The sequence below is a fragment of the Mirounga angustirostris genome, unplaced genomic scaffold (assembly GCF_029215605.1).
Source record: "Mirounga angustirostris isolate CCGP_5_RB_7025 unplaced genomic scaffold, mMirAng1.0.hap1 SCAF_7, whole genome shotgun sequence".
Taxonomy (NCBI): Eukaryota; Metazoa; Chordata; class Mammalia; order Carnivora; family Phocidae; genus Mirounga; species Mirounga angustirostris.
In genome coordinates, this window is record NW_026991715.1 from 149291525 (window position 1) to 149362987 (window position 71463).

Consider the following 71463-nt stretch of genomic DNA (forward strand, 5'->3'; position numbering starts at 1 on the left):
GCAAACTCTGGAAAGTCACAGCCAGAAATATTCCCTGAAGGTAGAGACTTAAATGTTGTTTTAGGATTGACTTAATGTAATGTTTTCATGACACGGGAAACAAATTGACCATGTTTAAGTAAAATCAGATTAGAAAAATCAATTCACACTTCTCACGCCTGTTTCCTGGCTCTGAGCTTGGCCAGCGATGCCTCAAATCTTCCTCGCAGCGTTGCCTACGGAGAGGATATGAGAAGGTATTTCTAAAAGGTCTTTGAGAAATTAAAAGCTTTGCAAATGTAGGAACAGAAAAAAAAGTAGGAACGGTTTGCTACGGGAAAGTTTATTCATGTTGTCTAGAATTATTTAATTGGTTTAACCTTCAAAATCATTTATCAGAAAACCTTTCACGGCCCTCCCAAAAATCTTTTAAAAATGCTCTGGGAGGGCGCCTGGGTGGCTCAGTCAGTTAAGCATCTGTCTTCAGCTCAAGTCATGATCCCAGGGTCTTGGGATCGAGTCCTGCATCGGTTTCCCCGCTCAGCGGGGAGCCTGCTTCTCCCTCTCCCTCTGCCCCTCCCCTCCGCTTGTTCTCTCTCTCAAATAAATAAATAAATAAATAAATAAATAAATATTTAAAAATATAAATAAAAATGTTATGGGATAAATTTAAACAAAAAAAAGTTACACTTCCAAAACCACCGTATCCTGACCCTGTTGTCTCTACCCTGGCCAATCCCTGCATGGTTGTCCAGGATCCCTCCCCGTGTAGGCAGAGCAGACTAAACACCTTCCGGCTGATAAAAATCTCTGTTTTGGCAGTCAGATTGTGTAGAGCCACATCAGTATCTCTACGACTTCCCCGTGGAAACAAGGAAAAATACCTTGTTTCTATGAATATGTTGTGTTTATTCTGGCAGGAATAGAACTCCTTAAGATAAACACGTAAGGGACAAACAAAGCAGAGGTCAAGCACATGCATTGTGTGCGGGTTTTTTTTTTTTTTTTTAAGATTTTATTTCTTTATTTGAGAGACAGTGAGTGTGAATAGGGGTGGGGCGGCAGGGGAAAGGAAGAGAAGCAGACTCACTGCTGAGCATGGAGCATGCGGCCCAAGGTGGGGCTCGATCCCAGGACCCTGAGATCATGACCTGAGCCGAAATCAAGAGTTGGACGCTTAATGGACTGAGCCACTCAGGCGTAACCATTTTGTGCTTTTTGACCAGCCCCTACCTATAGACTCAGAAACCATACCTTAAATTCTTAGTATCAGGGTCCAGGTGCAATCCTGTTGGGTCTTTAACTTCTGCCTTGAGAAAACTATGTCCCTGGACAGAGACTACCCAAGCCACTGCCATCCACTCCCCCACCCAGCAGGAGCTTAGTATGTTCTGGGGAGAGTGGCGTCACATTCTCACCTCCATTGCCCAAGAGAAATTCAGAACCAACAGCCTTTTGAGGATGGCTCTACCATGCCTTCGCCCAAAGGGATGACATGGACAACCTCAAGTAGATTCCAACACGCAACTCAAGCTGTTGATTTGGTTATGCCAGATCACTCTCACTGTTATCTCTAAAATAACATATTGAGTATCACTTCCAGGCCACGCACAGGCTTCATGCTTCCCACGTACTGCCTGTCTCATCATCGCCACCCTCCACAGTGATTACTCACTTCCTAGTTTAGGTAAGAAAGTGGCAGCTGAGTGTCTTGGAGGCTAAGTTCCTTGTCCACGCGTGAGAAGAGGCAGAGGGTGGATTCAAGGCTGTTTGATCCCAGAGCCCTCACCTACTCAATACTAACACAGTCACTCACATTTTCAGATTTTAAAAGAAGAATGTGCTCTTGATTGGAAAATGATTTCAATATTGACATAAAGGCTGGGAAATTTCTCTGATAAACAGTTTAAAATAAAAACTAGAAGCCAATTTATATACTAGTGTGAAAAATTAGCTGTAATACCTTTTAAACAGATTGAACTTAGGGTGTGTGAAAATTGTCACGTTCTAGAATTGCTACTCTATAACAGTTTTTCAGAGGAATCTCTCTGTAATTGAGCCTCAGTTTAGGCTACAGTATTGTGCTAAGCACACAATTTCAACTTTAATGGGACTCTTTGGCAAACATGTTCAACGATCTTTATAATGCAAATGGAAGCTGAAGGAGAAATCTAAATCATAGTGATGCTTAATTAGATGTGGTTCAGTTATATTTCATTGATTTTTGTAGAGAATACTCGTGACATGCTTCAAAGTTCTGAGTTAGCAAACCACAAGTAAATCAAGCACAAAAGATCAGAGGGCAGCACGTGATTGGAAGCCACCCGAGATGGACCACGTTGGATAATGCATACGGAGACTTAGAGACATTCCTGCGAACACTGAACATAGACCAGGCAAGGACTTCAACAAACGTTCAATGGAAAGACATTTATTGGTTTTAAGGTCTGCTTTTCTGAATTGTTGTTTTTCCCCTGAAGACAGTGCCTCTAGATTGACTCATGCATGCATTCACCCTCTTCTGAAAGTCAACATTTCTTTCCTATTTCCTATTTCCTCCCCCTCCTTTTGAGGACCACAGAACTGGACAACTTTAGAAAGAGTATACACCAAAGCTTCAGTGTGAATTGTGAGGACAGTCTGAGAGTTCACAGGAGCCCAAGATGTGTAGATTGGCATCCTACTACGGTCATAATGGAGACAATGTGCATGAAACAAGGTCATGTTGGTGGAACAGGTGAGTAGGAATAAAACCAAGCACATCCAGCTACAGTGGTTCTATTGTTGCTCAGTTATTGACATCACCAAGATCTATCGATATAAAGTGAATGCATGTCTACAAAGCAGACGGCCACTTAATTTACCTCCAGTGGAAGAAAGGAGGAAGCACCCTCTGTAGGAGAAACAGGGTCAGTCTGCAGTGGGAAGCAGTGCAGATATTTACTCCTTCAACACATACCGCCTTACTGACCCAAGAGGATGACCTTGGAACCTGACTCCCTCCCCTGGGCACTCTGCTATTTGTCTAGCCCTGTTATGACCTTGAAACTAAACCTTGCTTCCCTTTGTATCTACACTCTATTCAAGTACCCTGCCTTGATTATGTCTCTTTGCCAGCATACTTTGTTCCTCTGTTTTTTCTGGAACCAAGGGAATATCGTTTATTGCCTCCCTGGATGCCAACAGTGTTTGTTTGGCCTTTCCAGTTCGTTGGCCACATCGTGTGGGTCAGATGGATCCTGGGGTTGAGTGAAACTCTGTACTATGTAAACTGGAGGTTGCAAAAATCACAAAGATAAGGTAGAGCATAACATAAAGCTAAAGAAAACTGCATATTATATTAATGTCTTTGGAGGAAAAGAATATTGATTATGATCCCGCGGGCTGAGCTCCAAGCCATAGCTCCCTAGAGCACTTGGAAGTGCAAACTGCCTTCCCACCAATTTGGTTTTGTTGTGTAATGGATCATCACTCTGGGTGCTTCCCAACTAGCTGGGAAAGCCTGTGGCTCAAGGTCAACCCAACGGTGAGCTCAAAAGTGTGCTCTTGAATGTGGGCCATGTGAATTGCCTCATGGTCCATGGGGAGCATCACGGAGGATCAGAAAGCACCAGCAAGAGGGTGGCCTTGGCTTCACCCCTCCAGTCGACTTTGGAAATGCCACTCAACCCATCTGGGCTTGTTTCCTTCCCTGCACAGTGTCTGAAGGTAGACTAAGTGACATCCCAGATTCCGTGGTTCAACCCTCACTGCACTTGGGAAGCCAGTTCGGCCCCTCTAGAAAGCAAATTCCATTAAAATTTTGCATGTTGTTAGAAGGGTTCAGATAAAACTCTGAAATATAATTCTAGAGAAGGGGCCAGCCCCACACCCCAGGTTAGGCTGTGAGTTTAGCATGTGTCTTGCCTCCTAAAATCATATCTATAGAGAGGCCGCTGCAGGTGAGAATGGCAAGGAGCTGCCCAGGCGTCCCCTCCAGGGCCAGCGGGGACGAACATCGTGTCCCCTACAAGGGCATCCCTGGCCCTCCCTCACTTCTACACCTGCCCTTCTTCCCTCTTGCTCAGCCGTCCCTCAGTCCTGACTTCTCCATGGAGCCTGGCCTGACCACCTTCAGGGAACCTCTGGGCTTGGACAAAATCTACAAGGTCCACAGTGCAGTGTAGCTGTTAGCTGCCTCAGGTCTCCACTTATTCGTTGGTGGCTCCTGTTATTCTTTTTTTTTTTTTTTTTTAAGATTTTATCTATTTATTTGACAGAGAGAGCGCATAAGCAGGGGGAGCGACAGAGAGAGACGGAGAATCAGGTTCCCTGCTGAGAAGGGAGCCCAACCCGGGACTCAGTCCCAGGACCCTGAGATCATGACCTGAGCCAAAGGCAGACGCTTCACCGACTGAGCCACCCAGGTGCCCCTCCTGTGTGTTATTCTTGTCTTTTACGTTCCTCTAGGGAAGGAGGCATGTCTAAAATTTGTTCCTTCCCTATGTCAGAGTGAGTGGAGAGATGGCCAGTAAGTTTGGTTGACTGACTTACCATAGAGGACTGGGGACAGAACACCACTCTATGATCATAAGTTAATTCTATTTGAATCATTGTAATTATTCAATTAGAGCCTTTATTTAAATGTGTTCTAATTAAAGCCCGTTGTTTAACACAGAGTTCCCCATACTGGAAAAGTAACACACAATGTTCATGTGACAATTTCTGGATTTCCCAAGCACTTTCCCTCACGGCTTAGGTTAGTTCTCACACAAATCCCATAGGAGTTTACAGGCCAGGAAACTGAGGCTCGAGCAGGTGGACTTACCTGCCGATTCACACAGACATGGAGGGCACCTGTCCTTCTATTGGGTCTTTGTCACTAGTCCTCAGATTTCCCTCTCAAGAAATAAGGTTGAATTTTGATAGACAGAGTGAACTTGGGAACTAAAACAGTGGGGCCTAAAGCCTCTTTTTTTTTTTTTTTTCCCCTGAGTAATGGATTTTAGAGACTGTGAGTCTTCCAGGGCATACGTGTGTGCCCTGTGTGCGTGTGTGTGTGTGTTGGGGGGGTGTGTGTGACCGGGCCAATCATCTTGCTGCACACGTGGAACTTGAACAGCCCGTGGCCTGCAGTGGAGGGGACACCCGAGGACGGCTGCAGGAGGCCCAGGAAATCCTCCGGGTGCACAGGAGAAGCATGCATGACTTTTTCCTTCCTCTGGCTCTGTTGCCTCTGGCAGACATGAATGTCTGCAGCCCCGTCCAATCGTCCCCCGGCTGTCTGTCTGAAGAAGGACGGCGCTCTCGGCCTATGTGGAAAGGAGACCCCCGCCAGGCGCTTGCTGGGTCTGCAGCAAGCCTCCCTCCCACCCTGGGCTCCGAGGCAGGCAGGCCCCTCATGTGGGGTCAGCGGGACACGGCCACGGCCAGGCTCCCCTGTTGGCTTACGATGCCTCCAGCCGCTGAAAAGGGAGCTCTTCCAGCTCAGAGTCAAAGCAATAGTCGCATTTTTAACTATTCTCCACTGCTTTGAAAATGAGAAAAACTTACCCATTTAAGTGAAAAATGGCACTTCTTTCACTGAAGAATATTTCTTCTACAGCTTCCAGTGCCTGACAAGCTTAATGGAAGTCACATGCAAAAGAAATCAAATTCAGGGTGTGCGGGGGTCTTGAGATTGGGCGGGGTATCTCCCCCCACCGCTGTTGGCAGCGACCGAGCCCACCCTCAGGGGGTCACGAACCTCCTGGCTGCCCCTCAGGTGGGACATAACCCAGAAACTGCTGTGGACACGTTCTCTAATCAGCTAGCAGCCAGCCTGGAAGCGGCCGGCTCTGGAGATACACTGCATACGGTTATATACACGTTCTATACTCTCTGTATATCCAAATGCATCCATATGGTTCTTAAAAGAAAGTTGCTTTACATTTTGCATCAGGAGAGGGAAACATCTGGAAAGAAATAAGCTCAGGTGCTTTCCCCAGCAAGCTGCTTCTGTCCTGTATCTTGGGAACCCACAGAGTAATCCCATGACCATAAGTAGCCCGAGGGCCCAAGACCATGTGCTAAATGTCAGGTTTCCAGGATGGAGAATTCCACTCGGGAGGATCAGATGAAGGAGCGTCATCGAATTTCGTAACTATTATTACTCAGAGGGAAGGTGAGCAGGCAGCCATGCATCCTCAATACGCTGCCATCTTGTCTGGACAGAGCTGCGTGTGAATTAGGGGCACATGAGAAAGTGTTAAAAAATATAAATAAAAGCAGTGGGAAAGGGTAGATTTGGTGAATGGCCGGTCGTGCTGGGAGCTGACCCCTGTCCTCTGAGGCCAGGTCTCTTGGACCTCTGACAACCCTGGACAAGTGAACAGGTCCCTGATTTAGCCAAAACTGCCCAAAGAATTGTATGTAATCAGCAAAGATTCTTTTCCCTCGTAGTGGGAAAACATAATCAGCAAAATCCAAGTTTGGCCAAATCAACCCTTCACACTTCCTGTTAACTTCTGATGGCCTCCCCGGTTGCTGCTGGGGACCATGTTAACACACTGGAGTTTTGCACAGACCATGGGTTCCTAAGACTCATTTTTTTGTAACTTGCGGGAAAATGTCATCACGGTATTCGGAATATTGAATTTTAAAGACAGATGGAATGTTTTAAAGGGAAGGCGAGCCCCCAGGGATTGGATTCTCGAAGTAGTGTGTCAGGTATGGATGATTTTATTTAAAATGCGTCCAATAAGGTTTTCCACCTGGGATGAACATTTTACCTCTTCCCATGTATTGTTATAAACAGTGTTTCCTCACTTCATGGAGTTTCTTAGAAAGTTCTAAGTAACTTAACAGAGGAGAAAAATGAAAGTGTGGGCGATGGAGTAACGGGAAGTTGCTATCACGGCGAGGGTGCTCACGCATCACGCAGCCCAGCCCCCAGGGCACACAAGTGACAGGAGGGTGAGGAACAGACCCGGTCATGCAAGTCCTCGGACCATCCCTTGGTGTCCTTTGGCAGTCCTGGCATTCCCTGTCACTAGCATGGAGAGTAAAATGTGTCCGATGACTTCAGGGAACGGGAAATTGTCTCTTGCTCGTGGTGGTGGGTTGACCAGCTGGGAGGAGACAGGAACACGGATGCGGTGTCGTGGGAGCGTTCCAGAATACCGAGGAGGCTGTCCCACCGCGGAGCCCCTGCTGTCCGTCCCCGGGCCCTGCCTTGCGGGGGGACAGCGGCTCGCTGCCACGCCGGCGGACGGAGCACATTTTCACGAAGGGGGCAGTTGCTGTTCTAAATCACGAGAACCTGGCAATGTGAAATTTGTGTTTTCAGGAGCTGAAGGTCATAGCACGAATGAGGTCTACATGTCGTCACACGGGGCCACAGAAAGACACGTCTCCAGGTTATGTCGACCTGCCCGGGAGAGAAACAGAGACAAACGGCACAGCGATGCAGGGCGTTCCTAGTACACGGGAACGTGCCGTGCACAGTAAGTGGGTCGAGCAGCAGGCCCTGGGGCTCCTGCCTGCTCTTTGGAGCTGTGGTCTGGGAAGAAGCCAAGGGCAGTGTGAGGAGGCGGGCGGAGGGGCAGGCGGGCTGGGGAATGTCACCATCTCAACACCGGTTCTAAAGTGACTTCGAGATGGCCGCTCATTTACAGTCGAAACCTAATCCCGAACAGTGTTGGCTCCCTCGTTCTCCCTGTAAACACATCTGTTCATAAATAACTTAAACGTCTCCTTGGCATTCAGGATTCAGTTCCGGCTGGAGTTGAAAAGGGTGAGGATGCTCGGCGTTGAGGAGGAGATGTCGGGAACTCGTGTGTGTGGACAGGTGGCTGGAGCGTCTCCCACACGTCGAACACATCAGCCATCGGACACGGGCGGGGTGACCCAGCCGTACTTTTCATGCGTCTTCACCAAACTCTTAAAGGTAGCTTCGGCTTCCTTGCGGCTGAAGGACTTTTTTGATTTGCCGGCCTTTCTACAGATCCGCCCCTGTGGGAGAGGGAAAGAAAAACCAGGTCAGAAGCCCCCTAGATGGCGCCAAGCAGAGCTGGGGCACAGGCTGGCGGGGCGCGGGGGGGGGGGGGGCGGCTTCCTCCGACCCCTCATTCCAGGGGCTGGGAAGCACCTGCTCCTCACCACCCCACCACCCTCCGCTCTCTACGGCCTGGGAAGGAAGGCCGGCTGTCCCAGGAGGGCATCCGCCATCCGCAGAGACGGTGGGGTGTCCCTGGGGCAAGGTGGGGCTCCCACGGCCTCTCCCCCCACCGGAGGATGCTGCGCTGTGACTTCCAGCCCTCTCCCACAACAGTGGAGACAGAGATTCACAGTTAGACGTGTACATTTATGTATTTACACACACATTTCAAAACTCTTAAAACTCGGGCACCTGGGTGGCTCAGTTGGTTAAGCGACTGCATTCGGCTCAGGTCATGATCCTGGAGTCCCTGGATCGAGTCCCGCATCGGGCTCCCTGCTCGGCAGGGGGTCTGCTTCTCCCTCTGACCCTCCCCCCCTCATACTCTTTCTCTCTGTCTCATTCTCTATCTCAAATAAATAAATAAATCTTTAAAAAAAAAAAAAAAAACTCTTAAAACTCAAGCCCAGGAACAATGGGTGAATTTCTTGTAATTCACGTCACGTGGGAGCCACTTCGTGAGAAGACAGGTGGGCGGGGGGGCCATTTTCAAGGAGGAGGGAGGCTGTCCAGGGCTCCCAAGAGGGAGCAAAGGTGAGGGGCCGGCGCTCCTTACACAATCCCTGGAGAGGGGCAGGGGCCCAGGCCCACCCCCCTCACCGGGAGCAGGTGTTTCTGGCCGGAAAGATGGGACATGAACGTCTGCAGTGGACAAGAGCGTCTAATCCATCTTGGAACGGACACAGAAGGCTCTAGATCACGAGGGAGAGGGAACCCAAAGGCACTCCTGATGTGACCGTGTCTCGGGCCAGGCCCTCCTTTCCAGAAGACCGTGGGAATGAGGTTTATTTGGCAACCGAGGGAAGGAGCAGACTGAAGGAGAAGAGGAGCTCGCCGCAGTGCGGGGGCCTCCGTCAGCGAGGGCTGTCCCCCCGGTCTTACCCCCGCGCCTCGCCACCAGCCGTCCCGAAAGAGGCGTCCTGATGAGCGGGCACTCCTACAGCCTCTCTGCACACTTCCTCGGGCTGACTTCCCTCAGCCCCCCGGGAGGTCTGCGTGTCTTCCTGAGCATCTCATGCACGCGTTCTGCAGGCGGGGTGCAGGAGCTACCCCAGAAAGACCTGGCTGAGTTTGACCCACCAGCAAGTACACGCACTCTCCCCAGCAGCCTCCCGTTTGCAGACCTTCACCAACAAGTCTCTCTGCATGCCCAGCACGGAGCGGTTTTGTTACGGCACACCTGTGGGCCTCGCCACCGGTGGCTGGGCTGGTGCTTCCTTGGACAGGCATCCGGACGACAGTCACCTGGGCCTATGTGACCACAGGCAGGCAAGGTCCGCCCGATCTCAGCCGTCTCGCATAACCCACGGACAGTGCTGGTGGGAACACAGCCGTATCGGCCTTGCCATTCACGGGGAAAAGGGCACCCGATCACTAAAACTAGGAACAGAAGACTGTTCTGTGTTCTTAAATTCAGGACATATGGTTCAACATCTGTCCTTTCAACACTGGAGACGGAGACCCATGCCCAGGGAAGAAGCCGGAAGTCCCGAGTTACAGCTGTGTCCTGACCCCTCTGGACATCTTTCTGGCTGAACTTGTCCATCTGCCGATGAAGGGCAATGCCACCTTATCTAATCTGCTGCTCGGTTCACACCAAATGCGCTGCTAAAGGGGCGAAGGAAGAGTGGGAGAGAAGAAGGCAGGAGATGGCCATTTACCGACTTCCAGAAACTTCCCCATGCCTCTCCAGGATATGACTCCTAGTTTTAATTTTAGAGCTTCCTACTTTGCTTATGTGGTATCGTTATACTTGATAAAAAGGGACCACGGAAAGCTAGTACATTTATAATTATCATGCTGATGGGTTGAGATCAAAGTCTGAAGTTGCTTCATTAAACACAGCACATGCATCTTTGCAGGGGTGCTCATCAATCTCTACATCAAGGGGGGCAAATATCAGGCTTTATTCTTTTGTATAAAATGCAAATTCGAGCCATCTCTATCATTCTTGTCTAGAACACTGGAAGTTTGTGGCATGGTTGGTAATTCTGAACTGGAAACAGCCAAATACAAGCTTATGATAATCTTGGAATATTCCGTCGTTTTTGGCGTGAATGCATACTTTGCCTGTTCTTTGTGGAAGTCCCAACTATTACAAAAAACAACAGACAAAATGAACCCCAAATGAACAGACCACTCTTTGTTTCCCTTTCTTCCCAGGAAATAGTATGAAAATAAAGACCCAGCACTCAGTCAATTCAGCGACCAGGAGACAGAGCCTGTTCTAAGCCCACCGGAGGTCTCTGGGCCTTCACTGCCCTCAATTGCCCATGAAGACTTTCCCCCCCTCTGTTGTCTCTGGCATTTTAGTTTATAGTTAACAGATCTCTTTTCATAAATTGCCCATCCTCTTCTGATGGGCTGTTTAAATACCACCCAGGGAAACACTGAGCTTGGAAAGCACCACTTCCACTGGCTGGTCCCCCGCAGGGTGGCCGAGCTGTTTTTGCTGAGATGATCTTGAGGTGCTCACTGCACCAAGAAGGGGGGGTGCTCCATCTGCCCGGGGCCCCTGATCTTCAAGGCCATTCTGACTGTGAGCCAGCTCCCATTCTTCCCTCCAGGTGCAGTCTCTTGCAACATGGACTTTGGGGAAACCTTTGGCCCAACTGTTCTGACCTCTGTATTTTCCTCTATAAAGCGGGGACAGTATTCGCTGCCCAGCATCATTATGAATGTCACATAAGATCCTGAACTTTGAAAAACGTAAATTGTGTTACAATTAATTGAGAACTGTTTTTCTCATTGTCATGACATTCATATTTCTTCCTTGTCTGTTTCCATTTAACTAATAACCAAAGAGTCTTTTCTGGAGGGTTTCCCGGAATAACTCTTGTTTCTCCACTAAAATACCTCTACTTGTATTTAATGTGAAAAGACCTGGATGTGACAATTTACTCAACCCACTGTGAAACTGTGTGATCAGTAAGAATTTAGTTGAGTAAACACCCTCTCTCTCCCAAGCCCCAGACAGTAAACCAATAGTTATGAGCAACCAGGGTTTTTTTCCCTAACGACCTTAAAAACCTCAGCGTAACATTGATGCAGAACAGGGCTAATGAGAATACAGTTCTCTAGGGCCGTGTTTGTCAAACCAAACCATTAGTGGGTATTTTGGTTTGTCTTTTTTTTTTTTTACCTCATAGCTTTTTTGGGGCCAATCACAATAATCCAGCATGAACAATTCTATACAGACACACATGTCTACACTTTTCTACACAGCTAATAAGCAACTCCAAACTCAGGTCCTCAGTTCAATCCCCTGATCTTATGTGGTTTCCATGACCCCAATGTGCACACTGAGTTTCATTCGTCCATTCATTCATTCATTCATTCATTGTGTGAGGTGCACGGTCTAGAAAGACAAAGTAATAGTGGCCCCTGCCTGTAGGGGCTCCCAGCCCATCACGGCGTGGGTCGCTGAGACAGAAGGCGCACATCGGGGCTTCCCAGCCTCAGTACTGTTGGCATCATGGGCAGGTCCTTCTCTGTTGGGGGCGGTCCTGTGAACTACAGGATGGTAAGCCGCGTTGCTGGCCTCCACCCACTAGATGCAGTGGCCCCCCCAGAGTTATGACAACTGAATTGTCCCAGACACTGCCAGATGTCCCCTCGGGGGTAAAATCACCCCTTGGGGAATGGCTGGCGTACCGGATAAAGATGGCACAGAGCAAGGAGGAGTCCGTCCGTTATCTATTTGTTTGGGAAAGGATTGCTACAGTCTTCCTCAAGTTAGGAGCTTCTGGCTACTGGGACTGCAGGGTTTTCTAAGGTGGAAACGATTCTGGTCCTCATACAGCTCAGAGGGGAGGATGGGTCCCACCACGGGGCTGGGGCAGGGGAAGGGGGGGTAGCGCTGGTTGCAATCGAGAAAGCCTTCTATGTTTCATGACATTTTAGCTGAGCCTTGACATGTGGGTGGCAGGCATAAGGGGTCCCAGAAGGGAAGCTGAAACAGTTGGCTATATTTAGAGAACAATGGAAAAGACACTTGGTGAATTTGGGGCATGGAACCTGTGTGTGTGTGTGTGTGTGTGTGTGTGTGTGTGTTGGGGTGAGAGTGCAGAATTCAACGGACCTGGCTTTAAATCCCTGCTCCAACACTTCCTGGCTGTGTGACCTTGGGTGAGTTACTTAACCTCTCTGAATCTCAGTTTCCTCATCTGTAAAATAAACCTAAGAATAGTGTGATATGACACTGGATTTTTATAGGGATTTAATATGTTAAAACATGTAAGATGCTTGGCACAGTGCCAGGCACAGGGTGGGCACAATAAATGGGGCTTTTATTTTTGGAACAATCACAGAAGATCTCACCCCCTGACAAAGTTAGCTTCGTTCTGGACTCTTGAAAACACACACACAAAATTTCCGTCTTTCGTGTGGATATTATGACTTGGTTTATTCTGTCACAGAGTGTTCTTCAGGCAAATCCAGTATTTTGCATTTAGGTGGCTCATTTCCCAGCTTTTTCAATAACGTCTATTTTAACAGGTGGAGATAAATACACTCATTCTATGTTTCTCCCTTGATTAGATTTTTTTATTGCTACTTTATTTTTCTTTGCAAACCTACTTTTGTGGCATTTCTGTGTTTCATTTGCCCATGAATTATAGGCCTATGTTCTTTTAAAAATAGAGTTTCCAGACTCCTCATGTGAAATTTTGGGGTTCTTTCACTCATTTCCTGGGCTGAATTACAGAGCGGCTACTTGTTTTCAAAGTCTTTGAACATGTAATTGTTAGTCTAAAAGCGCTCACAATCCTTAACCCCTCCAGCACGGGCTTCTAATGCGAGCTGTGCTGGGGCGGCCTCACTCCCTAACGTGGCTCTCTGCAGGAGAAACTCGGAGCAAAGGAGGTGCTGGGTGTGGGGAAGATGAGAAGGTGAACCTCCGGATCTTTGAAAGGAGCCCCTCCTGGAAAAGCAGCCATGATTTTGCCTCTCTTTAAGCCTAAAGTGCAAAGCCGATCAACTTAACAAAATTCTAGAGCACAGATAAGACCCTACAACAGATAAGGCAGCTTCGAAGAAATGATTCCAAATCCAAACAGTTACACTGAGCTGCTGGTCAGCGAGGGAGGGACTTGAGCTTGATCCTGTCCAACGAGGCATCACACAGAAGCTGGGCGCGGCAAAGCGCTGATTTGATTCTGCAGCACGTACCACGGGTCCGAGAATGTGTGTGTGCATGAGTGTGCATGTTGGCATGCATGCATGCCTGTGCACGCATGTGCTCACACGTGGAAAACTGGGGGTGTGTGTGTGCATGTGTGCTCACATCCGAGTACATGTGTGCACGTGCACGTGTGTGTCTGCGCACGAGCGTGCACACGGATGCTCGTGTGTGTAGTGACTCGTGTGTGTACGTGTGCGTGTGGCTGTGGTGGGGACTTTCAGACTGCAAGGAGGGCTACGAGGGTCCTTGCGGTGAAATGACCGCTGACGGAAGCCCACAGTAACCCCGAGGGAAGCCCTCCTGGCTGAGTCAGGGAAGCCTCAGGCCGCATGAGCCCGTTTGCAGGGTGGTCAGTTTACAGTGGGAGATGCCCCCCGCCTGCCAGGGAGTCTGCCCAGCACCAGCCAGGGCAGGGAGGGGGAGTGCTGAGGGGCTGGCAGGGCAGAAGGGGAAGGGGCAAAATGATGCAGTCCTACAGACATCTGGGGCTGGACTGTTCTCAGCTGTGGGGTTGAACCATGCACTGTAGGATGCTTAGCAGCGTCTCTGGCCTCAGCCCACCAGATGCCATAGTAGCCCCATGCCAGTTGTGATAACCACGATGTCTCCACAATGGCCAAGTGTCCTCTGATACCCCCACTCTGTGCTGAGCAGGAAGCGTGCTGGGCGAGTGCACACGGGTGCACTTACCATGGTCTGGGGGCTAGACAGGCAGGGAGGACTGCCTGGAGGAGGTGCTCAGGGGGTGGACTCAAAGGACAAGTCGGGGAGTGTGTGTCCAGGTGGTCCTGGGAGGACAGAGAGGGAGGTGGTGAGACAGGAAGTGTATTCGTTCCTGGGGCTTCTGTAACAGAATGCCAGACCAGGGGCTTAAATCAACAGAAATTTATTTTCTCACAATTCTGGAGGCCAGAAGTCCGGGATCAAGTTTCCTGTTTCTGGGGGGTTTTTTTTAGGAGAGAATTTCTGCCATGGCTCCCCTAGCTTCTGGTGGCTTGTTGTCCCTCGTCAGGAACCCCTGCCTTGCAGATGTATCACCCCAATCTCTGCCTTCATGTCCATGTGGCTTTCTCCCCATGGGTCTATTTCCAAACTTCCCTCTTCTTACCAGGACACTGACCACGCATCAGGGCCTACCCTAATCCAGCATGACCTCATCTTAACTTTATGTGTGCTGAGATTCTTTGTCCAAAAGAGGACACATTCATAGGTGGGGGGTGGGGTGGTCAGCACTTCAGTATATGTTTGGGGGACACAATGCTTCTCACTCCAGAGATAAGCGTGATAGATCTCCAGCCACCAACCTGCAGTGTCTGGACCTCTCCCGTGGGTGGCAAATCACCAGGTCAGGTTTCTTTTGGGATGCGTCACTTGGGAAGTGGGTGGCTGGTCAGGTGTGAGATGTTGGTCAATTAGAGAAGAATCTGTCCTGTGGCTAAGGAGGCCCGGGGCACTCCAGGTTTCTGCTCCAGGAGGAAACAGGTTTCCAGGATCAGATTGTGAGTCCCTTTCAGTTGGGGTTTCAGGATGTGTATCAGAAATGTAGCACCCAGGGCAGCAGGAGGCTGCTGGACATAGTGCTTAGGGCTCTCTCAACATCTCTATCCAAATGATAGATGTGGGGAGGGTCCTCAGGGGAGAGAGGAAGGAGGGGACATGGCCACTGGCTCTTGAGTGACCTGCTTTCCCTGTGCCTGTCTCCACACTTGAGTCCCATGCACACTGACACTTTGGGTGAGACTTTGGGGAAGGATAACCAGGAACTGGACCGTGCAGTGGGGCATGGTGATGCGGAGGGAGTACCACACTGTCTTAGCACATGCCCCGGCACAGGGAGAGGGAGAGGGGGCGGGCGGGGGGTCAGGCGAGACTAGAAGCAAGGGGCTGAGGCTTCAGTGGGCGGGGGCAGGCAAGGGGGGCGTCAGTTGGCAGTGGGCATGCAGGTGCCCAGTGAGTGCTGGCAAACCACCCATGGAGTGTGATGCTTCCTTGATTTGTCATGAAATCAGAACATAAAAAACTCTTCTTGGCCTTATACTTAAGCAATCTCTGCACATCGATATCAAACAAGCCTGGTTCGTAAGTACAGCTTGGCTATAAAAAAGCCCCAAGAAAGTAACCTGTATTTCCCAAAGCTTTATTAAGTGCCTACCACCCAACAGATCTGGTGCGGGTTGCTGGAGGCACCAGGTGAGACCAGGTGAGGGGGATGCACGGGGCTTGACCCAGGAGTCTGGGGGGCAGAGGCAGGAGTAAATGAATAAATAAGCACTTTTGGCCAGAGTCAAGCTCCCTGTCCCAGTAAGACCACTGACCGGCTTTCCCATGGCATTAACTCTCACCAGGGCAAAGTTCCAGAATATCGCCCAGGATACAAAGCCTCTTCACTCAAGAAGAACTGTTTACGTAGTGGAACATTCCAGAATTTTCCATTGAGAAATCTTAGGCAACCTATTCTCTACTAGAGTCTCTAATATTTTCCCAATGAACAGGTAATAAATGTACTCAGATATTTTCTCTCAAATTTGTGAACATCTCAGGATGTCAAAGCCAGCATCAGTTTTATATAAACTCGGTAATATTCAGGGGGAATTAAACTGGAGCTACCTTATTTAATATGATCGTAAAACATCCTCAAGCCATGGCAACAGCAAAGGCATGGTTCATGGATATTTTTGATGCTTGCAAAACAGAAGCATCCCCTTCCTCTACACTTTAAAGAAAGTTCTAGCAATTACTGAATCTTTTTTTTTGAGACAGATGGTCTTTTCCTGGAAGAAGTAAGCAGAGAAAAAGAAACTTTTTGCTAAAAATTTAAATTATTTCAGATAATCATTTCAAAAAAATTTTTTTTTGAGATTCCACTAGTACTTATACTTCTGCTTAAGCAGCTGGGTCCCCGTGGGTTTCATTAGCAGCACCAGAACACAGTAAGTGACAGCCAGACGTACTTATTAAAGGCAGTCAGGGTGGCTGTCTGCCAGACATCGTTCTCAGGACGGGGTTTGAACACACGTGTTAAACCCTCCCCGAAAGCCCACCAGGGAGGCTTCGCTATAATCAACCCTGGCTTTCAGATGAATAAGCAGACACAGAGAGGTCAAGTAATGTGCTCAAAGTCACACAGGATTTCAAAGCAGTGCTGGAGCCCAAGGCCAGGTCGGCTCTCAGAAACAAGGAGAACGGTTGCGGATGCAAGTGTAGGAAAACAAGATACTGACCATAGACTCCATAAAATGCTGCCCAGCCTGGCCTTCTCCCACTGGACAGGGGACGGGCTGAGGTCACTGAACCCCCTTCGTCGCTCTGCACCCGCTTTATAAAATGGGGCTCCAGGCCTGCCATCCCATAGTTACCACGGTTTGTCTAAACCCCGAGCTGATCAGTGCCCTGGACCTGCCCATTCTTCCCGCCACACTGTGGACCTTGGTCCCCTCCTCGACTCTGGTTCCTCTGTGATCCGGGCAAGTGGGCCTTCCTCAGTGAGACACCTGTTCACACACGGTCGCGGTCCCTCAAGACTGCCGGCAATCTGTAGTTTCCACTTTCGCTAGACAGAGAATGCAAAGGGAGCTCGTGGGCGGGCCAAGCCAAGGACAAGGTGTTCCACGTTCAAGGCTAAAGGATTTGTTCAGCACAAAACAGCCACTCCTTCAGCGTCTTCGCCTTACGAGCTAAATCCAGCTGCCTATGTGCGGGGTTCTAGCGAAGTCCCAGGAACACACCTCTGTCCCTGCTGTCAGGGACACTGGTCACTGGACGCTCCACGCACTGGCATATCTCCATTCACGTAAATGTCCCTCCCGAGGACCTGGCTCCCCTGGGACGAACAGGTGCGTGTTAACTGTATCAGCCTCAGCAACCCTGGCCTTCTTACGGACAATTGCTCTGCATCCTTCTACCCTGAGTGAGCGACTGGCAGGAAACGTGGCATTTTCCCACCAGCCTGACCTTCCAGGTCAGAATCCAGGTCACTCAACCCCACACCCTGGACCTTCCTTAGGGACCCTATTTCCCCCTCTTCTTGGAACACAGTTTGAAAAGGATGAGGATCAAAGTTCTTCCCCCAGGGCCCACAGGTGTTTTAGTGCACCTGTTCACTCCTGGTGGCTCAGTCCTCAGTGCACCCTCCTTTCTGGGGGCCGGGACCCCACTCACGCTGACGTGTGGCCACCCACCTTCTCCAACTGCCCGAAGCTGCAGGAGCGGGCCCCGGGGACCCGGAGCCTCTCGGCTGCTGCCCAACAGCATGAGGAGGGAGGCCCTCGGGGCTGGGGGGAGCTTGGTGGGAGGGGCCGGGTCGTCCTCTCTCCGTGGCTGACGCACACTCTGCTCTCCTCGTGCCTGCCGACCCACAGAAGCCAGGTCTGCTGACATGGCTCCCTCAGTCCTCTAGCTTTACCCCACGACAGTGAGAGGTGACCCGCCTCCGGCCCGCGGTCTTCCTGATGTTATGACCCCCCCGGAACCAGCGACACCCTCCACCCACTCCCGCCATTCAGCGTCGCGTGGAAGAGCGCTCTCTTGCGAGGACAACAGTGACAGCCTCACGGCCCTGCAGGGAACTCCAAAGAGATGAGGGAGACCAAGAATGTCACTGGGAAGTGTGACAGGAACCATCAGTGGGGATTCACCTGTCAGAACAGGGGGCAGCCGTGTCCCACTCTCTGGGCCTACTGGCAGGAGGTCCATGAGTCTGACAAAATAATCCCAGATTGGGTTGTTCTGGAACAATCACATCAAGAAGTAACACAAGGGTTTCACAGGCAACCGAGGTAACACATGCTTTTGCTCTCGAGACGGTTTCCAGTTCCAGGAGGCATGTGTGTCTTTGCGACGTAACGGTGGCCCTTCGTAGCTCTGCAACCTCCCCAGGCCGTGCCATCTGTGAGGACAGAGGAAGCTCCAGCCACATAACACGGCGGGCACCGGACCTTCCAAACCCTACAGGAAATTCTGCAACACTAAATAAACAGAGCTCATGACACTTTGAAATCACTGGGAACCTCGGGACTATTTTCCGGAAAAACTTAACCATGAAAAGGCTACGATTCGGGCTCTGATTCTCTGAACTCCCTTCGAGGAGGGGTGGAGGCGGGCATTTCTGAGTCCCTGGAGAACTGTTAATATCCACATGCCTTAGAGTAAGTAAGCTTGAACCATACCTGCATTTGCCCTGAGAACACAATTTTGACTGTTTTGTGCACTGGTTGTAATGAGGTGCTAATGCGGTGCCAGGGCGGTGGATGGAGGAGGCAGGGCTCCCTCACCTCCCGGCCACTATTAGACCCAGTGCTGCAGGGAAAGCAGAGAAGGGGGAGGGAGACCAGCTCCCCGGAGATCTCCAGACACTCACCCAGCACCTGGGCAGCACCTGGGCAGCACCTGAGGCGCGTTGCCAGCCTGATCCCGAGGACTGCCAAGTGTTCCGAGCCACGTCAGTCCACAGTGGGTGATGAACTTTCCCCCTAACTCAAGCAGCCCTAATGCACTGACTTAAAAAATGAAGAGCATTTTCATACATCACACATTCTGGCAGGTCCCGAGGTAAAATCCAGCACCCATGACAGAGGCAGGTTCCGGAAAGCCTGTGCACTTCTGCACCGTGAACGTGAATCCACCGGACGTCAGCATTTTGCTCCCATGGCTGGGCTCTGCTGCTCCTTGCATTGCAGTCCCTCTCCCACCCTGGCCTCCTGTGCCTCCCCGCCGGCTCCCACCCCTCCATGATCCCTGAGCCCTGCCTTCCTACCCCCACCCTCTGCTGAACGCTGGGCTCTCGTTAAATTAAGAGCTCTGAGCATTTGGAGTCCACTGGCAGTGTGCTATGCATAATGGGATAAAAGTAAAGGATTCAAACCATTTCAGGCTACACACCATCATCCCAGCTTCCTGTATCTGCTGGTGTCATGCAGGTAACAGTCCCAACACTCACGTTTTCTGTTTGTTAGAAATGCAGGGCAAAGATACGGCATAAAATAGCTAAGTGTTGAGAAAGCAAGGAGCAGGGATCTTTCTGGAAAATGCAGTATTCTGTAATCATAAAATAGTCTTAAGATTGCAATCAAGAACAGAAGTTGGTTCTAAATTCAAATTTCTAGGCTCTGGCTGAACAGCTTAGAAAACTGAGGGACTGATTTTGGCTGACCTAATAAAAATCAAAAAGTGATTTTCTATAAGCGAGTGGGATGGCTATTATTACTTTTAGGTCATTACTTTGGGGATGTTCTGATTTCCACTCTTTTATTTGTATAATGGTGTTGCCATAGGATCTTTTCTCTCTGATTAAGTAAAAATTATAATAAGCGAAGAATTCAATCAGTGATTTTATATACATCACTGGGGATCTTCAAACAGTGCATACTTTATAACACAATATAGGTAAAGCTTGTGCCAGTCACTGTCCTAAGAGCTTGCCATGTATAGACTCGCTCAGTCCTCATGGCTGAGGAACTGCTATGACTCCCCTTAGGATGGGGAAACCAAGGCCGAGTTCAATTGCCGAGGTCACAGAGAAGGTAAGGGGTAGAACTGGACCTTGAACCCACGAAGTTGGGCCCCGGTGTCCATGCTCCCAGCCACTCTTCTGTGCTCGAGACAGCAACACCAGGTGATGGGAATATAAATACGGGGTGCCCACTCTACTGGCCCACACCCCAAACGTGCCTAGATCATGAGCACGTTTGTATGGTATTGGCACAATTTTTAATTGAGCATTCCCTAACCGTATTTAAGTACTACATCGATTTTTTAGGCAGTATATCCAATTGTGCCAGTCCCTTGAGGAAAAACAAAGGTCACTTTATTTACTTATATCAGACGCACAAGTCCTTTTCTAGGCCCACCCCACCCCCCACCCTACCCCCTAATCAGGATTACATTTGAGTCATTTCCTGTTTTCTCCAAAGTTTCCTCCTCTGTAGGAGGGCACTGAGCTTTGGGGCCAGAGGAGGAGGTCTTTCTCTTCCTCCAGTCCAGTCCCTTCCGTGGTGACACTGAGTTGTTGCACATGTCGGGGCGGGGCTCATCTCTAATCAAAACCCAGGTGGATGCTGAGCACTGCAGCCTCAGACCCCGGGGGTGGAGGGGCACATCCTTGCTGTGGAGTGAGCACGGGAAAGCACCGGTGGCCGGGGTGGCATGCAGATGGAGTGGTGCCCAAGTTTTCACCTCTAGCCTCGCGCCGTACATACCCAGCACCCAGTGGGTGCGCAAGCATGCTTCTGGAGGGGCGAACGATGAATCTTGAAGCATTACCAACGTTGACCTCAAGGCTACTTTACGTCCCAGCTAGAATTCCAAAGCAAAGGTAGTACACACTCCCCAACCCCGGTCCTGCGTGGTATTCTGCACACGTTAGCTCATCTACGCCTCACGCAGAGGCACACTTGTTGCAGTTTTGCAAATGACCGGGTAGAGCAGGAAGACGTCTCAGGGGTGTAGAAATGGTAAATGACAGTGTTCCTCCACAGCCCCAGCCTAGTTCTGGAACAGGCTGGAACCCCATGATGCAAAATTCTGGGAAATGGTGCATTCTACAAACTGTGATTGGATAGTCACCGGACACGCCAGCATCCCACTGGCTCTAAGAATTGTCAGTTCCTCTGCATAAGCCCGGACATCCCAACCTCCCCTGAAGTGGACTGCCCCGTTCCCACCACCCCACCCCCGGCCCACACTCGTCGTTAGGAAGAGCCTAAGAACCAGCGTTACGTGGAGGACAGGTGACCTCCCCGGATGCACAGAAGGTGGCGGTGGGCGGTGCCTGTTAGACCCCATGTCCACTGGTGCTGGCAGGCTAGAAACTTCAGCCCGCACCAAATTTCCGGCACAGCTTTCCATCAAGTGTCATTAATAACGTGAACATGTTCAGAAAACTGGAATTTCAAAGTCAAATCTCTCCTGTTTACTGAAAACAACTCCTGCAATGTGTTGTCCTGTTGCAGTCAAAACGTCTGTGGGGGCTGGTCACAGGGCACCCTAACAAGATGCGGAGGGAGTTAGGAGCAAACCACCCAAACGATTGTTCCTGGCGACACAACAGTTGACCCCAGGTAGATTCTGCAGTGATGTTTTAAATGGTGGAAGGACAGTTTCTCAAATGAATCGTCCTGGCTTTGTTATTTCATATTTATGTTGGCTTGTGTTAAGATCCAATACACAAAAATCAAGCTTCTTCCGTCTTCATACTTGAACTGGCGAAAATAATAGTTCTGCTCTGGTTTTGTTTGTCTGCCTCTCACGATATTGACGGTTTTTCTGTGCCACCAGGATGGAGTATTCCACTGACCTCATTATTTGTGGATGGTACAACTGCCCACACAGAAAATCCTACAGGCTTAGCTATTTTTTTCTTTAAACCACTTATTGAGGTATGACTGACATACAAAAAGCTGCATGAATTTAATGGGTACAACTTGATGAGTTTAAGATATGGCCATTTTTGATGAACTTGAACGTGGCAGACAGGTTAAAGCTTTACAAACAGCCATGTGCTTCCCGGCTCCTACCATCAGCTTGTGGCCCCATGGCCAGTGCTGACCAGTGGACTGAGGCAGCAGTGATGCATGTCCTTCTGGGTAGGGGCTGTTAGGAGCGGATGTGCTGGCCCATTCTCGTCTCCTGTCCCTGTGAGCTCAAGGGCACGTGCCCCAGCTGGAAAAGGGCACCAAGCCACATCAGACCACGTGCAGGAAATATGTGTCCATTGGGTCATGCTGGATTTCAGGGGATGCTCTGTTGCAGGAAGTAAATCACCACTATGTGCAAAACTCTTGATGAGTAATTGAAAAAAACTTACATGGAACATTCATGATTCATAAAAAACAAAGAAGAGCAAAGAAGAGGTCTTGTGCTATCTGATGTTAGATTAAGAGGCTGTTCCTAAAGGCAATACAGTATTTGTCCAGGAGTTGGCAGTTAAGGGAGTCATATTTATGTGGAGACTTGTCACAGAATAAAAATGGCAAAACATAAAATAAAATAAAATAAAATAAAGTAAAATAAAATATAGAATAAAAGGCAGTGGAAAAGGGTCAGGTGGGCCGGTAGATAGGGCTCAGGAAACGTGCTCACTACACAGGGGGAAAGAAAGTTGGATTTCTACCTAACAACATGCACGAAGACAATGGGCTAAATTTAAATGCAAAGGCAAAGGTTACAAAGCCAGTGGAAGAAAATAGAAGGGCATATCTCATGATGTAACGGTCTTCACGTGAAATACAACTTTTACCATGAAAGGATGGAGAAAGGAACAACTTCAAAAGTAGAAGGTTTTTTTTCTTCAATAAAAGATGAGAGAGACCAAGGCAGAGAAAATGCATATATTGGGAGAAAAGATTCACAACATCTAAAACCCACACAAGAAATTGTATCTGGAAATCAGAGAATTCCAAGAAAAAGCCAGATAACCAGAAACCCGAAAAAAAGTAGGGAAAAATATTCAGAGAAAAGAATCAGAACAGCTGAAAATTATAGAGGGCAATGTCCAAACTGACCAATTATCAGAGAACTACCCTTTAAAACAGAGGTAAGATACCACATGTTACCTGTCGAGGGCAAGACTCAGGATGGAGGGTAACATCAAGGGCTTTTGAGGAGGGACATGGACTGGCCAGGGAAGCCATTCTGGAAGATTCTGGCAATCCCTAGAGAAGGTCAGTATGCACAGGCCTGATGCCAGTGAGTCATGCCTGGGCATCGCTCCCAGGAAAGTCTGCATGTGTGTTCCTAAGAAGGCCAGCCTAAGAAGGTGAGCTGCAGAAGTTACGTGATAACACAAGCCAGAGGATGGCGGGGGTCTTCCCCAGACAGCGGATGACTAAATGTGGTCGATGACCATCCTCAGGTGCTTATTTCTGGCCGGCAGAATCACGGAGCTTTCAGTCTCTACTTTGTAAATTCAGGTACCTCACACATTTTATATAGTAAGCATGGCTCTAATCAGAAAAAACTCTTAAGAGCTCTAAAAGATAGACAGACTAAACATACAACATTACATTGTTGTGTGTTATCACTCAATCTATGCTTTTTCTGGCTCCTTCATAAAATATAGAACCAGTAATATTAACAGCAAGAATCCCAAATCATGATGATGATGATGATGATGATGATAAAGGCTATAATATTATAGAACTGGCTCATCGCAGGCCCTGACTCGAGTGGACCATCTGGAGATGGAAAAGGCCCACTTCCAGAACCGCCCTCTGGGAAGGGCAGGTGTTCTGAGGGGCCCGTCCAGGTCATTACACCATCCCCTGTCTCAGAAGGACCTTTGTGTATCTGGACTCGATGCTGGTACAGTAACCGACCTGCACCTCAGTCCCCACCAGGACAGCTCACTCGTCCCCGGCGCTTGCGGCCTCTGAAGGCCACTGACCGATGCAGGGTCTGGCCTGAGTCTCTACCTACGATGTCTCCTGTTTTCACTTTCATTGCAGGAGGGCATCTGATTCCAACTCAATAAATGCTGTGAAACTGAATTGCATTAGAGCTATCCATTTCCCTAAGACACCATTATAATCGAGAAGGCAGATCAAAGTCAACAGAAACAGAGAAAATCAGTTTCTTTCTCACTTAATTGCTTTGTTTGGTTAAATGCATGTAGTGGAAGAAAAAAAAATACCCTATAGACCATTTTAATTATGATATTGTGAAAGTCAGGGATATCATCCTGAAATTAAAATGTGAACATCAAAGTGTATACTGTTTGAATAAGAAAACTACATAAACACTTTAATATGCCTTTTTATCTTATAAAAAGCCTTGGATTATATATATTAAGGACCCAGTCTTTTGCTATTTTGCTGGGCTCTGATATTTGTGACATTTACGGAAAAGCCCTCTGCTCGTGGAAACTGTGGGATCAGCGGGCCTCCGTGGTCGGGCGTGGGAATGATGCCTCTGTCAGCTGTGAGTCTAGACACAGAAATAAGGAGCTCGTGACTGAGGAGCTGCAGGGAAGCCTCAGATCACGCTGCTACCGACCCCCCCAATGCTGGTGACAGAGCCAGTATGCTTACTCTAGGGTCCAAAGTTCTGGGAAGACAAGACAGGAGGGATTTTTTAAGGGTGGACTGTAGCCCCACAAGGAGTCCAAGGTAGCTGGGAGAGAGGGCCATGTCTCTGCATGTCAATTTTGTTAGCTCTGCTGGGGAATCCTCCTGGAGGGGGATCCCTGCCTGTTCTGGGGTCTTGGCAGCAGGCCAGTGGAGAGATTTGGGCACATTTTGGTGGATTCCTCTTTGAATAAAATAGGAAAGCATGCAAAGTGCAAACCACTCTCCCCATAAACTCTACGATGGACATCATGTATCACCAATACCAGCCGAGTGCTTGTTTCAAACAGTTTGATCAATAAAATTAACAACTAAGAATCGTTTCCTGATGCAACTCTAATTTGAATGAGTAAAATTACTCTAAAAATGGAATTGAGGGCTTTCAGAAAGCATCCTACATCTGGGTTTGATGAGGACCTCTAAAATGATAAAAGTAACTTTTGATTAAAAAACACATCCACTTGGGTGTTTCAGAATAAAAACCAATTGGCTTAAAACATATTGACTCTAGCTTTGATCTTTGGGCGTCCACTACTGTGGAGTTCCTGGATCACCCACTCTCAAGCGGGTGTTTAAAATAACCATCAACCTTCTGGTCCTCCTGAATTATCTGCACCCCCTGCCCCCTCCACACCCTCTTATTCACCCAACATCCTCTTTCTCTGCTGCCCCAGACAAACGCATGTGCTGGGGCGTCCCCTCTCCCGGCCACCTGCCCCCAGGACTGAGCTGATCTGGCTCCCCTGAGGCAGACACAGATCCTGGGGGAACAGGAACACAGACACACGAGCCAGAGAGGAGCCACAGGACGGGGGACAGTCCAGTGATGGCAGGCTTGTTGAGACAGTATGGACTGGAGAGAGAGAGGTGAGAACACGGAACACACGGGGAAAGTGGCATGGAGCAGGGGTGCGGCGTCTACGGAGACTGCAAACCAGTCACGTGGGGCCGAACAAATAGGGCCGAGGAATGGGGGGCCCGGGGGGAGTGCCCCAGCGGATGGATGGGGCCCCTGCTCCCCAGCTGGATAAAAATACAGGGAGAAGAGTCCCTACAGGTGGGAAGGAAAAGGAAAGCATGGCGAAGTAAAGACAATCAAGGGGCGCCTGGGTGGTGCAGTTGGTTAAACGACCGACCTACTCCGATCTCAGCTCAGGTCTTGATCTCAGGGTCATGAGATCAAGCCCTGTGTTGGGCTGCATGTTGGGCGTGGAGCCTGCTTAAGTTCAAAATAAATAAATAAATAAAGGCAATCATGATTATCAGGAAAAGTAGAAAAGAAAGACATTCTGGGAAAGTCAAGACAAACAAAGTGTTCTGGAAAAGCTGGAACTCATGAGGAGGAATGTGAAGTTACAGGAGCTCAGTGGAACCCAGTTATCCCACGCAAGACCCCAAGGCAGCGTGGCCCCAGCACCAGACCCCTGGCAACCAGGGAGGTGAGACTCCAAGTTCACGGCACAGTGGATACTCGTGCATGCTTTGAAAGAAAGGTTCTGTTTTGGGCTCAGTTGTGTCCTCAATATTTATATGTTGATGTCCTAACCCCCAAGGACTTGGAATCTAACTGTATTTGGAGACAGAATCTTTCCAGAGGTGATTAAGGTAAAATGAAGCCATGGGAGTGGAGAGGGGGGGGTCCCAGTCCAATCTGACAGGTGTCCTTGTAAGAGGAGATCAGGACACAGACCCACATAGAGGGGCGCCCAGGTGAGGACACAGGGAGAAGAGGGGGTTGACAGTCAAGGAGAGAGGCCTCAGGGGAAACCAAACCTGCCCACACCTCGATCTCCATGTTCCAGCTTCCAGATCATGAGAACATAAATGTCTGTTGTTAAAGCCACCTGTCTGTGGTACCTTGTGATCCCAGCAACCTTAGATAATAATACAGGCTAATACAAGCTCCAACCAGAAAAGTTACAGCCTAATGGAAGGAGGAGAGGAGAGGAGACAGAGGAAGGGAGGGAGAGAGGAGGAAGGGACAGAAAGGGGAGAGGGAGAGGGAGGGAGACAGAGGGAAGGAGGGGAGGAGAGAAAGGCAGAGGAAGGGAGAGAGGGAGGGAGGGAGGAGCAGAGAGAGGGAGGGAGACAGGGGGAGGGGAAACAGGGAGGGAGGAAGGAGGAAGGGACAGGAAGGGAGGGAGATAGAGGGAGGGAGGGAGGAAAAGGGAGAGGGAGGGAGGGAGGGAGAGAAGAGAGAAGGAGGGAGGGAGAGAAAAGGAGGAAGAGGGAGGGAGAGAAAGGGAGCGGGAGGGAGGGAGAGGGACAGAGTGAATTTACACAGTGGCACAGAAACCTCCAATCAGGACGAGGCCAGGAAGAAACGAAGGAAGAGATGTTGGTGGACAAGTTCTTAAAATCACACCCTTCACATTAAAACTGCTGGACAAAAGGAGCAACCACCGGGAACAGGATGGATGAACCAGGGACGAGAAGCAGGGTCCCTCACTATCTTCTGCAGCCCAGACCCTGGCTTCCGTCAGGCGTCCACCTCCTGGGTTTTCTGGCAAGTAGGATGATGACATTTCAAGGGCACGTGATTAAAAACAAAAACAATAAAACCAATTCTCCTTTCCAGAATCACCATGACCAGTAAATTTGGCGTTGAGAGAAGAAAAGAAAACTCAAGTCATGTGGGATGCACACGGTGCTGGGGGCGAAATTATTTTGGTACTTGGTGTCAACGAGTGAACGTCTTTTGATTGAGTGTCGTTTTATTGCTAAAAATGTCCACTTTCCTGACACTGAAATTACAGTGCACTCAACACCCGTAATCTTCCTTTGATGATTCATGATCCTGCAGTACCTGAAGGTCATCACCTCAGTCTCTCTGCAGTCGCTGTGGAGTGACTACCAGCTGCAGGGCTGGACCGTCTCCCTGGGCTCTACGTGCCCCCTGGAGCCCCACCACGGTGCTCCTCCGCTGTGGAGGTGCTCCCCCGGGGGTAGGTGCTCCATTTATGGGGAGGTGCTCCCCAGGGGGGGATCCCGTTCTGCAGGCTGGAAGACCCCGCAGGGATCGCTGGAGGAAGCATGTGCCCAGCAAGCGGGGAGCAGAATGTTCTGGGGTTTGCACAGGGGAGACAGCAGGGTGTGAGGTGCAGATGAGCTTGCATGGATGCTGGGATGCCAACAGGAGACTTGGCCTTGGGGTGCCAGAGGGGAAGCCAAATTCCTGCCTGGGGCAGCTCACTGAGTCCTCTCATGGACGGTTCCAGTGTGTGAGGAGGACGTGCGGAGCGGAAGGGACAGGCAGACCCACTGCTAAGACACTGAGCTGGGTCTCCCTAATCCAGTCCCTCAGTCAGAGTGCTCACCGCCTTCCAGCCTCCCTGCTGTCCAGGGACCTGAGAGGGTGGGGAAGGGGCAGGGGAGAGGACTGGGAGCAGAGGGGAGGATGGGGAGCCTAGGGGAGGACCTAGGAGCAGAGGGGAGGACACGGAGCAGAGGGGAGGCTACCTTAGGGCCTGAACAGCAGAGGGCGACAGGGGGAGTGAGCCGGGAGGTGATAAACACATCGGTGGATTAGATTAGATAAATGCTCAGAACAGGTGGAAAGAGAGAGTTTGAAGTTGGGGAAATGATGAATCAAGACTCCATTTTCACTGAAGCCCGATGGGGGTTAACTTGGGAAGTCCCAGTGGGCATCAGGTGGTACAGGAAGAGCTCGTGGGGAGACCAGGTCTTGGGTTTCCATGCTGACTCCCACGTAGGACTCGAGCTGGCTCCTGGCCTCCAGCTGTGGCCCCCCTCCTCACCCTGAGTCTGAGCTGCTAGGTCCTGGGTCCTGGGGGAGCAGTTGGGGGGCACGGAGAAGCACCTCAGGGTGCCCCCCAGAGCACCCTGGGGGTAGCAAGGTGAGGTAGCAGCAATACTGAGATTATGTCTAAAGAAGAGCGAATATTTTAATTCCATAACAGAACACCAGGAAATTAGAAAAATGGAACTCACCAAATTGCTGTCCCACGACCCAGTGTTCTCGGCCTTGGCCTCCACTGCCCCGAAAGAGGAGAGGAGCTATGGAGCCTGAGGGGGGGTGGGGGACCCTGCACTCCCCCTACCACCAGTGCCCTGGGGCAACTTAATTTCAAAGCACAGAGTGGATGTTTCCATTGGGCCTATGGGGGCGGCCCCACAGGGATTTTGGATGAGGCCCATTCTGTCCTGAGTGCACGCTAAGTGAAGGCATTCCTTTCTTCCTCAGGTCCTGTCACCAGCTGCTTCTGCCCAGGCCTTCACGGAGGCCACCTTCTCTCGAATCAGTGGTCTCTCAAACTTGGGTCTCTGACAACTCCTATTTGATGGTGCTACAGAAATGAGACAATAGAGAGGGAAGAAGATGCGCCTTGGAATTCTAAGTCCCCAGTTCCTGCTTGAGAAGCAGTGGCCTGGTTCAATGACGTTACCAGCGGGAGCTCTAGAAAACAGGCATTTGCCTGGCCCCTCCTGGCTGCCAGCCCATCGTCTTCCTCATGCTAGAATCCCTCCCTGTCTTGCACTTCCAGAAAGCCATGCCCGTGGAAGGCCTCTGGAAATGGTGAAGGTGAATGCCAACAATGCTCTGGGATGGGGGTCTGTCTTGCTCCTGCCAGCCCACCCCAGACGCTGCCCCTGGCCGGCACCTGTTGGCAGAACCTTCACACCTTTCCCCCTGCACTAACGCCTCTTAGAGACATCTCCCTCCTTCCTATACCTCCTCCCACGCCTGGGTGTGAGAGCCTTTCCTGGTTGGGTGCTGACCTTGACTAGGTCTGAAGTGGCACCCTCTGTCCCTTTTCCCACAGGCCTTAAATGTTAAACAGGGGCATCTGCCCTCGTGCAGCTTACGGCCCCATCAAGGGCAAACATCAAGTGCTGACTAACACCGAGCACACAGCCTGCTGGCTCGTCCCTCCAGCGAAGCCTGGAGAACCATGTGGCACCTCTGGTCAGGAGACCAGCAAGCCTCTGGACGCAGGGGTGTGTGGTCGGGGCCAAGGTGTGGACTGAGGTCCTTTCATAATTTTCTTAGGATCGGGCAACTGACACGATCTCAACCAAAAGAGTTGATGACCGGAGAGAAAAAGAAATATACAGAAATGTGAAAAATCGGTCTGAGCCACAGTGGGTAGAACTGTTTCTGTTTGCTCGCTATGATGCTAAAGACGGTCCACACCCACCGAAGCCCATCCACCGATTTAGATATTACAGATTCACTTACAAAAGAACACCCCTTCTTAGACTGGTGTGGGCAGCAGGCTGAGAAACACGGGGTGGAGCACAGTCAGGCCTCTAATGACCACAGAGGTTGGGTTTCAGATTTCGGTGTGGCTCAACTATGGGAAAATCATCAAGAGTACAACAGAAACAGCGTATAGATCCTGGGGGATCAGCGAGCCTGCGCCATCCCCTCTCCTTTCGAGAATGTTGTTCCTTCCCACCGGAGTCTTAGGGGTCACAAGGATCCTGGAGACATCCAGGTGCTCTCCTACCCAATTCAGGAAGACTAACCCTAGTTTTGGGGCCAACACTCGGGGCCCTAACTGAGCAACGAGAAAGTGAGGCAGACACCGGTTTTCACTGTTGATTCGATTCCAACAGTCACAATGTCACATATCCGCTCCCGGAGGTTTCTGAAAAAAATGCAAATCCTGTGGGTTGAACATTTCAACTAGATTTCCCTTAAATTCCACTGAAGGAAAGGCCTCTCCTGAAGGTATTTAGAAAGGCAAAGCATGCCTGACTACAGTGAAATTCTCTGTGCATTACAGAACTGTGATCTAGCTGAACTGTGGCCACGGCTGGCGTCCACAGCATTTTACACAACTTTAAATTTCACTTCTGAGCCAGGTCTTCATCTTGAAACAAAATGGTAGCCCAAGTGTTCCAGTGGCCATCATATTCCGTAATGAAGATAGCATCTCAATATTTAATGGCTAACAAAAACATTTTGTGTGCACCGAGATACGATGAAATAAATGTATTAAATAATGTTCTCGTGTGTAATTTTTTCACTTAGCAGCGCCAAGAAAATTAAGCTAATTTAATGAAACTGATAACAAACAGGATTCTTAAGAGAGCAGTCATAAAGATGAACGATAGTCCTCAGACCTGTGGTTGGACAATAAACAGTCACGGTTGTGATCAGAAATCAGCTCCTCACGGAGCATGATGACTCAAGGATGGAAAACCAACAGACGCCATGACAAGAGTCATGTCAATATTGCCCTGAAATGCTAAAAGTTATGAAAGCAGATCCTTGTGTGTGATGGATCTGAATGTGAGTCCAATTCTGGGTCTTTGGTGATACTTCCCTCGTGTGTTTATTTCACTACTTAGTCTACTTCTGTGGAGGAAGAACCAGCTACTGATCAGCTCCTCTGCTTGGGGCGCTTGTGTACATCAGTCCCTTTGGGCATTACGATTCACCTGGGAAATGGAGTTACACTTCTCATCTTCAGGTGAGGCATCTGAGGCTTGAGGAGGTGTCTACCTGCCCAGCAGCAAAGCAGGTTGGAAAGAAGGGACGGCATGGGAGCCCTGTGCTTGCCTTGCTGTCCATGGCTTTATCCCCACTCCACCCAACAGGATGATGGTGGAACTGACATCCATGCTGGACTCCTCAACCTCAATCCCAGTGTTCTGGCCAGAAGCTGCATTATAAGCTTTCAGAGCTTTCCCAAGAGAGCAATGGACACCGAGAGCCATGCGCTCTCTGGGGTTCCTGACCTGGAGCCATGCCCGCATCCCCAACGGTAAAAGAGTACCTAAACTTGGATGGAAAAAATGACTTTGTTTTCACCACCTCCTAACTGCAATCCAGCACTTCATTTAATTATGATTGAAGGTAACAAACCCCAGCAGTGTTAGCAATGCCTTGACTTTGTCACTAACAGAAAACAAGATTTTAAAAGAAAATCACATTCCAGTTGGTGTAGATATCTTGAAATGCCACTGCTATGTCCAATCATAGGAGCTGTCAGACCTGTCTCTAGATCTCAACATTACATATGTTAATAAAGATGTGCTTCTTAATGTCCTATTTTAGTCCAACACTTTAAAAAATGTCATAATGTATTTCAATATAATTGATTTCCTTTGAAATTCTGTGAGTTTTATTTTGTGCGTTAAAAAAAAATTATTCTGAGGAGGGGTCCACGGGTCTCCCCAGATGCCAAAGGGGGCATTCAGTAGGCCTCATCAGAGACAGAGTTGGCAGGAAGGGGTTCTGAGGTCTCTGGTTCCTCTCTGACCCATTGGGAGAATAACCAACAAGAGACCTTTATCTTTCCTGACCATGAGAAGGCAGAGGCCAGTATTCTTCTTTCAACAAAATCACTTTAAAAAATCACCTAATTCAATCCAGCAGACTTCACACTCACTTTTTATTAGGTCTGGTTTATTTATGAATGATAATAATTTCCTTTAAGCTTTATATAACTCCACTGGTGGATCCTACAGTTAGAGAAACTGTCTTCCATGAGCTAAGATGATGGTGTTTCACCATATACATTGTACAAGTGATCAACAAGAAATGAGCAGCTCTGTGAGGGGTGGGGTTGCTGGGGCCACTCTGGGAGGCTCCTCTGTGCTAGTTTCAGGTTGGCGGAGGGCACGTCCCCAGAACCCTACCCCAGTGTGCTCTGCTTTCCCCAGGTAGGACTGCAGGGGCTCCCAGCCCAGGGGAGTGTTCTCTGCCTGTGGGTGCAATGCTGAAGAGCAAGCTTCCCTGAGAAGCAGCCCCCGTGCACAAAGGGAGATGAAAGCAATTATTATTTTGGTAATCTGATGACTTTTAAAAGTTACATTTTAAAGGCTTATAATATTCAACTAGTTACAATGAATTTAAGCTTGTAACAAATTCAATTCCAAGTTTCCTCCATAATATTTCTACATTTCCCTGGCTGGGAAGCAGAGTGAAGTAGGGTATGTCATTATCCTGAAAGACCTCAACACAGATTAATCCTTGCAGCAATTAATATTTATTTTGTACCATTACATCCCATTTCTGACTGGTGTCTCCTGGGAAGCAAAATGGGCATCCAGCCTGACACTCAAAATTCACCCTAATTCATATGTGTCAACAAGGCAAAAATAATTGTTTTAATAATTATGTGCACAACACATCCAGATTTATAAAATAGTAATAACTGCTTTTTATTATAACCAATATATAATCAATACTGTAACTCCATATTCTGATTTTTGGAAATGTCTGATTTTCAAGATCAAAAAACAGAAAGCAACCTTAATATTTTTATGTAAATTCTTCCTTTGATTCCCAAGTGAGCTGAGTACCTTTCAACTTAAAATGTAACCTAATCCATCCTAAGATAGTAATTCCTTACCTCTCTCATCAAAGAACTTTTAATAATAATAATAAAAAACTCTCGGGACTGCCTGCCAAATATTGTGATGGAGAATTAGTATTTATACTACAGAAATTATTTTTACAGTAGTAATTTCTTCAATCTGAGTTGTTCACCAATGTAGCAATTATATTCAAAAAGCATTTCTTTCTCGAGTTTTTCAGAAATTACAGCAGCCTGTTCATAGTGAGTACCTAATCCATAGTCACAATCTTTTTGTGCAACCAGGGACAAAGCGAAGGGAATGGGATGTCTGCTCGGATCAGGAAGTTGCGTGACCAACAATTCACTTGGCACACAGGATGCGTGGGCATTGTGCAATGGGAGGGGCAATACAGTTGTCATATGTAAATGTAGTCTAGCAGGACAAGGACAGAGAAGAGTGTCCTCCGGAAAATGTGAGGTCCTGGAGAAGAGGGCCTGGGTCTCACCGGGTGAATGTTGGGGAGGGAGCTGGCCTGTGAGCTAAGGGCTGGGAGGGGCTGGGAGAGGGTAGACCTCCCTGGGGCCAGGGCAGGTGGGTCAGGCCACCCTGCGTGGATAGCACCTGGGGGCTTGTGGGGTATTCCATAAGGGTCATAATGAAGGATGTGAGAGCGCCAGGTCTGTGTCTTGGAGGAGCCAGCAAGGCTGCAGCAGGGAGGACAGAAGGGGACAGAGAGACTGGGTGGGGCACTGCAGGAGTCCAAGCAGGAGGTGACAAGCATCTAATGAGGCAGGAGAGCAGGTGGAGAAGAAAAGGCAGGTGGGAAAACATGAAAGGAAGAGTGCCCATTTATCCTGCTCCCTGCCCATTCCCAGGCCTGTTGTGTGGGCAAGAGGTAGGTCTGGTGACTTCTCTCGGCTCCACGATCATGCCCTGCCCTCTACTTCCAGTCCTTTGCCCCTCAGTGGGTCCCAAATCAGTTTCGTCCCCCAACGTTCTCAATCTGGGATCCTGGGTCCTCCTGCACCGCTTACTCCCCCCCTGGCTGGGCAGGGAGCCGGCCAGGAGGAGGGCCGGGGATGACACATAGAATGGTGAAGGAGTGCCACGGGAACACCAGGGGCATCATGGCTGCGGGGGCCACGGTATGGTAGACCCTCCACAAATGGGTGCCGAAGGAAGGAATGAATGAACAAACACATGAATGAAGTGTGATGAGGCAGAATTAGTGAACAATTAACCCTTATTGTAGTCTGCTGACTTGCTGGGTAGGAAAGCGTGGAGGTTACTGGAAACATTTCTGCCATTACAATGACTCCTTTGTGTGTTTTTGGAATGCCTGATCTTCCTATTTCTTGGCAACACTCAGAAACACAGGCGAGCCCTGAACGCTGGGGTCCCACCCACCTGTAAGGAGAATGTTCCCTCTGCGAACATCACGCAGAAGGTTTGAAGACCCTTCTGACCCCAGGACTCCACCTCTCGCAAGTCCCCAGTGCACACATGGGCCACTGCCAGCGGTCAGGTCCATGGATACTCAACGAATGGGCACGTATCCATGCAAGGTCTGACTGGCATGGCCCTGGCATGCCGAAGACAAAGATGAATGGGTTTCTCATTGTCCCCACTGGGTACTTCTCCGTGGCAGGCACTTGGTGTGAGTCTTAGGCACCACTGTGTACCCAGGAAATGTCTAGTATACAGTAGTCTGTAGGCACTCAATCCCGTGCCGTAAGAACTGGTTAGTTCCTACTGGTTACCTCTGGGTAGTCTGAGCTCCCGAGCCCTCCCAGCTGTGTCTAATGGGTCAGTGAACTCTCTCGAGCACACGCCCTTCTCCCGGGGCCGCACTCCCCCTCAGTCCAGGGAGGAAGGGCTTGGTTTTGTGTTGGCTCTTCTAAAAACGAGGGCTTCCAGGGGGCTCTGCCAGGGGTGGCCCAGGACAGCGAGTCCACCAAGGCGGGGGGAGGGAAGGTGAGAGGTCGATTACATCCCTGCCACCTGCAGGTCCTGTGTACGCAGAAAGTGGACATGTCCTGGTCCTCGGTGGCTTGTTCAACTCCAGCCACACATTAGACTCACACGGGAGTTTTTCCAAGCCTCTACCGGGGCCCGACTCTAGACCCATGACGTCCCACTCTCTGAGGGTCGGGTCCCAGCCCTGGAATAATTTCAACCCTCCCTGGACATCTAATTTACCGGGGGGCTAAGAACCCCTGGCAGAGAGGAAAGAAGTTACACCTGCCACCATCCCTCCTTCTCACCTCCCCATTACCTTGCCAACCCAGCGAAGGTCACACTTTCACCAGATCTGAAATACAGCTCCAAGAACCCACTATCAGTGGGTGCTTTAGAACAAAACCAAACCAAACCAGCACGAAAGCCGTGTTGCTGGTTCCTTAGGGATCCCCAAAGTGGCCGGGCTGGGTCTGCCTTACGTGTAAACATGGATCCATACATGCCTGTTCCTAGGGAAGGAAAGGGCAGAACTCTCGGCTGTGGGCCTCAGGCTTTAAAATGAACTTTGAAATATTGTTACTTATTGGCATTTTCTATTAACAGATAACCGCCCACCCAAACTATGCTGTCCTTTAACTAGAAAAACAAACCTCTCACATCCCTTCATCTAAATCAGAAAAATAAACAGAAACGCATTGACATTCTCCTCTCGCAAATTCAGATTCTCGAAGGTCCCCAGCTCAGGGTGAAGTGAGTCGCTCCTATTATTAACCATGCCCTCAGCCACAGGCTGTGCAATCCCAGGGAGCGAGCTATGGGAGCCCGCCAACTTGGCATGGGGCTATTTTTAGGATACAGAGTCCTGTCTGTGTCCTCCTGCCCGTCCTACTTGATATCAGAACAAGCTATTTTTTCTTCAAACAGTCAAGCACATGGCTACTTCAAGCTGCAGAGTCATCCTGGGTGGGCAGTTATCTCTGTCACCTACACTTGGCACAGGACAAAATGACAGAGTGACTCATAAGGACTCCTCTCCAATGCATTCTGCTCGTTGAACCCATGGCTTCACCCACCCCCTGGCTGTCACTGATGACACTCTCCCCTCCCCCCACCGCTTCCCCCTATAGGGGCTGCCAACTCTGTTCCAAGTTGGTCCTGCTGGGCCCTCCTCAGTTTGGTCCTGTGTTCACAGGAAGTGGCTTCACTTACACTACTTTGCAAACCAGCCAAAGCCTCTGGGAGGCTGAATTAGTTACAAAATTCCTGTTTCGGCTTGTTCTGGGCTGCACTGTGGCCCCACACAATTCCCGTGTTGGAGTCCTCATCCCCCGAGCCTCGGAATGTGACTATTTGGAGACAGGGTCTTTACAGAGGTGATCAGGTTAAGCTGATGTCGTTAGGGTGGGCCCTAATCCAATACGACTGGTGTCCTTATGAAATTAGGACACAGACACGCAGAGAGGGACAAGCCTCTGAAGACACAGGAAGGAGACAGCCATCTCTCAGCCACAGACCGCGGCCTGGGGACAGATTCTCCCTCACGGCCTCACAAGAGCCCTGCCCTGCTGACACCTGATTTCCGAAGGCTGCCTTCCAGAACTGTGAGACCGCGAATTTCTGCTGGTTACGCCACCCAGCAGCCGAAGCAGACTAACGCAGGCCTTCAAACCGTGTGTCAATGACAATAGCTTGGAAGCCAATACACGTTGGGACCCAAAGGGCTGGTCACCTTCATCGCCTTTTCTGACCAGAACTGGAGATGTCACAGTCCTAAGTAAAATGCCGTTCCTAGGCCTCGTACTTCGGAAGACGTTCTGAAGAAGGTGGTATTTGTGTGTGTGCACGTGTATGCGCACAATTCTCAGCGACACTCATGATGCACGGCGCCTGAAGTCCTGAGGTCGAGCTCAAGAGATGCACCGTCTCATCAGAGGGCCAATGTGCAGAGCCCGTTCCTTTTCTACCACATTCTGACACCTGCCATCTTCCATTACTCAAAGATCCCAGAGACTAACTCTGAGTCTAACTCTGAGACTAACTCTGAATCGCTTACCAGTTTGGAGTTCGAACACTAAGATCTGAGCATGTTTCAGTGCCGCCGTTCTCGCCGTTCTGCTGACGCCTGACCGGGTATCTGTTCTCGGCAGACACACACGGTTATCGCGCTGGCCGCAGGGAGCGGACCACTGCCCGGGGACAGCCAGCAGCTTAGGCGGCCCCCGGCTTGACTCTGCCCTTCCTGACCGGCTTCACGACCGGGGCTCGCTTTCCAGCGCCTTGGCACTCATTGCTAGAATCAGAACAAGACGTACTGGTTTCACGTGGCTGTGTGGAGCTATAGTTCCCTCCCTGTACAAAGACCGTCGGAAGAGGGGCACCGAGTCAGGTGAAGCGGACTCGGCGCTCGCTTAGCCGGCGGGGCCCGGCGAGGGGCGCCTGGCAGTTAGCCACGGTGGCTGCCTGCTGGCTTGCGTCGTGCAGCTGGCTCTGGGAAAGCAGAGGAGGAGTGAGGGACAGCTTTCCAAGAGCCGTCTGGTTCCCTGCCCCTGGCGACGTCTAACTAATTGCAAAGGAGACACTCAGGAGGTACGGTGATGAGAAAACAGAACGCTGAGTTACAGCCCCCCTCGAACGGCTTTTTGGGGACCCTTCTGCTCGAACAACTGCAAATAGAGGCTCTCTGTGCAGTCATTCAATGATCCCAGGCTCCAAACCCGGTGTATGAGCCAGGGAACTCCACCGCACTTCCCAGGCCAGGCCCCTCCAACATCAGTGCTAGTGAGCCTAGGCTTCCAGAGCCTGTTCTCGGAAATCTCCGCAAATGGGTCCACCCGTGGGGCTATCTACTAGGTGCAAACACAGCGCTCACACTGCAACTGACCAACATCTTACTGCTTCTGAATGTGGAAAATCCTAGCCTAGAGCTAGGGATCTTCTTCTTTTGGTTCAGTAAATGATAAAGGATATAAATAATGGCCCAAAGTTTTAACATTTTCACCAGTTCACTTTAAAAGTATGGGGATTTTTCATTCAATTGCAGAAAACCAAAAGAATTACCAAAAACGTCTCCATTAAGTCAAAAGAAGGATTTTAGTAATAGACAATAAACAGGCAAGGCAGGTGTGTCACGACCTCTGTATAGAATACAGCATACAAGCAACATATACGAATTTCATTTAAAACAACCACAATCCATAAAGCAGCACTGAAGAGATTGATAACATGGGCCAAACAGTCAGGTAAAGTCTCGTGAAGTGACTGAATTTATCATACCATGTGATAACCCCAAACTTTTTATTTTGTGCACGAAACTGTTAAGCAAATCTTTTGCTACTATTACCAATGAAACCTTTAAAAGATTTTACGATTTCTCTGAAGGGATAGAAAGAAAATCAACTTAGTGCATCCTCAATTCAGAAAGTTAAGCTGAGTAGTTATGCAAGAGGAAAACAAGGCTTTCTTAATTTTGTCGCTTAAGAAAAACGAATCCTAAAAAAGAAATACCAACAGATGGAGGAACTGAACTAGAAGAGAATGATTCTTTCTTTTAAACTAATTATTGGTTTGGTAGCCGTCCCAGTTCTCTTTGAATACCTAATCAGGTACTTTGATTCCTTTCCCAAAGCCTATTACCTTTAACTATGGAAATAATTTGGTAACTACAGTATGTGCACTGAACAATCTGCAGGCAGGGACTTCATAAGAGGAAATGCTCAGGTCCCTGAAACACTATTAGAATCCCTTTGCATACAGAATCTTGAAGCGTTATGACTTCATTACTCGTATTCTCACATTGCATTCTGGAGAGGTTATGTGTATCCCACACCAGTGTCTTTTGGGTGTTGAAGTCAGCGCAGAAAATGCAAAGAAACTGAACTGGTGTTTTCATAAGTCGCTGCGTTCTTCCCTTCGGTTTAGATCTTTCATACACTAGAATTTAGAACAGCTGATAATACAATATGCTTGGTGGAGGGCCCTGAGTTCAATTAAGTGAGATTCTGAAAATAATAAATAAAAATGTTGATAATTACTTTAAACACTGAAGTCTCTAGCTTGCAAACTGTGTGCAAGACTCTTAATTTGAATTATGCAGGAAAGGAATATAGACCCAAGGATCTGCTTATTTTAAGAGAAGTGCACAGGCACGCATTCAACTATTATGCATAATGTTAATTTAAACGTGGAAACCATTTAATTTACAAAGATATATCTCTTTTTAAGAAACTTCCTCATTTCCCACTTGAAATTTTTATTTTCCTACATCTTTCAAAATGTAGGCTGTGATCCAAGGGATGTCTAGGATCTCTTCCAAACCTAAAATGTCACGATTCTGTGGCCCTGTAAGGCAAAACGACATTCCTCGTCCCCTGGTCCCTAAACTCATCTCACTGTGGAGAACAAAAGAAGGTAAGAGACTATTCCAGAGAGTTCTGATTAGCAATGATTTAAGACACAGATAACAAAGGCATTTTGCAGAATATTCTTCCACATCATTTGTATAAATCCTGTTCAAAAAATAAAGTGACCCCCCCATTCCTGTGGTTCGTATTAAATGTCAGTATCTTACATCAGAGCCAGCATTGAACGGAAAGAATTCAGAATGAACCTCTCACGTTAAAGCATTAAAGCTCTCTCAGTTAAAGATGTCTTTCCAGAGCTGTCATATCCATCCTTTTCCTAACTCAAGAAATAAGTGGAACCTAAATCCCAGAAAAGATAGACTGGCAGGATAGTTACTTGGTAACAAAAGACTTCATTCTTGACCTAACTCCTCCACTGGAGTTAGGATGCTATTTGAGTGGAATCCCAGGGGCTCCACCTTCAGTGAACTTGGCAGAACAAGTACGATTTGAACAGTGTGAAAGACCCTGCAGTAAAAAGGACAGAGGCAGGTGACAGGGGACTGATGACTTCTGATACGCTGGCTGCAGAATGATCAAATCGAGAGGTCATTCAGGGTCTTCTAAACAAAACAACGATTCTCCATAAATCTACAATTGCCCATATAAAAATATGATTCTATTAGCTGTTTACTATTGATTTGGAGAAAATATCAACCAACTCAAGCACGATCAAGAGCACACAGTGTGGAAAGACAAAACCATCATGCCCCTTTCTGCAGCCAGGTGGGAACACATTTCAGAAGATCCATTCATTCTTTGCTCTCAGGTTCCCTGGATTTCTTTTGGCAAAGCTGCCCTCTGGTGCAATAGGCAAGAAGACTCAGGCATCCAGCTCCCACCCCCCTTCCTGGCCCGCATTTCACCACTTAGTTAAAAATCTTTAGTCCTGATAAAGGATTTAACTCCTGGAGGCATGAGGAAACCCAGGGAAGAAACAGATCTGAGAGAGACCGGGAGCAGAGGTGGTGGTTCTGGAAGGGGGCAGGTGCCAGGCATTTCCTTGACAGAGTCTGGCCTTGTCACTTAAGGAGCCACTGAAACCACACCTCTGCTTTTCCAGTGAAATTTCTGAAAGGCGCAATTTTCACCTTTGCCCTAGATGCCGCTCAGAAGGAGCCAGCAGAGCAGGGGAGCAGATTCACCAGCAGGCCAGGTCTCCGCAGAGCACCCCACCCGCACAGCACCCCTCTGAGATGTTGGGGAGGAGAGCTTCCTGTGTGTGTGTGTGTGCGCGCGCGCGGGGAGGGGAGTGATAAACTCCCTCGGGCATTCAGATCCTGAGGTACATGTAAAGTTGCACCCTCAGGAGATCATGGGGGTCCAAAATGCGGAGAAGTAGATGAGGGGCAAGGGTGGGTGGGAGGGGCGAGCAGAGGGGGAGATTAAGCGGGGCTGGGATGGAGGAAAGGGAGGGAGGAAGAGGAGATGGGGGAGATGGTGGAGGGCAAGGACTGGGGAGAAAAAGCTGGATGGGGAGCGGAGAAAGCCATAAAGGACAGAGGGTGCAGGGATGGGGCGCGAGGGAAGAAGGGAGGGGTCAGGCGCCCAGGAAACAGCGGAGAAAGGCAGCGGGGGGCGCGGGGGAAAGCCGGGCGGTAAGCGAACGGCCGCCTCGCCGAGCCGGGGAGCGCGGGCGACAAGCCGCGGAGCCCGAGACCCGGGGGGACTGCAGGGGCGGGAGGACCGCAGTCCGGGACGCGGGCCCAGGCGCCCGGCGCGTCGCCCCGTCGCCGCCGGCGCTGGAGGAGGCCGCCCGGCGCCCGCGCCCCGCCCTCCCCGCCGGCCCGCCCGCCTTACCTGGCCCTTGACCAGGCTGGCGGCGAACTGGCGCATGACGGCCTCCACGGTGTAGGCGCTGGACCAGCCGCGCGGCGTGAGCAGCTCCATGCAGATGGCGCCGCCGTCCAGCACGTAGCCGTTCTCCAGGCGCGGGCTGAGCACCCGCATGAAGGGCGGCGAGAAGGGGAAGTTGTCGGGGAAGGTGAGGTTGAGCAGGATGAACTCGGTGTTGGTCTCCTTCATGTCCTGCCACAGCACCGAGTCCTTGTCCACCTGGTGCAGCTTCACGTTCCAGTCGAAGAGGCTCTCGTCCACCAGCTCCACGGAGATGAAGCGGTCGCTGAGGCGCGCGATGTCCTGCAGCTCCTTCATGAGCCGCCGGCTGCGCACCTGCGTGCAGTGCTGCTGGCGCGCCGCGGGCACCAGGCTGCCGCCCCCCGCCGCCGCCGCCGCCGCCGCCGCCGCCGGCCCCGGCCCCGCCCTGGCGCCCGCCGCCCGCTCCCGGGGGCCCCCGGCGCCCGCCGCCCCCGCCGCGCCCGCGGCCGGCGGCGGCGGCTTGTCGCGCGGGGCCGGCTCCGCCGCGCGCTTGCCCTTGCCCTTGCCGGGCCCCGGGCTCGCGTCGCCCGCGCCGCCGGGGGGGTGCTGCTGGGGCTGCTTGTGGCCGCCGCTCTTGGCGCCGCCCTTGCCGCGCAGCGACGCGCTCTGCGGGCCGCCGCCGCCGCGGTGGTTGTGGTGGTGCTTGGGGTCCTCGGTGTCCCGGTTGTGCAGGCGGATGAGCCCGATTTTGCGGAGCAGCGTGGCCATTTTAGGCTCGGCGCCGGCGGGGCGCTCCCCTCGGCTCCTGCCCGCGGAGCCCGCCAGCCGGGGCGCGGGGGGCGCGGGGCGGCGGCGACGGACGAGCCCTCAGCGGGGCGCGGCGCGGGCCACCCCCGGCGCCGGCGGCCGTGGCGCAGCCGAGTGGGCAGCACGCGCGCTCGCCGGCCGCTGCTTCGCCGCTGTCATATGGCGGGGCCCGCTCCGGCTCGGGCTCCGGCCGCCTGGCGCGGGCCGGCGTGCAGCGGGCGCGGCGCGGCTGGCCGTGTCCCGGCCGGCCCCTGGGCGCAGCCCCCGGAGCCCGGGGTCCGCCGTCCTTTGTGCGCGGCCGCACGGGGCTGGCCTCGAGTCCGAGCGCCGCGGCGCGCAGAACCGCCCGCGGCGCCCCGGAGGCGGCGAGGTGGCCGCGGGCTCGCGCCGTGCGCGCCCGCCGTGCCGCGCTGGCGGCTACCGCGGGGCCCCAGCCGCTGCCGCTCGCGTCGCCGCCGCTGCGGCTGCTGACATTGCAGAGGGGGCCGCTCCGTCTGAGCCGAGCGCGGCGCGGAGGGGGCGGCCCTGCCGGCCGTGGCGCGGGGGGGTGGGGGGCGCGGGGCGGAGCCGCGGGCTTGCCTGCGCCGCGCCGCCCCCGCCGCCCGCCCGCCGCCCGGCTCCCGCGGCGACACGCCACGGCCGCTGGGGGGAGACAGCCGCGCGCGGCGGGCTGGCCGGGCGCCGGGCGCGGGGTAGCGGCGCGGCGCCGAGCGTTTCGCACCAGCGAGCCGAGGCCCGGGGGCTGCGGGAGCAGGGGCGCGCGCGCGCACTAACGGGCGTCGCAGGGGCTCAGGGTCCTTCGGCCCGGGATCCGGGCTCGCCACGGCCCCTGGCCCGAGCCTCCGACCTCCTTTAACCTCGTTAGAGCAACCCGGAGGGGAAGGGGTGTCGGGAAAGGGTAGAAAGCAACCTGTTTATGGATTCCCTGGGACCAGATGGAGCTCAGTATCCCACACAGCAGTCCTGGGCCGGCGCAGGCCCAAGACTAGGGGACAAGCAGCGGGGACGCTTTCATAAAGACCCATCCAGTAATCAGGGCCTGGCGGGGAGGATGCGGGAAGCGCGCCCGCTGCAAACCCCCTAAAGAATAGCCCTCTCGAGTCATGACTTTAAGGGGTGAACGTTACGCGAATTCACCCCCTCCAGCCTGGCTCCCCTCCTGCCCCACACGCCAGGGGGTCCCTGCGTTCAGAAAAGGGGAGGAGAGGCCCGCTGAGCATTGCCTTTTGGGTCTTTCCCCAAACTGCCGGAAACAGGGAAATGCATCCAGCGCTGGCGCCAGCGAGTGCTCAAGGCGCAGGGCGGGCCCCTCTGCGCCCCCCGCCCCGGAGTCCCCGGCACCCGTGGCTAACCCTGGGATCGCCCGCGGTAGGGAAGGGGATCGATCCTCCTCCGACCTGGAGGCTTGCACCCCTCTTCTCCCTTTCTGCCTTTAACCCATTGAAACTTATTTTTATCTGGTGAAATTTCAAGCAAAAAGCTTGTTCAGTGCTCCAGACGCTGGGACGACCCGAAGACCAGTGAAGCTCAGAGGTTTGCAGGAAGCGCGCTACCACTCAAGTTCCAGTGTGCGTGGCCAAACTGCGCAATGGTGAGAGGCGTGTCCATCTCCTTGAAATACTGGAGAAATTACCCCATAAACCTCAATGGCTAAAAACTATAAACTTCACCGCTCTCCCAGACTTAAGCCTCTGAGTTCATCAGCAGAGCGTGTTTATTCAGGTGCCACCACGGTTTTTTTTTTTTTAAAGCCTCTTTATCATTTTCAATTTTTCCAAATTATTAAATATTTTCACCGCGAAAAATAACTCTTCAGGTCACTGCGGAGACTAGTAGAGACCGAATGGGTCTGGAGCTTAGTTTTCTGGGGTTGCCTACAGGGAAAAAGAGGTGTTAGCCTAATCCTCACCAGCTTGGGGCAGTGAGCTAGGTGCCTGCACCCTGAGGCAAGGTCCCCTGGAGAGAGGACTGTATACAAAGGTACATATCCTGGAGGCTGTGTTCAGGTGGGCAGGACTCAGAGCAGTTCAGGGGTCCAGGCAGGACCAGTGGGGGTGACCTAGTCTCAGCTGCAACTGACTGAAGGTCTCCTTGTCTGGGTCTCGTGGGCTTTTCTGGTGACCTCATTTTGTCCAGCTCTGTTTTGTAAGGATAGGTTGAGAAGGAAGATGATGATGTCTGTCTGTAAAGTACTGTGAGTTCATTTAATCTGCAAGAAGAGGGGTATGCGGTGGGTGGTGACATTGGGAGGTATGGGCAGGCATTACACGTTTTCTCATTTTATGGCCTCAGAAGCCCTCTCGAGTTTTGTGTGACCCATTGTACTGAGGAAGAAACTGAGTTCCAAAGATGCTCAACAACTGGCCCAGCTCAGCCTTGTGCTGCGACCTACACCCTGGTCCCCTCCCTGCCTCCCAGCCTTGTAGTCTGGGTTGACCAGCTGTCCCTGACAGCACAGTGCACAGCCAGGACTCTGACTGGGTGGGGTATCAACATCAGCCCCTGGCAGGTGAGAAAACCCCCACCAGAATGACTGTGACAGTCATTGCCATAGTCAGCTGAACTTGGGTGAGGGAGGCCTCAGGGAAACATTTGTGGCAGCGACAGTGATCATTTCTACCTGAAGCAGGGAGGTCATCCAGTGTGATTTGGGAATGGTGTAGCCAAAATCCCAGGTAGCTATCATAAAACCTTTATGTTTGAATGGGATTATTACTAGGGTGGTCACATAATTTATTATCTGAATGCAGATACTTTTTGAGAGTGAAATGCTGGCCAAAGCGGGACTGACCAACACCCAAGATGGTAGTCATCTTACTTAGTATCTATCCATCATACTTATAGCATCTCCGATCAGCTCTTGAAAGGGCTAAAGCCAAATGTTAGTGAAAAAAAAGGAAAAAAACCCTAGATTTATAACAAGAGGGGAAGCGGTAAGTAAATTATACCTAATCCACTTGAGGATGTATTATGCAGCAATAACATTATAGTTATGAGGATTATATAACAAAATGAAAATATTTATGATCTACATAATAATTTTAAGTGAGAAAGCAGAGCAAAATTATATCCACACTGTAGCTACAACAACATAAAACTATGCATAGGACAAAAGAGGAGTTGGAGAAAAATTTACATAGTAACAATTATGAGGGATCCGAACATTTGCTTCAGAGTCAGCATGGTAGGGAGATGCAGGGGTGGGAGGAGGACTGGTATGGTTTGTAAACCTCCCTCATTCTTTCATCCCAGAAGATTCTAGAAAGTTCTACCTCCCAGCAATGTGTAGAAGTTACCTTTTGTTGATATAGTTATTTTTTTACTTTGATTTTCAAATATTCTGAAAAGGAATATATTGCAGTTATAATGAAAAACTGTTAGCAAATTTAAAAATTAGCTTATTGAATAAGTTTACATTGAGACAGTTGAAATGAGAGCGTTTAGTTAAATAAAATAATCTCTAAGGCAGTTGTGGGTCTCTTGCTTCTCTGTTCTCAAGTAGTTATGGGGTGGGGAAGGGGATATTTTGGGAATGTCTACAGAAAGAGCCTTCCCAATCTACCATGGAAGGAAGGGAGGGAGGAAAAGAAGCTGGTTGTCTTAGTCACTGAGCATCTGAGAACTGCACTGTCCCTGCCAATGACTCTCCCATGAGCATTTGAATCAATGGTCCTACGGGCCAGCTTTCTCCAGTTGCGGTTTTTATAGAGAGATGACGAAGTGGGGTTTGCCCATTTACTCTTTGCCTCAGAAGACTACATCCCAGTTTGTCTATTTCTTCATGAGCTCCAATCTTGTCGTCACAAAGGTGTCAACCATACCACCTCAAAATACCACTCCCAGCTCATACACACTGTTCATTCTCTCAAGCGAAGGTGTTAAGATTAGTATCAAAACTCAAACATTTCCTGCCAGAAGAGTTCACTCCAAGGCAGCATAGTGTGGATCTCTGATGTTAGCAGGTCACAGGGCAATTTATGCCATTCATTTATGGATCATCAAAGCTAGCACTTAGATGCACTCGCCACATCCCAAGCACTATATATATTCACTTAATTTTCATTAAGTCCGTACCTACTAGGATGTGCTATATTTGTCTCCACTTTATAGATGAGTAAATCGAGGCACAGAGACATTGAGGTCTCAGCCAATCTGATGGAACAGCAGAACTTTGGGTTAGAAGATAGCGGCCCAATGAGGGTTCGTCTTGGGGAGGGAGGGAGCCACTTCAGAGGCAGTAACCCCTCCTGGGGGGCTTCGGAGCGCTCAGGGTTGACAGTTCCCTCTACGTGCTCGTACCCCAGCCAGAGCAGGAAGATCTCCCTTGGGACGGTTCAGCAGTATAATTCGGGTGTCATTCAGGCCATGTAGCCTCCAAAACAAATTTCTGACCATCCTGGAGATTCTTCAAGTGACATCTATACATTCCTTTTTCGTTGATAAACTCTATAGTTGGTAAGCAAGAACTCTGACTTCTCTAACTGGAATCTGAATGTGACTGCCCCGGCTTGGAATGGTGTCCCCACAGAGCACATGTTCTGGGAGCGTCCTTCACCACATGCTCTCCCTCACTCCTAGCTCGAGGGCCCCTCACACTGCTCTTAGTTTTCAAAGCTTTTCTTCAGTGACCAACCCAGCTCGCTGTTTTTCCATCCAAACCTAACTCAGGGTGGTGCGTGGGTTTTATGTCCTCGCCAGCTTGGATCAATCAGTAGAGGCTGCCAAGGGTGCGGTGAGGGGGGCTAACGTCGGGCTTGGAGAACGTGGTCATCAATTACAGTTGTCTGCCGCAAGTGACCATCTCCAGGATGGTCAGAAATTTGTTTTGGAGGCTACAAGGCCTTCCAAGTACCAGGCTGTCTGACTTAACATCAAGAATTCTGGAAGAAAACACCTTGGCTAAACGAATTCATATGAAATTTTAAGTAATGCATGGTTCCCTAGGAGTATCTATAATTTAAGAGAGTGTGTCTTGCATTAGTTAGAACACTGGTTAAGTTGCTTTAACAAAAAGTAATCCAGAGGTTCCAATAAGAAGTTAATTTCTCTGGTATGTAATGGGACAGGGCAGTTACCACATTGCTTTCTCAGTAGCTTCAGGTGCTGTCTTCTGGTTTTGGAAACGATTGTCCCTAAATGTCCTGGAGGTTAGATACACCACCTTTACTCATACCCCATGCCACACCTGCCCCAAGGGAGCCTGGGAAGTGCAATCTTGCCCTGGATAGCAGGTGCCAACTTCCACTCACTAGAAGGAAACTGGGAGGTCTGGACTCTGGGAGTCACTTAGAAGTCCCTACCACATGCATTCTCCCAGTAGAGTTTTTAAAGCTCAATTTAGGGGAGTGGAACTTGTGGGATGAAGGGTTTCGGAACATGCATGCAGGCAATCTTGATTTGGCATTTCCTCTGACCTGCACCCGAGCAATTCCCCACTCTGCCCTTCGGATTGGGACACAGGTTTCTGCTAGTACAAATTAACACCATCTTGCAATTCCTTTGGGGTATATGATCTCTCCTCTTGGATCCAACATGGCATGTGTCCCCTCGGGGTGAGCCATGCTCCGGGTTTGGTGACAATGAAAAGTGGTGGCTGAGGGCTGAGGACAATAGGCCCTCCCTTCACAAGGCAACTTCCCTGGGCAAGATTATTCTGGGTCTTCAGGCAAATGGAGGCTAGTGTCCTCCACCCGGCGAGGAGAAATTACTTCTCGGGTAAGGGATAGTCAAAGGACTCTAGGGTCGTAGGTTCTCAAAGCTTTCTGAGTCAACCCAATGGACTCATTTCATTTGTCAGGGTGATATTTTTCCCAACTGATGCCCTAACTCTCACATCAGAGGGTCGGCAAGGCCGTGAATTCAAAGTAATATTTAATTCTGCAACTCCAAGAATCAAATTTGGGGATTGATTTTCGGTTGTACCAGTCCTGCAGCTGTAAGAGTCGGGATAGCCTTTAGGGCAATCACTGAGTGTCCTGCCGGCTCTGACCCTTCTTGAGCTCAGAGTTCGGATCCCGAGGCTCGCTGTTTTTCTCCTGTAAGCCTGTGCCTGGCAGTCAGACCAGACCTCCCGTGCATGCCCAGTGGCGTCTGCATTCCTGCTCCGAAGGCCAAGGGCATAGTTACTTGCTCCCTGCTCCCTGTGTCCTTCATCTCAAACCCCAGAGGGTATGATCACAGAGTGGTGACGCTGCTACTTTACAGCATGGGTATGGAGCCCATCACCAGGCTCAAGCTCAGTGCTGTTAGGGAGTCTGCCCAGGCTTGGAACCTGCTCCTGGGTCTTAATCAGGGTCTGATGAGGAACACGGAGACACGCTGTGTTTCCATGCCAGAGGTTCAATCCAGATAACTGGTGACAGCATGCTGAAATGTTTGAGAAACAAAAGAAGAAACGGGGGTCCCAAAGAAGCCAAAAGAAAGCGGGGTGTTACCCTATGGTGTGAGCTGACCACCTCCGGGAGAGGGAGCTCAGGGGCGACAGGCGAAGCTGCTATGGGAGCTGGAAGGGCAGCAGATGCGCCGCCCCAGGGCCCCTAGTCCACAGCTGCTTGGCCTCCACTGTGGCTGGAGCATCCCCGGGGAGCCAGCCTCGCATCACAACGCCTTGGTTCATTCGGGACCTCGGGGAGTCAGGTGATCCCGTGCGTGGCGGTACGCGTGTGTGGCTTACCTGGAGGCCCCGGGGAGAACCATCACCCGCGGCGATCTCTGCACAGCTCCTCTTGGGCTATGCTTAGCTTTTGGGCAGAGAAGGAAGGGTCTGAGACAGCTTTTGTAATTACGGAATATAGACTGGCACTTGAAGGAATGCTTGAGTGATGCAATGAGTCATGCATTCTTTTCTGAAGAAGAAACCACTTGTCATAAAGAGATTTCCAGAGATAATCATCTCATTTTTCCTGTCCTTTTCATCTTCGCTTGAGGCAAAGGCAACTACTTTCTGGTTGTGTGGAAGTGTGAAATGACAGCTGATATTGTGTGTCAAGGTGGCATCTCTATTCAATGTTACCTTAAATATTTGGTCTAAATACAGGTCGGAATATAGTATTCTGAGAAAGGAAAGTCAGTTCTGCTTCCTGGCACAGCTGAGGGGTGGTGAGTGGAATATTATAATCAGCTGAAACTGAGAACATGTATTATATTTATCTTAGGCATTTTCAAAGCATTAGAATGTAATGGGATCTTTTGAGCCTCTTTGCTGTTTATCTCACCACCAGTGTAAGACAGTAAGTGTCTTTTTGCCTCATGTCAGCTTTGAAAAATAGAATTGAAAATAAACCGTGCGTATTTCGTGCTCAAATATAGCATCTTATTTTAAAAATTATTTTAAATAGAGGATTAATTTACATACAGTGAAGTGCACAGATCTTAACTGCACATTTCAGTGGATTTCGAAAAATGTACACACCTGTGTAACTTACACCCCAATCAAGATATGGACTTGGGTTCCTTTCTGGTCCAGCCCTCCCCACCCCACCCTACCCCTCCACCAGAGGCACCCTCTGTAGTGATTCTTATCGCCATATAGTAGTTGGTCCATGTTGTGTGTGTGTTGATAGTTCTTTTTTATTGATGAGCAGAATTCATCGCGTGAACGTTCCACGACCCGTTTATCTACCTTCCTGCAGAAGGACCTTGGGCTGCTTCCAATTTTGCATACTGTTCACACAGCTTCTATGTACACTCACAGGCCAGTCTTCCTGGACATATGTTTTCACTTCTCTCGGGTCTATGACAAGGCGTGGCATGGCTGTGTCCAAGGCTAGGCGTATGTTTAACTTTACGAGAATCTTCTAAACGCTTTTCCAACTTGACTCTACCAGCTAACACTCCCACCAGCATGACTGCCAGAAAACAAGAAGAGGCTCATCTGTGAACATGAAATTTGGAGGAGCCCTTGAAAGACAATAGCAGATTGGAGCAGACTGTCAGAGAATGGAGAATCCGCCGCACAGAAGCTCTTCCACAAAGCTTGGGGCTGTTCCACAGTGAGTGGAGATAAAGAACAGGAAGGGGTTCCAGAGAGTCACCAAGCTGATCCTGGCTGTGTCAGCAACAGAAAGTGTTGGAAGATGTCCCCAAACTTAGGAGAAAGTGTAGGTGTACCTAGAGACCCCAGGATGAGGGGGAAGCTGCTCACCTGGTTGACCAGTACCAGTTCAGTCCTTCTGGAAGGATACCCCTCACCCTCAGTCGTGGGAGACAAGAAATTCAGATCAGCTTCCCTCAGGATTCAGGCAGGAATTCCCGAGGAATCACAGATTCACAGTGAATAAAACTCCGCCAAACGTTTGAGAAAAAGCGACTCTAAACAAAGAACTCACATCTGAAACAATGATAAAAGAACAAAACCAGAGATTTTAATATACGCAACGATTATCTTCAAGAGCAACGGGAGATAAAATTTGGTCTGCTATCTTTTAGTGGATAGCATTTTTTTTTTAAAGATTTTATTTATTTGACAGAGAGAGACCCCGAGAGAGGGAACACAAGCAGGGGGAGCGGGAGAGGGAGAAGCAGGCTTCCCGCCGAGCGGGGAGCCCGATGCGGGGCTCGATCCCAGGACCCTGGGACCATGACCTGAGCCGAAGGCAGACACTCAAGGACTGAGCCACCCAGGTGCCCCTAGTGGGTAGCATTTCTGAAAGCACTCTTACTGAAGGATTGAATGCGTGTGCGGATGAATTAATCCAGGATTGCGTATTTCAGTAGAAAAGCCTGTGTCCTGATCACAGCAATCCCCACCGGGGACGCTGCCTCTCCGGAAACATGTTTTGCAGGTTTCCTTGCGTAGAAATGCAGGCGCTCCAGGCAGGGAGGGGCAAGAGTCCCACCTGAGTCGTCATTTTCTGGTGGTGGTTGTTGTAGTGGTGATTCAGGCCCCCCACTGTCCTACGTATTTGCTTTTTAAGCTGGGGACTGATTCTCAATGGAAGGTGGGCAGCCAGCCTCTGAGAGATCCCACGTTGCTTAGAGCCACGTGACCCCACAAACTGCAGGACCACGTGTGGGAGAGACACCACTGGTTGCCCCACGCTGGAATGAGTCATGACTGACGTTTAGCAGCCAAGACCAAGGCCATGCCACAGGGTCGCTGAGCTCAGCTCTTTTCCTGGAATCCCTGGCGGGGGGTTAGGGAAGGGTTATATCCATAGCGTGTGACAAGAGCCCCTGACAGACAGACAAATCAGCTGCCCGGGCGGCTCTGGCGTGGAAGTCTTTCAAACACACAGAAAGGGCTAGAGGTGGAGAGCGACAGCTTAACTGAGAGTAAGTGCGACCGAGGGGAAAAAAGATGGGACGAGTCAGTGTCCAACATCATGACAATCTTGATGGAATGCAGAGACCCTAATTAAGGCCTAAGGCTGTGACTGTCCCATCATGATTCTAGAATCCCACAGTATTCCCAAAGTGCAAGAGCGTTTAACTGGATGAAAACAAGATATTTGGGGAATGACGCTGGTGGTTCAAGACTTCAAATATTTATTTCAGGAGCAAATGGTATTTTTGGATTTCTGTTGCTGACTCTGAGTTGCCTCTATACCGCTAAACCCATGTTTGGGTTTCATTTTGTCCTTTATCTTGTTAAAAATGTAAATTTTAATTATAAACATTTCTGCAAGAAATGTATGTGTTTTGGACAGATGGCTTATGTGGGTGGGCTGTAACATACACAAGCACCATGACAGAAAAATCTGTAGTAATTCATTAGAAGCAAGTGGACCCTTTTAAAAAAGTGTCTCAGACGTCCCATTACCGTGTTTGCAAGGGTGGTGTATTTTAGTGCACAACGATGTTGTGATGACCCTTTTCTCTTTGCTTTAGACTTGCATCTCTCCGTTGAAACCAGCTCTCTGAGTCAACAAACAAGCCTCGGCCGGGCTGTTCGTTGTTCTGTGGGCAAGCAAGCCAGGATAGCGAGGCTTTCTCTTGTGAGCATGGGCGCTGCATCCCACAGGACTCCCTGATGCCTGGTGCCGCCCTTGCCGCTCTAAGTGGCCTTCTTTCCCTTCCAGTGCCTTTGGTTTGGGCCTGGATGGCTCAGGGGCAGCACTCACCCTTCCTGCCCTGAGGGTGGGTGACTGGTGAGTGAGCATCCAGGCTGAATTGGCATTTAACTCTGAAAGTGTTCAAGGTTTACCATATAGTCTTTACCCTTTCTCCACGCGTGGCATGGGGCTATTTGCTTATTATTGTCCTGCCCTCATTTGGCCTAGTCCAGTCTTGTCTCTCATTATCCAGAAAATGCTAAATTGACTTCACTTCTTTCTAAAAAGCTTTGACCTACAGCGTTAAAATTCTGTCCTACAGTGTCCTCCACTAATGAAAGGTAACCCCCTCTCTCTGCCACAAACTATTCGTTTCCATGAAACATTTTATAGGCAGGAAGGCATTATTCTGGGCTATGGCTGGAACGCTTGATAGGAAGCCATCTTTTAAGGAAAGGGAATGATCCTCTAAGTCTTTGGGAGTAACCAATACTTGACTATTCCAAAAATGGCTGGAACTCCCCCTCCCGCTGGGATGTGGCCAGACCTGGAGGCCACTTTCATCCCAACCTGCCTGGTGTGCCACCTGCAGAACAGCCCAAACCTTACTGCTGCCCTTTGCATTCACGAGGGGGGGGTGGGGGAGGCGTGTACCACCTCCCTCTGAAGCCAGCACTCTGCAACCTCATCTTTTCTGAGAATATATTCTATTTTCCTAGCTCTGCTTTTTCAACTCGGCAGCAACATGTTTCTTGAAAAGAGATCTTATTCAGAGTTAGCCTCTGCAGAATAAAATTTGAAAAGATAGATATCACTTCCTCAAAACAGATAACTTAAATAGATAAGCCACGCATTGTACACAAACACACATGTATTTTATTTTATTTTATTTATTTTTTTTTAAAGATTTTTTATTTATTTATCTGAGAGAGAGAATGGGAGACAGAGAGCATGAGAGGGGGGAGGATCAGAGGGAGAAGCAGACTCCCTGCCGAGCAGGGAGCCCGATGCGGGACTCGATCCCGGGACTCCAGGATCACGACCTGAGCCGAAGGCAGTCGCTTAACCAACTGAGCCGCCCAGGCGCGCCCCACACACGTATTTTAAAAAGCAATTACCATCTGCCTGATAGAGAAGAATAACTCTGTGGGAATTGAGGTTTATTGTGTAGCTGTATAATTAGGATGCCTCTGAACAGACTAATATCCTTATCAGAATTCATGAACAATGGCTTCTAATATTTTCCTTTTGTTTTCAAACTCATTATACAAACAACATTTTGGTGTTTGGATAGAAGTATTTAGAATGTTGTCCTGAAGGGCAGAGCATTTTTTGCCGATATGTTTATATTTTTTGAGAGTTGGAGGAAACACTCAAGCTGAGGTGTGGATCGTTCTCGATTGGTATCAGCCATTTTACTCTCATGAAATGTGTGTGTTGAGCTACCTGCCCAGTCCGAGCACGGGGTTCAGGTGTGGGCTAACTGAGAAGCAGGGGGGATCCAGCCCTCCTGCTCACCTCATGGCCCCCAGGGCCCCCTCCCTCGCCTTTCTCTGTCTCCCCACCGCCCCCTGCTTCCCTCCCCCCGTTCTGTTCTCTGTGCTGGAAAATGATCTCTCCTTCATCCTGAGCGGCTCACCCCGCTGAGACTCCCTTCACTCACCTTCCTCAGTTTACCTGTGGTCCCCCAGAGTGCCGGTTATTTGGATTATTCAGCCACGTGTACATGAGCGTGGTTCAGGGGTGAGGGGAAGGCTGTGTCCCTCCTCACCCCAAGACACACATCTGCAGATGTCCCTTGTCATGGGCTGAACTGTGTCCTCCCCACCTTCCAAACCCACACGGCGACATCTTAACCCTCAGGACTTCAGACTGTGTTTGTATTTGGAGCGGGGGCCTTTGTAGAGGGAATTAAGGCAAAATGAGGTCATTTGGGTGGGCCCTGATCCAGTACGAGTGGTGTCCTTGTGAGAAGAGATTAGGATACAGACCACACCACGGAGGGGAAAGCATGGGAAGACAGGGAGAAGCTGACGTCCTCGAGCCCAAGAGAGAAGCCTCCGAAGAGACCAACCCTGCTTCCAGGGTTGATCTTGGATTTCTATCCTCCAGAACTGTGAGAAAATGGTACTTGGTTATGGCAGTCCCAGGAAACTAGCGCACCCCGCTGACGGAGTGGACCAAAACGGGCCTGCGCTTGTGCGGAGCGTGGGGACACCTCTGAGCATGGATTCCGTGTCTACTCGAGGTGGCTGTGGCTTCCATTCTCCACCCCGTCTCCGGCTAGTTTGGGAAGCACTGTGTTTTCAAGGCTCACTTGGCTAGAGGGCGCCTGCCTGGCTCAGGTGGTTAGGCGTCTGCCTTCGGCTTGGGTCACGATCCCAGGGTCCTGGGATCGAGCCCCACATCAGGCCCTCTGCTTAGGGGGGACCCTGCTTGTGCTCTCTCTCTCTTGCCATCAAATAAATGGATAAAATCTTTAAGAAATGATAAAGTCTGCTAGAGCACGGAATGTGGTTGCCCTTGAAACACTCACTATTGTGTGCGGGGCAAAGGCGCCCCGTGGCCTTTGAAACTTGAGCCTATGGAATGATTTCCTGGCCATTCATTCAGCACTTGATCTCACCATCCCTCAGACAGACAGATACACACACTGATCCTCTGTCCCCAGAGGGCTCACTTGCTTTTTGTTTTGCTGGTACCACTGGAGAGTCCCCTTGCTTATCCCAGGATGTGGTGCTGGAGTTCTGGGTGGAACCAGGAGGGACCTGGGACAGAGGGGGCAGGAGAGGAAGCTGAGTCCTATAGCTCTTCATGTCTCTATTGGAGAGCGCATCACATTAATGGATGGCTGTGCTTATTCTTTTCCCCAAGTGAGTTGTGAACTGCCTATGAGCAGGGACCTCACCTTCTCTTCTGGAGCTCTCAACACTCAGCAGGACACCTGGTACCCTAGGGGCTCACTAAGGGCTTAGGGATTGTGCTAATGGGGACTGTGTCCTTAGTGGAGGGTGTAAGGGGCAGAGGGGACCTTCCCCCCAAGAGGGACCTTCCCTCCTCTCTGCTCTCCTCCCCTCTTTTCTCTCCTCCCCACTGCCCTCCCCATCCTTCCCTTCCCTTCCCCAACATAGGCAATGCACCTAGTGAGATAAAAAAGGGTTTTTTTCTCCTTCCTTGTCCCCTCACACTGTTATTGAAGGGTGGAAGCGTCAGGGCCCCAGGGCTCTGTAAGGAAGGAAGTGGGGAGGAAGAGCAGGGCCAGAGGTGTGGCCCAACTGAGCTGAGCCCGGCACCTGTCGGGGTTGTGGAGGCATTATGGGTCTCCTGGCTCCCCTGCTCCCAGCTGGATGAGCCCCGAAGACAATCTAGTCCAACCCCGGGTTTCAGAGACAGGCTCCTAAGCCACAAGGCCTCTTGGAAAGGCTTGAGGGATAGGAACAAAAGCAGTCCCCTGGGCCTCCGGTTAGCTGTCCCTGAGCCTAGGGCTGCATCAGGTTTGGCTGGAATCTGCAGTCTCCCACACATCTCCGCCGACCCTCCAGCCTGGGCATCTCTCCAGAGAATGCAGAAGCAAATGAGGAGCCAGCTCTGGCATGGAACCAAAGTGGGCTATTTTTAAAAGTAATACACAAAAGCTGTGCCTGGGACATAGAACGGGTCTGCGTGCAGAGCGGAAAGTGTGATCCATCTCCTGACGAGATGCAAACGTCACTGAGCCTGAGGTCATGAGGACAGGTGAGATCTGATTTAAAGGTCACAGATGTGCTGAATTTTATAAAACAATAAAATTGAAAAATATTCAGATTTGGGACAAATATTAATATATCCAGATTTGAAAATTGTGTTAAAATAGAAATAGATGAGTGGAGAAATCTGGAAACTCTGCCTGAATATATTACCCCATCTTCAAGGAGATTTCCCTGAATTGGTGGTTGAGATGTGTTTATGTATTCTTAAATGTAACTACCCCAAATCCTGTCACTTCCTGAGCTGGCTTCATCCACTATCAGTTTCATCTCCTTCCTTCCTTCCTTCCTTCCTTCCTTCCTTCCTTCCTTCCTTCCTTCCTTCCTTCCTCCCTCCCTCCCTCCCTCTCTCCCTTCCTTCCTTCCTTCACCTATTTCTCTTAGCTAAGAACATCTAAACTTACAAATTATCAAGCCTGGGAAAATCTGTGGCCCATTCAGTTGAATTTTGTCTTTGAGTAGAGTACCAAGAATTTCACATTAATTTGACAAGTAATTGTTGATTGACTGTTAAGTGAGAGACACAGAATTAGGCCTAGTCTCAAGGTAGTTTCTAGAAAGATATGACTGTCCTTTCTTTTTTTTTTTTTAAAGATTTTATTTATTTATTTGACAGAGAGATAGACAGAAGAGCACAAGCAGAGGGAGTGGCAGAGGGAGAGGGAGAAGCAGGCTCTGCACTGAGCAGGGAGCCGGATGCGGGACTCGATCCCAGGACCCTGAGATCATGACCTGAGCTGAAGGCAGACGCTTAACCATCTAAGCCACCCAGGCGCCCTGACTGTCCTTTCTAATGTCAATTTCAGAAACATGCCGTGAACAGCCTACTTTCCTATAAGAATGTCATTAACAATATTATTAATACATTTGTATAGCATCTTGTGAAGCAGTATTTATTCTTAGCTTCGAGTAACTTTTGTGAGCATTGAATTCTGTATATCTACTCATGACCATATGAGGCTGTCTGTCCTTCTTTAAGCCTTAAACTTGCTTTTTTCATGCTTTGGCAAGGCTTTTTGATTTTATAAGTAGAAGCATTTTGGTGAGTAGTCTATTGGATTGATTCTATGGACACCATGAAAATTTGGGGCACATTATTTAACTTCAGGAAACGTAACTTTCCTCATCAATAAAAACAGGGTAACAGCCTGCCTCCCAATGATTGTGGCGAGCATTCGATATAATACATTCCCCCAAATTCCTGGCACATATTAGGCACTCAGTCAATATTTGTGGCTACTCCCTTAGTGATCTAAAAGACATTGATGACACTCACCTTTACCCCTATTTTCATTTCAGGTGTCTAAAGCTTCATTAATTCAACCCAGGGTTTTCCAACTTTGATATTATTAACTTTCTGGAAGTTAACAAATACTTCTTTGTTGTGGGGCCATCATGTGCATTCTGGGGTGCTGAGAAGCATTCCTGGTCTCCACCCACCAGCTTCCAGGAGTAGCTCTTGCCCCAGTTGTGAGGACTACAAATGTCTCTGGATGTTGCCAGATGTTCCCTGGGGACAAAAATCACCACTGGCTTTGACCCCTGTTTTAACCTAAAAGGATTGAGTTTCTAGTTAGGGACCTTCAGGCATATAGCGAGTCCAGAGAAGCCTCCAGACGCCAGGACTGCAACTCCCCATCTTGTCCCTGTGTTCACCTGTCTCAGCCCTAAGAAGGATGGGCACTTAGCATGGAAGAGACCCTACCCAGACCTACTTTGGCACTGAGTAGTATTATTAGAGACTTGGGTGAAAGAACGTGGTTTTGAGGCTGTGACTACCCCTAAGGAAGCTATTGGGTGCTGGGAATTTACCAAATCCTCAATTCCTTTGACCATTCAATCATAACTTTGGTGAGAATTGAATTCTATATATTTACTCATGACCATGTGAGGCTTTCCTTCTTTTAGTCTTAAAAGAAGCCTTCAAAGAAGTCTTTTTAGAGAAATGTTGGGAGAATTTTATGAACTGTAGTTTTATCAAGCGTGTTAGCTTTTTTATAGTTCTCCTATATTAAAATGTCATTTGATTCAAGATATAAGTCTATATATCAATAAATCCTTCCATCCATCCATCCATCCATCCATCCATCCATCCATCCATCTGTCAAAGATCTCTAGGGGAAAGCTCTCTAAAAAGGCAAAAAGCTAATTGTGTCTTAATCAGGTTCAGAGAGACTTTAGGGTCTCCAATATGATATACTTTTAAAGATTTCATATTTAGGTATTTATAAATATAATTACATTGTATATACATATTATGATAAAATTATGATTATTCTATAATAATTAAATAGTATAAAATAATTATGTTTAGTGCAGTTATAATATGCAATATATAATATATACCATACAATATTATTATATGTCATTTACATACATGTGTATGTTGTCATAAAGGACATAATTAGAATAAGACGCTCCAGTTATATATTCCCCAGTAGGATGGCATTAGGCTTTGCACTAGTACATGTTAGGAAGAAGGGAAACATCATTCCTGTTCTCAAGGACATTTTGATCCAGTAGAGCACAACATATGAATTAACATAGTACATTTTTAATAAAAAAAGAAGCCTAATGTAAAAACTTATTAAATATATTTTCTTGAGTAAAAAGATGGATTAGTAATAAAAAGGCTGTTATTTGCTTTATGAAAACTTATTTCCCTCTGTTCTTCCAGTCAGTGCTTTCATCATACTTTTTTTTTTTAAGATCTTATTTACTGGGGGACCTGTGTCTCTCTCTGTCAAATAAATAAATAAAATTCTTAAAAAAAACTTATTTATTTATTTGACAGAGAGAGACAGTGAGAGAGGGAACACAAGCAGGGGGAGTGGGTGAGGGAGAAGCAAACCTCCCACTGAGCAGGAACCCCGATGCGGGGCTCGATCCCAGGACCCCAGGATCATGACCTGAGCGGAAGACAGACACTTAATGACTGAGCCACCCAGGCACCCTCATTGTACTGTTTACCCTCTGAGAAAACACTTTCATCTCTACCTGTGATCAGAGGTTTCTCTAGATCCCATTCCATGAAGAATCCTACACTGGTTGGTTTCACCTAACTTGTGCCTACTTTCCTTCATTACTTATACATTTTCAAAATTATTTCTTAATCTCTCGCTTGTCTGAAGGGTTTTTCCCTACTGTGCAAAGGTTTGAGTCCAGTGGGTTGAGTTTGATCAGACGCTGGAGTTTTTACTGAATGAAGACGCACCCAGTGTCACAGCGACCCCCACAAACGGTTTCGCTGGACCCCCTTTCACTCACCAGTTCCGCTTGCTTCCCGTTTACCAGAGTTGTGGCTTTTGTCTACCACCCTCTATAATCTAATTCTGAAGTCAAATTACTCTTGCTTCATTTGAGTCAGACAGGTTTGCTGTTAGTCAATTTTGCAAGTGTGAAAATACCTTGTTCACTTTTCATACAGAATTTCCCCTTTCTTATCAAATGACAAATTCCAATGAATTAAAATGTAACAGAAAGTAACCACCTTACATCCTTGGGATTAGCAGACTGTGTTTAAAACTCTTCCTCTCAACCTGAGGAAGCCACATAAAGATTTCGTTCACTCACTCCTCCATTCACTCACTCATTCATTCATTCAAGGGACATTTGTTAAATGGGATAGACTATGCTAGGATTTATAATTGAAAGAAAGAAAGAAAAGAATGGGACGTAATACTGGGAATTCAGAGGTTTATATTCTCGTTCAGCTCTTCTCAACCTGGTGACACACAGACTCATCTGGGCGGGGGTCTTGGGAAAATCAGATGTCCACTTCCTGAGGGAAAATTAAACAGAACCTCTTGGGTAATGCTCAGCCATGGGTGGTTGAAAATCTCCCCAGGCATACTGTGCAGCCAGGCTGGGCTTGCTGGCCTGGGTGGACAGGGGGTAAACAGCCGCCGCTGTGCCGAGCGTCCTAACTCAGGTGTAGCACGCTGGCCTTGTCAAGGGGGCCCGGACCCTGCCTGGGAGCTCGGAGAACCACTCTCCCTGGCAGCAGGCATGAACTCATCATCCTCCTAAGGAGCAGCCTTTCCACACAGTCTGCCTGTCCTCCTGTTCAGTGGCCCATCCACAGTGGTGCTGTGGACGGCGCCCGAGATGGCCCATTTGGCCAACTGAGTGGCTGGAGCAGAGCGTGGCCCAGTGTGGACAGTGCTCTGCTCCAGGGCCCTACGCTGGCTCCTGCACCCCAAGGGCGCCTTGCTGGGCACGGGACACGTTCTGAGAGAGGGCCGACCTGGGTCCCTTGGTGCAATAATCCCGGGAAATGTGGGACTTGGCAGAGTCACCAAGGGTCACTCCCGGGCTAGACTTGGCTTGGTGGTAAGACAGCCATAGTCATCCTGGAGGGTGTGGGAGGGTCTCCTGCAGGACTCACACACCTGGCTGGGACAGGCAGCAAGCTGACCACCACTGCCCCGATCACGGACTCCCGACGGGAACTCCACAGAGAGCCAGGGCTGTGGGACCGGTGGGTCCCTGTCACCCTTGAGAAGCCTGCTTAGAAGCAAAGCTAATCACAACTACTTTCTCCTCTGGTTTGTTTCAATCCTCTAGATTGAAAGGCTTGGGCCATTAATGGCCATTCTTAAAGTAGATTGATGGGGACGCACCTGCTTCATAAAACTCACCCTTTTTAGCTCCCGGGAGGATCCAAAGTAGTCTTAAGTGGGGCGGTAGATGGCTGCTTGTCGAGGTTTTGTCTCTTTCCTCTGGGTTCTTCCCCTCCTTGGCCCTCCAAGTGTATGTCCTTCAGTGTCTCACGGCCCACGCATGTTACCTCTCCCCGGTGAGGGCTTTGTGTAACGGAAGGAGCCGAGCCAGGCAGATGAGCAGGAGTTCAGGGAGCTGCTGAAGGAGAGAGGAGACAGCCAGCCGGTGGCGATACAAACCTCAGGCTGGACCTGCTAGCCCGGCGCCCTCGCTCATCCCACAGCCGGCCAGGTGACACGGGGCCCGGTGTCGCCCTGTGCCGTGGCCTGGTCTCCCGCAGTGACCCTCCAGCCCGCACTCCAGCTGCTCACTCCAAGTCCCCACTCATGGGCAAATCAGGCGGGCAGGCAGGGGGAGGCATGTCATCTGGCCCGCCCGTAAAACTGAGGAGCTCATCCGTTCTCAGAGGAGTTTTGTTTGTTTTGTTTTTTGGCCTAAAATGAATTCAGCTTCTTACCATCAGCAAGATTTTGCTGGGATGGGTTTTAGCTAAATGGGCTGTGCCTTGCCACGGCACCCCAGCTGAATCACAGCTCAGAAGACGCCTGGCTAAGAGGAAGCGGCTCAGGCTCAGTGTCCCCGGGCTGCTGGAACAAAGTGCCACAATCCAGGGGGCTTGAAGCAACAGGACCTGTTCTCTCCTGGTTCTGGAGGCCAGACATATGGCATCAAGGTGTTGGCAGGGCCCCAAAGCCCGATCCTTCCATGCCTCCCCCTGGCTGCAGGCTCCGGCTGTCCAGGCATTGCTCAGCTTGCAGCTGCTGGGCTCCGGGCTCCGCCAACATCACAGGGTGACCTCCCTGGTGTCTGTCATCACATGGCATTCCCTTTTCTTTCTTTCTTTCTTTTTTCTTTTTCTTTTTTTCTTATGAGAGAGAGAGAGAGAGAGAGAGCACATGAGAGGGGGGAGGGTCAGAGGGAGAAGCAGACTCCCTGCCGAGCAGGGAGCCCGATGCGGGACTCGATCCCGGGACTCCAGGATCATGACCTGAGCCGAAGGCAGTCGCCCAACCAACTGAGCCACCCAGGTGCCCGGCATTCCCTTTTCTCATAGGGACGCTACTCTTCTGATTAGCACTCACCCTCACGGCTTCCTGTTAGCTCCATCACATCTCTAAAGAGCCTATTCACAAATAGGGTCACATTCACAGGTACCAGGGGGCAGGACTTCAATCTATCTTTTTTTTGGCGGGGGTGGGTCACAATTCAACCTGTAACAGAAGGTGAGAGAAAATGAGCTCGAATGCTTGTGTGGGAGATGTCAGACCCTGAATGAAATAGTAAGAAGGGGATGGTGCTGATGGTGAACGCCATCCTGGGGGCCCACGAGCCGACCCTGTATTCTATTAATTCGCTGATGATCACAAGCCTCTGTCTACCACTGTTGTTCCATGAAATACAATCCAATTGCCGTGAGACTGCTTTTGCATTTGTTAAGATGGTATTAAGTCATGGACATCATTTAAATTGACAGAATATGCATGTCTTGATTTGTAGGGCAAAGCACACAGTCTGTCTTGCATGAAGAGTTTTGGCCAGACTGGGAGGTCGACGTGGGTCAAGGTGAGCAAGCTGAAAAATGAAGAGGGAGAGCGATGACTTCATCAGGAGTTTTGACTCAGCCACGAGCTTCTGAGTCAGGGTCCTGGCAGCACACGGGTCCTCTGGGTCCTCATTCATCTGAGGTTCATGGGACGAGGCTCATTGCCCTTGAAGCTGTCTTTACCAAGATGAAAGAGTCAGTTTACCCATGCAAGTTGTGCAGGGTCACTGCCTGCTTCAAAGACAAGAAATTCTGTATTCCGAAAAAATAGAACACAAATAATCAGATACAGGACCTCTGATACCATAATAACCACACTCAGAAAAATCATTACAAAGCCGAAGGGCTGTGCTTGTCCCTTAATTGAAAATATAAAATTGTACGTGAAAGCAAGTTTCCCAATGACATGTTTGTAACCCACCAGGTTTTCTCTAGGGTAACGGTAGAGCTCTTAGAGACTTAAAAGAGCTAAGGTAAGGCTAATCTACTGTAATTACAAGGATAAAGAGAGGTGACTGGCAGCAGCAGGGTGGGCTGGTAAAGTGGCCCGTTGGAACTGGTCAGACCTCCAGCACCCCACTGTGTGGGCAAATTGTTTCAATGTCCTGCCTGCTACTTCGTACAAAGGGGAGTAAATGCAGCCTGTGCCTGGTTGTGCAGCCCTTACATCTGAGGTTGTGCACAGAGAATTTTGCTCCACCCTCGTGACCTAAGCACCTCCCCAGGGCCCCCCGCCTCATTTCATCACACTGGAGGTTTAGGCAGGGGTCTCGCAGGTTCAGGCTCTTTGCCCGGTCGGAGCCACGTGGCGCCCCCCACAAACCGAGCATCCACTCCCTGAACGCCATGGTGCCCGAGGACCACGGAGGGCACGGGCATTCAACGCAAAGAAGCCCTTTTAGCAGCTGCCCTGCTGTTGCTTTCTCTGTTTCTATTAGTTAGATCTATAAAAAGACTAGAACATCTTGAAAATCGGGAACGCGTTTGGGTGCAGAACAGCCACTGAAAAATCCCCCCAAGGCAGAGTTGGGAGTGTGTCTCTGACATCACAGCCTGTAACAATGTATAATTATATGAGATATTATTAAATTGTAAAATGTGAAGCAGGAAAAGCATGTGCTTGGGGAGCTTGGTCTCCTGCGGCTGTAATCACCAACCTCTCTGCTGGGTGACATTGTATTTACAGAAGAGAATGTTGGGCGGGCTCTCTCTTGCTGTCGTTGTAATGGGAGACCCGCCCCCAAAACATGCCAAGGTGACAAAGCCAGCATTAAAAAGAACACTCATCTTATTTGGTAGCTGATGTTTTATTTGCACGATGATGTGATGAGATTAATCGTTTGATTATAATAAGCCCCACTGGAAAGCTAATGATTCCTTCTTTCCTTCCTATTTTCTTCCGTGACTTTCTTCTGGTCTCTACAATAGAATTATTCACAGGCTTCAGCTAATGATTGGTTTAGTTGAGGGAAGCTGGGATTTGAAAACATCATAGTGACTTACAGCTTGAATCTGGAATTTAAGCAGGTTTCTCAGCCCAGACTTTGGGGTGGGGTCACTCTGTGTGGACGTGGGGTGGGGGGCTGTCCTGTGCATTTAGTGGCCTCCCTGTCCCCATCGACCAAAAGCCAGCAGCAACGTGCGCTGTGACAACCAAAAGTGTCTCCAGATATTGCCAAATGACCCTTGCTCGGTAGGGGACAGCAGTGCTCCCAGTTGAGAACCCCTGAGTTATAGGGAGGGCCGAAAGGATTACGCCAGGTCAGAAGAGTTGAGGTCCAACGTGAGTGAAGTCTTGACTATTAACACCCACTCTCAATGCTGCAGTGTGAGGGACATGAAGTCCAAGTTTTATGTCCGAACAGTCCCACTTTCGGAAGTCAATCATCTTGCTTATTTTCCCAGGTTTACTTGACAAAATCAAACACATAGTTATTGATAAAGCAGAGACGAGTGCTGAATTAGTCTGCTCGGGGCTGCCAGAGCAAAGTTTCACAGATAGGACAGCATAAACAAAAGAGATTTATGTTCTCATGGTGCTGGAGGCTGGAAGTCTGAGGTCAGAGTAGGTTTCTGCAGAGACCTCCTTCCTCAGCTTGCGATGGCCACTGTCCTGTTGTGGCCTTTCCCCTGTGTGTGGAGAGAGAGTTCTAGTGTCTCTTCCTCTTCCTATAAGGACACCAGTCCTATTGGATGAGGACCCACCCCTAGACCCCCATTTAGCCTTAATTATCTCCTTAAAAGCCCCATTTCCAAATATAGTCACATTGAGGATTAGGGTATCAACATATGAATTTCGGGAGACACAATTCAGACCAAAACAAGCACTAAGATTGTAATTCTGTCCAGAAATTTCCAATCAATCATAGGGAATCAGGAGAAAGAGCCCCACCCTCTTTAAATAAGGTCTGCTCTTTCTAGCCCCTCCCCATCATGGCAGCATTTTTTAATATCTTGTGGGGCGCTTTCTGATCCCTTCAACTGTAGCATGTCCCCTGCTTTGTGTTTGAGCATCTTGAGCAATCCCAAATGGAACAAACCAAAATCAAATAGCCCCACGGGTGCTGTACAACAAATGCTCCTGAAATAGCAGCATGCACGTGGGTGTCCAACGGCCCACAGGTTCCCTGATTTCAGGCGCAGCATGTCCCCCCCTTTTCGGAGAAGGCTGCTAAGGTGGGAGCAGGGACACATGCTCTGCTATCTGGAGTAGGAGGACTAGCCCTGCTCATTCAATGACTATTTCAGCCTCTGGGCCAAGCCCTAGGGATACAAGAGGGAGCCACCTACTTGGCTGAGTCCTTGCTCGACAGAGAGGAATCAGATCAGCCAGGGATCAAGAGCTGCAGGCTCTTGAGTGACAGTGAGAGAAGTTTTACGGAGCCAGAAGGCCCTTGACCAGGGGTTTCATTTACTTTGGGGAAAGTCACAGAGGGCTCCCTGGAGGGAGGGACAGTTGAGCCGACATGCTTTTATGTAAGAATTTGCACACTTGCTTTAGAAATGTAAATGGAGGCCTTGATTTCCTCTGGGTGATTCATATTTACCAGGGCACTTTGATTACAGTGAAACAGGCTACGTTAAAATGTAATTTGGGTTTATTTATTTTAAAGATCTAACCAAATTGCCCTAATTATGAATGCCCCTGAACACAAAGAGGAAACATCAAAAGGGAAAAGATGGTCTTTCTTCTCTTTTTTGTAGAAGTGCAGATGCCACCAATGAATGAGCTTTGAAGAGAGGCCGGGCCAGGGGGTTGACACTGGGAAGGCATTTCTCATGGGAGGGTCATTGGTTTGCTGTGACCCAAAGTCAGAAGAGGTGCAAGAACCCAAGGCTCATCTCGTGTCATTCAAGAGGGGTGGTCTGTGAGCAGCAAAGACCCAAGCCGTCCCAAACTACTAGGAAGAGTAAACTCACCTTCAACCCTGGAGTGAGTTCCCACCTGATAGTTGTGGTCACCAATTCCAACATGGGAGGGCTCCTCACCACCAAGCCATCTGGGACACCAGCTGGGGGTCCTGCAACTCAATTCTGACACTGTCTACCTGCAGACACCAATCACAGTGCAGGTTATCACCTGCGCTTCTGATCAACCCACTGCGGATTAGAGGGTCCCCTGACTGCCTCCCCGGGGTTCCCGGCTAGTGTGGCACAGAACTCAGAGGAACATTTTATTCACTAGATTCCTGGCTTATTATAAAAAGACCTAATTCTGGAACAGCCAGGTATGCTGAAGAGATGCAGAGGACAAGGTGGTGTTGGAGGGAAGTGTGTGAAGCTTCCCTGCCTTGTCCAGGTGCGTCCCTAGCACCAAATGTCCAAGTGTTCACCAATCTGGAAGCCCTCTGAACCCTGTCTTTTTGGGGTTTTTATGAAGGCTTCATTACGTAGGCACAATTGGTTAAATTGTTGGCCATTGGTGATTGAACTCAGTCTCCAGCCCTTCTCCGCTTCCCAGAGGCCAGGGGATGGGACTGAAAGTTCCAACCCTGGAATCTCAGGGTTGGCTCTACTGAGAACCAGCCCCAGGCTTAGGTGCTTTCCAAAAGTCACGTCATTAACATAAAAAAGGACACCTTAACTGCTCTCAGCATTTCAGGGAATTCCAAGGGTTTTCTGAGCTCTATGCCAGGAAGAGAGAAAGACCAAATATTTATTTCCTGTTGTAAATCATAATATCACACCACCCCAATCCCATCTGTGAGATCATTCAAGGCCAGGTTGGGACAGCAGCTCTACCTATTTGAGAATAGAGTGTGGCTTCTTATCCCTTGGTTCTTAACCTAGACTGCACATACAAATTACCTGAGAAATAATAATAATAATAATAATAAGTGGTTTAGCGAGAGTATCGGAGACCTCACTAAATGATTTAATGTGCAGCCAGAACAGTGAATCCTGCACTAGACTGACCTTTGGAGACAAATGGGTATTTTGGGGCCGGACAACAAAGAAGCATTCTCCCAGTGCAGAGAGTCAAAGAAGGACAGAGGCTCAGAGAATCACCTGGAGGAGTTCTGAAGACCTCTGTGTCCACGCCATAGCCCATATTAACAGAATTATAAACACTGGTGATTAAAATGTGTTTTTTGTTTTGTTTTAATGTACATCCCATTTGAGGACCAGGGTTGTAGACCAGGGTTTCTGGCACCTGATCATGCATCAGAGTGACCCAGAAGGCGTGTTACCTCACAGGTCACTGTCCCTGCTCTGGCTCCCAGCTCCTGTTGTGCAGGTCTGGGGGAGGGGCGAGAATGTGCCTTTCTAGTGTGTCTCAGGGAATCCTGATGTTGCAGCATGCCTTTAGAGAACTAAGTCCTGGGTCGTGCTTGACCTCCTGGTCCCTTGAGCCCAGCTTCGAGCTGGTTCTGACTGGCACCACAAAGGAGCCCAGAACCATCCAAGTGGGTAGGTGTTCACGTACCCCAGACTAGGGGGATGTACAGGTGGTGGCCTCCTATGCTGGAGGAGTGAGTCAAGGTCTTTCTGTGGCTGTCCCATGGCCCCTGGTTAGTGGCTCCTCAGTGGTTTTAATCAGCCTTATCTGACCTTGGTTGTGGGCTGTCACTGATGAGTGGCCAGAGCCAATAGGATATCAAACAGACTACCTTCCAGCCATTAGAATCGGCACTGCCAGCGTGAGAGAAGGTCAAGCCTTTCTTTCTTTTTATTTTCTTTTAAGATTTATTTTATTTATTTTTTTAGAGAGAGAGCCTGTGCGCAGGGGGAGGGGCAGAGGTAGAGGGAGAGAATCCCAAGCAAACTCCCCGCTGAGTAGGGGTTCCCAACTCAGGGCTCATCCCATCACCCTGAGATCATGACTTGAGCCAAAATCAAGAGTCAGAGGCTCATCCCACCGAACCACCCAGGCACCCCCAAAAGTCAAGCCTTTTGAAACCAGAATGATTTTCTCGGGTGCTTATTGCTGATGACGCCTTCCCCCAACCCTTTAGACATGCCCCCCCCAATTAAGCAAGGGTTAATTAGTTACTCTGGATGAGTAGAGATAAATTAGTCAGCCAGTTAGTTTGACATTTAAAAAGCTATTTATAAAAATGATTATTTCTCAGGCAAATAAAAATAGCGAGAAACTCAAAATTGGCAGTTCTAGCAGAGGGAGATAATATTATGCAGAAGGCATTTTGGGGTTTCCTTAAAACATATTTTGGGTTTATTCAGTGCTCTTTTCCATCATGGACATTCAGCTCTTCCTTAGGCAAGATTCCTCAATCTTGAAACTTTTCCCACCTTGTCAATTAAAAAAAAAGAAAAAGCTTGTTTGTTCATCGTTATGTCCGCATGCTCATGAGCATAGGCTGCTTCCAGGGGTAGCTGGCTCCCCCGGGCTCGCCCTTTGCCCGGCAGCTCAGTGCAGGAGGAGGACGAGCAGGAACGTGAGTGCTCTACGCGTGGGCGGTCCGTGGCTTTACACCAGAAATGACGTAGCACTGCACGAAGGGGAGAACTGATTTTAGCTCTCAATTCAAGGAGGAGGTGACTCTTCTCCCTCAAAGAACTGAAATCTCCTTCCTCCCTCCCTCCATCCTGCCCCATGCCTGGCTGCGATCTGTCAAGGACACAGCCGGTGAAAACGTTCATCTTTCAAGAAGACTGCAGGCATAGAATGCCCAGGGAGGGAGAGAGGCTTGTAAGGCTATGTGGCTCCTTATTGGGGTTTTTAGTGAAGGCTCAGAGTCTCTGTGGCCAGTAGGCATGGGGCCGCTAGGCAGGAGTGCCCTCCCAGCCGGTCCAGACCGGGTGTGCCCAGGATAACACAGGTCTCACCCAGGTCAGGATCCAACTAGACAATGTCCACCTTGATTTGGGGCTGGTGTCACTTCTTCAGGGATTCTTATCCGAATCCATACTGTATCATCCCCATTTGGCTGTAATTGGGAGGATCAGCCCAGGACTGACCTGCCATTTGCTTTTGTTCTTCTTTGTGGCAAGATGGTGATATCTTGAGGTCAGGAGGCAGGCTTTGTGCCTTGATGGTACTCAGGGGCTGGCAACATTTAGACATTCTATTTTTTAAAGATTTTATTAATTTATTTTAGAGAGAGAGAGAGACAGCACGAGTGGGAGAGGGGCAGAGGGAGAGGGAGAGAGAGAATCTCAAGCAGACTCCATGCAGAGCATGGAACCCTATGTGGGGCTCCATCCCAGGACCCCGAGGCCATGACCTGAGCCGAAACCAGGAGTCGGACACTCAACCCACTGTGCCACCCAGGCATCCCAACATTTGGACATTCTGTTGTCAAATCATAGCTGTAAAGAAACCTACACGGTGGCTCTGTTCGCCCCTGCTTGATCAATACTGCCAGCCTGGGCTAATTTGTTTTTAGATCAGCTTGCTCTGGAATTGGAATATTGAGAGGAGTCCCTGTGAGGCACGGTGTTGGGCAATCCTCAAAGACGCCACCCTGATGGCGAGAAGAAACACAACTGTCTGTAAGATCTGCCAAATGTCTGCAGTTACAGAGTCCAGAGTCGGAGGGGTTGGCTTATTTCATCTCCGGGACGTCATTACTGTGTTTTCCATTTTTTCAGGGAGTCGGTGTGTTCCCCTGCCTCCCTCCCACTGCCCTGCCCGCTTTGTCCGGGGAGAGGGAGCAGAAAGGCCGCAACCATGCAGGCGGGAGGGTGCGGGGCCAGACGTGCGGGCTCCGAGATCTGTGCCCTGGATTTTATTCATTCTGCCACCTGAAAACACACGCCCTTCTTCTGCATGACCACCAGCTCATTCCGAAGAGTTTTCTGGGCTGACGTTGAAGTAAATACTCTTTTCTTTCAGGACCCATGTCTTTCTTTAAGACAGAATCCTGTGAACACAGGTTGAAATGAAGGCCCGGGAGGGTTACAGGATGCAGAGAAAGTGGGGAGGCAGTCACTCTGGTGTCCCGGCTCCCACCTGCCTTTGCTGCCTGTCGTCATGTGCAACCAGGTCACTGCCCAAGCAGCGGCTTGCTTTGGCTGAAACTGTGTTTTTCCAAAGAAGCTCTGGCTTAGAACAGGCTTTCCTGCAGCTGCTGGAATCGTGAGGGGGCAGGAGGCTGGGACCAGATTGCCTCCTTGCTGGTGTCCTCGATGAGGAGCGGGGTGACCACAGCTATGTGACCTCCGGCGGCCGGTCCCAGCCCCCAGGGAGCAGAGTAGGAGTTGTGTCCGAGTGTCTGTGTAGGTCAGCGGTCACGGTCAACTGTGCCTCTGCTGAGGAACCAGGTTTACTTCACCGTTCTCAGTGCCCGTGGTCACAAACAAAGGTCACATGTCAGCTGCAAGTGCTGAGAACAATGTCTAGGGTCATGCAGGAGGTCTTCTTTTTAATCAAATTTATTTACTTAAACAATCTTATCCAATTGTATTACACAACTGAAACTGCGTATTTGCACTTCCAATGTTTATAATTCAATGTCAACATCATAACTCAAGATAAAATATGACCCTGGGCTGGAGAAACACTGAAGTGGATGTGAATGCTTTTGAAAGATCTCTAAGACACTTCTCACCAAGGCATGTTGGATTTTCCACTTCGGTGTGACGTTGGTAAAGAAGCCTGTAGGCTTCTGTTTAAATGCTCTGTAGCCAGAGCCAGAAATGGCTTGTTCCAGAACTGCATTTCAGAAACTTCTTTTTTTATTCGTGACATAGAAGCACAGAATGTTGGGGCTGCAACAATCCCTGGGGGGGTTCCCCCCATGCCTCATTTCACAAGTGCATGACCCGAAGCCCAGAGGGGGGCAGGTGACTCATGGAGGCCACCACTAACGAGGGTGCAGAAGGCATGGCAGTGGGGTCACCATTTCTACAGGGAGATGCAGACCTCTGCTGGTCTCAGGAATAACATCTGGATGGTTTCGAGCCCTACCTCCCCTCCCAAACCCTGTTATTCTCAAAGATCCTTTTCTCATACCTAGAAATTTCTCTCTTACAGTTTTCAATATCCAGCTACTTCTGTCAATATCCAGCTACTTCCTAAGAGTGCTGGGCAGAAATAAATCCCTCAAAAGTTCCATTAACACAAGCAGCTTTGATCATTGCATTTAGCTAATGCAGTCCTGCTCCAAAACCACATGTATCAAAATGGGACAATGGCAAGGTGCCCGCTTGATGGAAATGGGACCTCTTGTGTGTGTACCAGATGGCCTGGTGAACAAATATTTGTTATTGAGATTCTGCATCCTGAGGAACAGTTTTTTAAAATCAACAGAACGTTAAAGTCATTTGTGGAACAAATGCTTCCTGTTAATGTGCACCATGTAGATCCATGAAAACACTCCAAAGGAAAGGTGATCTCCCCAAATTAAATTCAATTAAGTCAAATCCTGGAAACATCACCTTTTCCCCCCTACTGTATTTCACTGAAACCCAAATAGAGGAAAGTTAGTAATAGAAGTATTTTTTTTTAATTATACTTAAAGCTTTGGAATCTGGAGCACATTTCTGAGAAAAGGGTATGAAAATAATAATTTCTCAAAGCAGCGGATTTGAGGAAATTCCCATCTTTAAGATCTTAAGAAGCACTTGAAGGAGCTCATCGCTACCAGAATAGGATCAAAAATCATTAATTATGATCATCTCCCACCAGCTGGTGGTGTGACCTCTGATACCACACTTTGAAAATTACCTTGGGCTTCAGTTTCTTTGTTTCTAAGATTAGAGCTTAAATCGGTGACTACTAAGTCACTTCCATGTCTAAGACTGCACACTAGCAAGGAAAGCTGTCTGTTTTTATACATAGCTTGAGGAATGTTGATGTAAAGACGCAAAGGAAAGCTGTAAGTAGCAGAGAACACATTTGAGGACAGACTACATCCCTGTATTGATGTGATGAAAGAGTTCTGTTTTTTTTGGGTTCAAATCTTTTCATGCTAGGAGCACCCCCATCAGGGATGCCAGTGAAGTCTCATGTTCTTGTGAGCTACTGAAGTCGCACCAGCCTGCACGTGAGGCTTGAGCTCCACTGGTGTTGTTGACCTCACAGAAATATCTGATTCAACTTCCTTGCTCCTTCCTGTAAGGGATTTTGACATGGTCGCAGGAGACGCTGTACTTCTGTGAGGGTCAGATGCTCCTCTATCTCCCAGGAAGACTATCCCATCACAAAAAGAATTTATTTCCTAGTTAACAACAATAAGAACAGCACACAGTCCCCGTAGTCTCATCAACTTCCCTTCTTCAAAGTACAATTATTTTCAGAAGACAGTGAAACTTCCAAAGAGAAGCCGAGCTAGTTAGTTGTAGGAACTGGTTTCCCAAGCAATGTACTCTGCCTTCTCACCTTGTGGGGTAACCCCCAGCTAAA

The 71463-nt window shown here is 49.5% G+C and overlaps 1 protein-coding gene across 1 annotated transcript; it reads right to left on the reverse strand.

Annotated features, from left to right (window-relative positions):
* Window positions 1-6662: 6662 nt before the first annotated feature.
* On the reverse strand, window positions 6663-42126 carry UBE2QL1 (ubiquitin conjugating enzyme E2 QL1). Its single transcript, XM_045863717.3, has 2 exons — window positions 40828-42126; window positions 6663-7950 (listed from the first exon to the last, which is right to left on the reverse strand). Exons 1-2 carry the CDS (start codon window positions 41611-41613, stop codon window positions 7819-7821), a joined length of 918 nt encoding a protein of 305 aa, XP_045719673.1. The 5' UTR covers window positions 41614-42126; the 3' UTR covers window positions 6663-7818.
* Window positions 42127-71463: the final 29337 nt, after the last annotated feature.

Excerpts from the sequence above, each read along its gene's own strand:
- UBE2QL1 (XM_045863717.3), bottom strand. The coding sequence starts at position 41,613 with ATGGCCACGCTGCTCCGCAAAATCGGGCTCATCCGCCTGCACAACCGG. Across the intron at positions 7,951-40,827 it reads CCAGCCTGGTCAAGGGCCAG|GGGCGGATCTGTAGAAAGGC; the intron begins GTAAGGCGGGCG and ends CCTCTCCCACAG.